Source organism: Tursiops truncatus, chromosome 19 (assembly GCF_011762595.2).
Source record: "Tursiops truncatus isolate mTurTru1 chromosome 19, mTurTru1.mat.Y, whole genome shotgun sequence".
NCBI classification, from domain to species: Eukaryota; Metazoa; Chordata; class Mammalia; order Artiodactyla; family Delphinidae; genus Tursiops; species Tursiops truncatus.
The window spans coordinates 50276081-50337028 of NC_047052.1; the positions used below are offsets into that span (position 1 = coordinate 50276081).

General features: G+C 49.2%; 2 protein-coding genes across 8 annotated transcripts in view; both read right to left on the bottom strand.

Moving 5' to 3' along the window:
- NAPA (NSF attachment protein alpha) overlaps window positions 1-16273 on the bottom strand; it is a 26372-nt gene extending 10099 nt beyond the window's left edge. For 2 of the 7 annotated variants that reach the window (XM_073796072.1, XM_073796071.1), the window contains exons 1-4: window positions 16035-16273; window positions 11393-11515; window positions 5296-5375; window positions 2169-2285 (exon numbers count right to left, since the gene is read on the bottom strand). In XM_073796072.1, the coding sequence (XP_073652173.1) occupies window positions 2169-2285; window positions 5296-5375; window positions 11393-11515; window positions 16035-16132 (418 nt within the window). In that variant the 5' untranslated portion in view covers window positions 16133-16273. The remainder of the gene's footprint in view (window positions 1-2168; window positions 2286-5295; window positions 5376-11392; window positions 11516-16034) is intronic. The other 5 variants (XM_073796070.1, XM_033846205.2, XM_033846206.2 and 2 more) reach the window with 4 other exon arrangements.
- A 5384-nt stretch (window positions 16274-21657) lies between these two features.
- On the bottom strand, window positions 21658-47652 carry ZNF541 (zinc finger protein 541). The gene is made up of 15 exons (XM_073796074.1): window positions 47261-47652; window positions 42474-42717; window positions 38948-40820; window positions 37119-37177; window positions 36753-36912; window positions 36428-36595; window positions 35223-35547; window positions 29422-29485; window positions 28664-28806; window positions 28155-28258; window positions 26844-26919; window positions 26201-26289; window positions 22815-22955; window positions 22456-22631; window positions 21658-22338 (listed from the first exon to the last, which is right to left on the bottom strand). The coding sequence occupies exons 1-15, from the start codon at window positions 47565-47567 to the stop codon at window positions 22176-22178; spliced, it is 4092 nt and encodes a 1363-aa protein (XP_073652175.1). The 5' UTR covers window positions 47568-47652; the 3' UTR covers window positions 21658-22175.
- Between the last annotated feature and the right edge of the window lie 13296 nt (window positions 47653-60948).

Sequence of the window (60948 nt, forward strand, 5' to 3'; positions counted from 1 at the left end):
AGGGCAGAGAACCAGGCTCGCTGATCTGATCCCTAGAGAAACCAAGTTGGCCTCTGAGCCCCAAGATGGGCACGTCACCACACCTAACCACTGCTGCCTTCCCACCGACGCCTCAGCCACTCTCCACGCTTCCAGAGGCTAGGCACCGGGCCACACCCCAGACCCGGGCCCTAGCACCCCCCACACACCCTGCAGAGCATTGCTGCTAGCTGAAAAGGCTCAGGTCAAAAGCTGGGGAAGGACGCGACATCACGGTGCCAGGTGGGGCCTGTCCCCCGGAAGCACAGAGGCTTGTTCGAAGAGCAAGTGGCGCTGTGCACATGCCATGAAGCCTGGCCTCAGCTCCCGCCCCAGACATCAGTCCTTCCAGTCACTTTGGAGCAGCAGCTGAACGTCACAGATGCTAGGGCAGCGTCTGCAGGTCGACCAGTTTCCCAGAGAGAAGGCAGGCTGGGGGTGGGGGCCCTCTGCGGGGGACGCACAGACTTCCCTGGGTGATTTGAGCTGAAAACAAACCCAAGGTCACCCTGGGTCATCATCACATCACCACATGGCCTGCTGTGGCCCAGCGCTGCCAGCCAGGTGCACTTAGCTTTGTGCGGAGCGACGGCGGCCCACCCAGTCACAAGGCCTCCCCTCGGTTCTTGCTGAGCCTGAGCTCACACGTGTGAGACACCCGGCTACACAGGAACCACCCGTCAAGTCTGGGAACAGAGAACAGCTACTTGGTCCACACAGACGCCAAATCCTCCACTGGGAACTAGATGTCCCGATGGCGATAGCGAATCCACCACCAATTCCCCAGTGCTGGTGTGTGAACCAGTGCTCACAGATCCTTGGAGAGACCCCCGGGCACTGGTGACAACTGCCCTCTCTTGGGAAGGATAGGCCTTTATCCCAAGGTGATGCATCTCCTTTCTTTTAAAAAAATTAATATTCATATATTTCCCATTCTCTTATGAGTGAATAGTGATAGCAGATGGTCATTTAAAAAAATGAGATTGTTGGGCTTCCCTGGTGGTGCAGTGGTTGAGAGTCTACCTGCCGATGCAGAGGACACGGGTTCGCGCCCCAGTCCGGGAAGATCCCACGTGCCGCGGAGCGGCTGGGCCCGTGAGCCATGGCCGCTGAGCCTGCACGTCCGGAGCCTGTGCTCCGCAACGGGAGAGGCCACAGCAGTGAGAGGCCCGCGTACCGCAAAAAAAAAAAATGAGCTTGTTAAAATTAAAAGTTGGCAACCAATGTCTGGCACCATGATTAAAAAATAAAATTCCGGGGAGACGCAAGCGGGAAATAAATAAATAAATGAAAATAAAATAAAATAAAATAAAATTCCGGGCTTCCCTGGTGGCACAGTGGTTGAGAGTCCGCCTGCCGATGCAGGGGACATGGGTTCGTGCCCCCGTCCGGGAACATCCCACATGCCGTGGAGCAGCTGGGCCCGTGAGCCATGGCTGCTGAGCCTGTGCGTCCGGAGCCTGTGCTCCGCAACGGGAGAGGCCACAACAGTGAAAGGCCCGCGTACCACAAAAAAAATAAATAAAATTCCAGCTCCACGAAATCCAGAAGTCTGGTACCCACTGGGTTGCGCTTCTACTTCAGAATGAGCCCAGGGGGACAAAAACGGTTTCCTCACAGTGAGTCAGTCCCAAACTGGGCTTCTGTCCCCAGCACGCTCTCATTTTAAGGAACTTGTTCTCTGCAGCTACATCTTTGGGATCGGTTCTCTCTGACCCCATCCCCACCCCCCAGGGGGTAGGGAAGCCAGGTTAGGATAATTTCCGCTCCTTTTTCGGCAGCAACTCCTACCTGGCTGGTCTCTGAACCCCCTCCCACCCCCTCTCGCATGTTAATTCTGACAACAGAACAGACTTTCCTCTCCCCTGGCATGCGGTGGGTCTGAAATGTAACTCCCACTCCCAAATGCTCCCAGGCTCCAGGAGGGGAGGGGAGCGATCAGCTGCAGGCACAGAGCAGAAGGGGAGGCGGAGGCTTGGAGCGCGATGCCAACGCCAGCCGGAAGGGAGCCAATTCTGAAGTTAGAGCGCCAGCGCCTCCGGGCCAGCCTATTGCCTACTATCTTGGGTCGGAAACCTGAGGCCTCCTCTGGGTTGGGGCTCAGCTGGCGCTCTGGGCTGCCAGCTCCAGCAGCCCACAGAGGCCCTCACCTTGGGGGTCGGCTTTCTTGAACGCGTTGCCGGCGTCCACAAAGCAGGTGGCCGCGTCGTGCTTGCTCTGGAGCTGCAGGTGCAGCTGGGCTGCCTGGCAGAAGGCGTTTCCGGCAGCTGGAACAGAAAAGGGGGATCCCCGTCTTAGGGGGGTGCTCCACGTTTTAGGTTGCTCAGACAGGGCCCGGGGAGGTGGTCGAGCTCTCCAGGGGCAGGCAGAGTCGCCGAGAGAGGAAGAGCCTGGCCGGGGTGAGCCGAGGTGCAGGCCTAGACCTCGGGCCTCGACCTTGGGCCTCCTGACCCCAGAGCTGCTGCCCGCACCCCCGGCCCAGGGAAGCCTGGAAACAGCATCCCCGGCAGAGTGCCGGCTGAACCGTGGGATGGGGCTGCTCGGGGGTGCTGGGGAAGAGAGTGGCAATCAGGATACAGCTACCCCAGACCCCCCACTGCTTCTCCCCTTCCAAGACTGACTTCTCCCCGCACGGCCCCCAGCCCTTTCAATCTAACTCTCCGGCTCCCTTGCCTCTGTCCACATGCCGGTCCCTCGTCCAGAGTCGCAGCAGGTTGAGTGGCAAGGAGGCCTCACAATGTCCACTCCCCCAGGGGCTTCACGTCCAGAAAGGGAAACAGGACGAGATGCCACGAACTTGAGAGCGTGGGGACCAATGCCCATGGGTGCAGGGAGGCGGAGACCACACCTGAAGCCCAGGCTGTCCTGTACTCAGCTGCGAACTGCCACCTTCCAGGCGCCCCAAGCCATCCTGTTCCCACGTCTCCGGCTCCTAACCTATCTGACTTGTGGGAGACAGCGGGACCCCTTCTCCTCAAAGGGTAGGGGCTGTGCTAACTGGGAGCTCCAATGGCCAATGCCAGCTCAGTCCTGAGGCCCCTGCCCTTCGTCCTCCTCCAGCTGAGTCCGAATCACAGAATTCCTGAGCTGGAAGAGGACAAGAGGGTCTGGCCCCCATCCTGTACCTATAGAGCAGGAGGCTAGACAAAGCCACCCAGGTTTTCACTATGCATGATTTCTTTCTTGTTTTTAAGGGCTCCAAACTTGAGTGCAGAATTTCCAGAGAAGTAGTATCATTGGGGAAAAAGTTAAAAAAAAAAAAAAGGCCTAAGAGTTTTGTTTGCATATTTGGGGGAAGGAGGGAGGTGACAAATTTTAGGAGAGAAGCACCATCTATGCGATTGAAAAAGAAATATTCTTTCTCTAATGGTATTGTTACCTTAGGAGCATATAAAAATACACATAGGATCTGGCTCTAGGCATAACACATGCTATGAAAGCTTAGGAAAAAGCTCTTCTAATTTTCAGGACACCAAAAATATTCTCAGAAAACGACAGTCCATTCTGCCCTGTGCCTCCACACCCCGCCTTCACAGCCCCATCCCAGGTTTCGTTTCCTTTGTAGTCGGAAAGTTCCTCCCTGGGTTTCAACACTGTCTTTGCTTGATATTCTTGATCCAATCTTGCTGATGTCTGAAGCCATGTTATGAAGTCAGCCCCCAAAGGGCTCGAGCGCTGGCTTTTTGAACCTCTCTTCCAGGCCTGCAGGTAGCTCCCAAACAGATCTTTGGCCCCTTGGACCTCCAGGAGCTCCTCCCTGGACTTCCCTGGCAGTCCAGTGGTTAAGACTCTGAGCTTCCACTGCAGGGGGCACAGGTTCAATCCCTGGTCTGGGAACTGAGATCCCGCATACCGCACCGTGCGGCCAAAAGATTAAAAAAAGAGCCCCTCCCTGCCCACCCACCTCTCCTTGGCGGACGCTGCCCAAGCTCCAGCCTTGCCAGGGTCTGACCATACCCCTCCTGGCCAAGTCAGGAGGGCCACTCCGCCCACCAACACAGCCTGTGAGAGTCTCAGGAGGCACGTGACCTGGGATGCCCTCTTCCGGGAAGAGGCCCTTCCAGTATACTATGATACTGTCTGTGTGTGTGTGTCTTGCCCCAACTGGAGTGAGAGCACACAGATGGCTGGGGACCTTGTAAGTGCTCCTGCAGTCTGCCAGTCTGTTGACTGGAGTTCTCTAAGGGCTTCCCCTCCCACTCTAGAGGGAGGGGTGCTGCTAATAGGAGTGGGAAATGGAGCTCGCAGCTGCCCCTGTGCTGGGCTGCCTGCTCTGCGTGGGGACGACTGAGCTCAATGAACCCACATGACAGCCCCGCAGGGTCAGGACCGTTCCTTTCCCTGTTGCCGTGCTAAGGAGGAAACAGTTTTGGAGAGGCCAGGTAACCTCCCTGGGGTCACGTGGCCAGCCTGAGCTGTGACACAGATCCAAGTCACTCTGGCTCCAAAGGTCAGGAAGCCACATGGGGCAGGTTAAGCCCTCCAGCTCCAGAGTCAGAGTTCTGGTTTCTGAATTCTGCTTCAGTCACTCACTAGTCGTGGCGTGTTGGGCAAAGGGCTGGGCCAAGCCTCAGTTTCCAAATCTGTGAAATGGGGATGTTAATGGTACTGACGCTCATGGTGTTGCTGTGATGATTCAGTTAAATAATGCAAGCTTGGTGCTTAGGAGAGTGCTCAATAAATGGAGCTATGATTAATGTTATTATCGGAACCACTTGAATCATCCCCAGCCCAGAATTCAGACTCTGATGGAAGTATTAGGGAACTGCTTCCACGGAAACCTGAGATTCTTTCTTTCTTTTTTTTTAGTAGAAGTATAGGTGATTTACAATATTGTGTTAGTTTCAGGTGTACAGCACAGTGATTCAATTTTACATATATATATATATACTTTTTTCCGATTCTTTTCCATTATAGGTTATTACAAGATATTGAATACAGTTCCCTGTGCTATATAGTAGGTCCTTGTTGGAAACCTGAAATTCTGAATTTAAGGAGAAACCCCTCAAAGAGCTCATAATCTACATGGGTCTATCTGAATTCAATAATCTATTTATCCTTATCCTCTAAGTTCTCATTCCAAGGCCCTGTGACCCAAGTTGTAAAATAACCCAGTGGGCTCGGAATGACCAGATGGCAGGCCAGTGGGCTTGTAGAGCTGGAGATGGCATTGGTGGGGGAGCTGCAGGGCTGAGGCCTCAGCCAGGCCTCTGGGACTGGAAGCTGAGGGGAACGAGGAGGAAGAGCCGTGGAGGCGCTCTAGCAGGGAGCACGTACCACTCCAGTTCTTGGCCATCTTGAACATGTTTGCTGCTCTGGCGTAGATTTCACATGCTTCCTCTATTTTGGATGAGCCTCTGGGAAAAGGGAAAGGAAAAACAGGTAAGAGAAAGATCTGATCTGGTATCAAAGAGAAAGCAAGCCAGGGCTTCCCTGGGGGTCTGGCGGTTCACTAAGACTGAGCTTCCAATACAGGGGGCACTGGTTCGATCCCTGGTCAGGGAACTAAGATCCCACATGCTGCACAGTGAGGCCCCCCCAAAAAAGGAAAAAGCAAGCCTTCTGCCCCAGCGACAGTGGAGATGTGTCCTTACATCGCCCGCTGGATGGTGGCCCCAGCCCCAGCATGTCCCCGTGAAGCCAGCTTCCCAAGTCCAGCTACAGCTCAGGCCTCTGCCCGGGCTCAAGGGAGATGGAGCTGGTGGCCCCCAGTCCCCATGCAAAGGCTGGCTAGGCCCTCGCTGGGCAGGTCTGGGCTGGACCCTCATTGTGGGGGGGGGCCCTTCCCAACCACCCCCAGGAGTCCTGCCTCTGACAGTCTCCTCCACGTTCTGCTCAGATGCTCGGTGCTGACCACTGGATCCCAGGCTCTCTGCAAATCCCTTTTCCCCACGAGACTGCAAAGCATTCTGGGAGAAGAGTCCATCCTTGGACACCTTGTCCTTTCCTCAATGCCCTAACCCTGTCCCTTGCACACTGCAGCTGTCCAATGAAGACGTCTCAACCCTAAAAGCATGTTGCTGCCAATTCACGACTAGGCAGATATATAATGATACAGACATATAAAGAAATACTGTTTTTAAATATGTACACCGAAAGTTCCCATTTGTGTTAAAACAAAACAGAAAAAGAAGGTGAGAACAGAAACATACATGTAAACATAGAAGATTTCTGGAAAAATACACACACAAAAAATAGAGTATTTTTCTCTAAGGTGGGGTCTGTAGGACTGGGTGCCAGGTGTGGGAGACAGACTCATATCCCTCGTTAGGACTGTCTGGATTTTAAAATCGTCCGCATATTTCCTATTCGAGAAAAAAGATATATATATATATTTTAAATATTAGCATTTACGTTGGGTTCTGTGATCCAGCAATGAATTACATTCCTAGCAATTTATCCTAAGAAACTAAGCAGAGGGACTTCCCTGGTGGCACAGTGGTTAAGAATCCGCCTGCCAATGCAGGGGACACAGGTTCAAGCCCTGGTCCGGGAAGATCCCACATGCCGCGGAGCAACTAAGCCCGTGTGCCACAACTACTGAGCCTGCACACCTAGAGCCTGTGCTCTGCAACAAAGAGAAGCCCACGCGCAGCAACGAAGACCCAACGCGGCCAAAAATAAAAATATATAAATAAACTAAAAAAAAAAAAAGAAAGAAAAAACAAAGAAACTAAGCAGAGAAGCTACAAGGATGTTCAGCACAAGATTATTTAAAATGGCAAAGTAATGGGAATTCCCTGGTGGTCCAGTGGTTAGGACTCGGCGCTTTCACTGCTGGGGCCCAGGTTCAACCCAGGTTGGGGAACTAAGATCCCCACAAAAAAAATAAAGCCACACAAATAAATCATCTTCACTGTCCTAGCCCTCAGCGCTGTATCAACTGGCCCTGGAACCTTGCCGACACCAGCCACAGAGGGTGAGGGCCTCCGACATAATTCTGGACGCAGTATGGGGAGCACCCCTGCCCTCTGCACTGCTGGTGAGGCAGGGCCAGCGTGCCCACGCTTTGGATGCACATCAGATGTTTGTTATAATAATCAAACCAGAGCCCCGGAGTCACCCTCCCTGGAGATCTCACTCAGCAGGTCTGGGTGGGGCCTGCCATCAAGATCTGTAACAATGGCCTCAGATGATTCAGATGATCAGGCGAATCTGGGAGGGAAAAAGCTGACCTAGACTGACCTCTTGGGAAGCAGCCACCAGTGACTTGTCCCATGTCAGGTAACATCGGAAGGCAATACCCCCAGGGTGGGCTGGCAGGGTGGCTGGGACTGGAATCCTGGCTTCCTGAATCCAAATCGCACCAGGTAAGCTGCTTTAGATGAAAAGTCTCCCCTCTGCCTTCTGGGGCTGTGCTGACACTGCACCCACCCTCTGTTGTCCCCAGAAAGCAGCCCTGAGGGATGTGGTGACACACACCTCCCACACTCCACCCTGCTGGGTTCCCCCATCTTCCCACCACAGCTGCACTAGACGCCTTGGGCCTGGGGCCCCTGTTTGGAGTGAACCCACTCCCGGCCCTGGAGAGGTGAGGAACTTTCACAAGTTTTGGGCAGAAGAGATTTCAGAAGGGTCCCTGGGGGCCAGGCTACAAAACCCCCTGGGGGATCTTCTCTGGAAGGTTCTCTGAAAGGAGTCAGGTGCACTCACAGGCCGAACCCCAGATCTGCCCACCCCATGGGTCCCCTAGCGCATCCTTCCCTTCCTTGTGGGTGCAATTAAGTCCTCTCCAGACCCAGACATTCTCTGAAAAAGCTCAGATTCCCGGAGGAGCAGAAATGGCCCGTCCCACCACGGAGAGGCCCAAAGCCCGGTGATAACAATGAGCAGAGTCAGCCCCAGCTGGCTTGTCGCAGCTCAGTGGGACGGGGCAGACTCAGAACACAAGGCCTGTCAGCTGCTGGGCTGAAATTCTATGATCCCAGACTAAGCTGGGCCAACCCCGTGCTGGCTCACTGATTCTAACTGCGGGTGGAAAAGCCAGAGGGATTAACATCTGCTCAGGCCTCCAGGCCTGCCTTCTCCTTCCCCTCAAAGCTTGGGTCCTGGCCACTCCCATGACCAGGCGATGACAGGAGAATCTCTGGAGCTCTAGCCTCTCGCTTTAGAGATGGAAGTGGAGTCATCAAAGGGGAAAGTAATATGGCTCGGGTCCCTGGCGAATCCTGAGAAACCATTCACATAGCCATTTATTCAACTGGGGAGCAAATATCTGAGCATTTATTATGTGCCAAGCACTGCAGGTAACAGTAGCAAACAAAGGAGAAGGGCCTGACCCTCAGTGAACAGGACATCAGCAAGACAACTGCAGAGGGACCGGGGGACGAGGGGCTTCTCTGAATGGGCAGGTCAGGGCAAGCTGCTGTGACTATGTGAGATTTAAGCTTAGTCCCCAGAGATGACGAAGGAGCCATCCATGTGAAGCGGGAAGCACATTCTAGGCAGCAGTCACAGCACGTGCAAAGGCCCTGAGACAGAAACAAACTTGGCTAGTTCAAGGAAGAGAAGGGGACCAGGATGGCTATGGTCCAGGGAGTGGCAGGCATTGAGGCTGGAGAGGTGGACGGGGGACCCCATGCTGGAAGCAAGGACAAGGGTTTAGGCCCTATAATAAGGAGCGTTCTGCAAGGCAAGAACGGGCAGAAGGAAGAAGAGCCCAGCTCCTCTGCTTTTCCAAGCTGTCTCCGCATGTGATACACCTGCATTGTTTACTACAGGATTTCTCTCCTTGGTCAGGTCACTTCAGGTCACTTATCTAAGAGTGGCCTCCCCGACAAAACCCACAAACTCGCTGAGGGAAAGAAACCAGGCCTCCCTCGGACCCCTGCACAAGGGCCAGAGGGGCTAGCTGGCCCTGCATCTTCTGAAGAGCCCAGGTGGCAGTGCCTGTGACAGCTGACTGTCCCTCCCCCCACCGATCCCCCCAAACTGCCTCTGCTCCGTCCTTCCCATCACACAGCTCTGAGCCACACTGGGAATAGAGGGAACTGGTTTGGGCCAGGCTGGTGCAGGGCTGTCTATAATTACCCCACTCAGCTTTGCTTTCTCCCCTCCGCAAGGCGGAGGAAGCAGTCTCAGGTCTCCCAGGCACAGCCACCATCCTCCAGTGGCTGCCATATGGAGGGAAGGGGGCGGTGCCAGGCATGCACAGATAGCCCGGTGGGACCCGGGCCAGGGGGTCCGCAGGGCAGAGTCTCAGCCTCCCTCCTTCCTTTCTCCATCCCCTGGGCACTTCCCGGCTCCCAGAAACAAGCCACCCACCCAACCTGCAGTCTCCTGAGGGCCTCAGAAGGCAAGGCAGGTGGAGTAACTCCCATGTTAGGTCCCCGACACTCCCTAAACCCCTGTCCTTCTGCGGCGCCATAGACACCTGCCCTCAGCCCCCTCCTCGGCCTGAAGGTCCCCGGGAAGAATGGACCCAAGGGCCGGTCCGGCCCCGACCTCCTCTCCTTTGCTGTGCATCCTCACGACTCATTACAGTGGCCTGCCAGGTGCCACCTGAAGCAGTACAGAGAACCTCACAGTCACCCTCTAGGTATGACCCTGGCTTACAGAGGAGGAAGCTGGGGCTCACAGTGGTGAAGGGGCTGGCCCAAGCCGATGCTGCCGGGAAGCGGCAGGGCCGGGGAACCTGCCCTGCCTCTTGCTCACCCTGTGATCCAGGAAGCTTCCTTCCCTGTGTCCGAGAGTCTTCTGGAAAAGGAGGGGGCGCACAAGCTCCCTGCCTGCTCCGGCCTCTCCGGTCGATGAAACAGCCAGCGCTGCTCAGGTTTCCCTCATCTGAGGAGGAAATGCTGCTCTCAGCGGGAGCCAGCCTGAGCAGCCTCGAGGCCCCGAGGGAGTCATTAAGCCAGCCCCCCGCTGAGCCCTAGCCCACCTCACGGAGTGGCAGGCTGAAGGTACATCAGAAAACAGGCCCCTGGCACCGGGAGCAGCGGCCCCCCCAGCCTCGCCCCCCTGCCGACTGCACCGGGGCTGGCAGAGCCAGAGCCGCGGGGTCTCTGGGCATCTCTCGGCCTCTCCTCCTCCATCGCCCATGAGCGCTAAGCCCCTTGCTGCCCCTCTGGCTCTGCGGTGCATCGAGCTCCCGAAGGGCCCCAGGAACGACGGAAGAATCCAGTATTACACACTAACTGCCCAGCTGTGAAATGCCTGGACGGGCAATGGGGAGAGAGAGAACGCACTTGGGGGCCGAGAGACCTGGGCTGAGGTCAGCCTTGGGCACTTTGCTAGCTGTGTGGCCTTGGGCTAGTGATCCCTGAGCCTTGGTTTCTTTATCTGTAACACAGAGACAACGAGCCTGACCTGGGAGGCGTCTCGCGAGGATGAGAAGGCGCAGTACCTGGCACACAGCACAGTGAGGCCCGGGGCAGGCGCTCAAACAGCTGCTATTATATGAAGGAGGAGAAATACACCCCAAGGGCTGCGGCCGCCCGGCAATGGGAATTCTAGAGTCGCTCAGGGTGGGTGGAAAAATCGAGGACCACAGTCAGGCAGGCCTGGGCTCCGGTGCTGGCTCGTGGTGCCCCGGCCTCTGCTTCCTCAGCTGTAAGTGGGGCTAAGACACCACAGCCGGCAGGCCTGCTGGAGGCACAAGGAACACCCCCTGCCCCCGCAGGCAGCAGCCAGGAGAGCGCCTGCCACACAGCAGGTGCTCAGCCAACGAGAGCATCACTCGCTTCAGGCTGGCGGAGAGAGCAGCTTCTGGAAATGTTCTCCTTTCGCATCGCAGTGTGGGCTTCATCGCCTTACCTCCAGATTAGCTAAGCGGCGCCCCTCCCCTGGCTTCCACAGAGCCGGGGGCCTCCCACCTACCCCACCCACTGAACACCACACTGATGGGGCTGGTTCCCGGGCCATCGCCCTCCTGCCCGTGAGCTCAAAGGCAGCGGCCACGCCTCCCACACGGCCCAGCAGGCCTTCCCATGGTTCTTATACGGATGCCCTCTGCAACCCAACAGGATTCCTTCATCCCAGCCAGAGCGCCCAATGGTTCCTATTCTTAAAAGATGTTTTGGAAAGACCCTTGCCTCTCAGTAGCCCCACTCCAAACAGGAGTGTCGAAACCTCTGTGTGAGCAGACAGCAGGGTCCCATCCATCAAGAGAGGCAGAACCCTCAGACTGCAGGGAAATGACAGCCGGCTCCCCTGGAAGCCTTGTGTCCCCTCAGGAAAGCCTCCACTCTGAGCCCAGGCAAGAGAGGCTGCGTTTGAAGTTGTGGATCTTGGCAGCTGGCAGGGGACAGCGAGTCACCTCGGTGCCCAGCTCACCGGCACCCCGGGGTCCTGCGTGCTCTGCAGGTGGAGGGTGGTCTGGAAGCCGGCACTCCTCAGCCAAGGGCCCGGGGGGTCCTGGATGGGGGACACCTACCCAGAGGACCTTGGCCGCAATCTCTGCCTCAGGAAAGCCAGCCTCCAGGGCTCCCAGGGGTTGCTGGTGCCCAAGAGCGGTTCAAGCAGGAACTGTGTCAACGTTTGATCTGCAGGCTGCTGTCTGTGCACAGAAAGCACCCCGTTATCTCTAGTTCTCCAGCGCCTCGGGCTCAACTTCCAATCACAATACCCAATACTAATACTGTTGATAATAGTAAGCACTTAATAAGCACTCACCAGGGTCAGGCACCATGCTCGCAGCGCTTCACATGCATAACCTCATTCTCTCCTTAGGACAATCCTACGAAGTAGGTATTACTATGATCTTCAGTTCAAAGAAGAAGAAACTTAGCTAAACACACTGGTATCTGAGTGGAAAGAAGTTTTTATTTTGGATTTGGGGGAAGGGGTCACGGGGAGATGTCAGGGACGAGAAAAAGCACCAGGAACAGAACCACTGTTTGGAATCTGCGCAATCCCGAAGGGGTACAGCGAGAAGTCTGGATCCCTCGGGAGACAGGCAGCAGGAAGGAAGAAAAAGCGCATCTTGCATCTCCCCTCTCCTTTTCCACAACTGCATCGTCTTTGGGAAATCGCCACCTTTCTGCTTCCAGAGCAGAAGTCTGGGCTGCTCTCCCATCTCCTGAGCCCTGGCTGGGGAGCTGAGGAGGGGAGGGAAGGTACAGAAGCAGCTCGGATCTGTGAGCCGGCTGGTACAGCCTCCCTCCCAGGCTGCTGGTGCACCAAAGCCCCCTAGTGTCTGGCAGCCCAGAAACAACGAAGAGCAAAGAAGGCCTTAACAGCTAAGGTGACGGGGCTGCCCCCGATCCCAGGCGGGAGCAACCCTCCTTGGCCCTTTTGACATGAGCAGAGACCTCTCAGTTTGGGCTGCTGTCATCGCTGAGGTTCCTGAAAGGGGAAGGAGGAGCAAGAGGGACAAGCTGAGCCCTGACACTCCCCGCTCCAGTCCTCGGAAGCCACAGCGGGTTGTGAAACGCTGAACCCCAGCAACCCCGGTTCCAGAGGGAAGGTGTCAGGAGTGGTTCCCGCCCATGAGGCAAGTCCTCTCGGGCTGGCCCCTCCGGCAGACAGGCTTTGGTCAGGAGGGTCTCGGTCTCTGTCTGCATCCCTGTCCTGTGCGCTAGCCTTGCACCATGGCAACCGCTCTTGGAGCTGAAGGGTCTGGGATGAATACACCTGCTCTTTCTTTCAGATGTTTGGAGAAAACTGTCACGTGGGTGGGGAAGATGGGGGAATCAGAGGAAGGAAAGCTCCCTAAGACGCCTAGTTAGCCAACATCCTCCCTAAACGGAGTGCCCTGAAATGGGCCCGAGCATCAAGGACAAACTTTGTGTGGCAGCAAGAGGGCTTTGGGATCAGACAGGACAGTGTGTGAACACGATCTCCCACTCACCAGAGGACTGGGCAAATATACCAATATCTCTAAGCCCCCATTTGTCCACCTCCACGGGGATGTCGTGAGGACTACATGTGAGGACACAGGTAAAGCGCCTGGCCCAGGCCGGACTCAGACTCAGAGTGAGCACTTAATAAACGTTATCAGCTATTATTACTGTCACCGTCTTCACTCTCCCCAACACCAGCTGCTGCAGTCCTTTCTACAAGGCAAATGGGAACCCTCCAGCACTGGCCCTACTATGGATTGAATGCTTGGGTCCCCCACCAAAATTCATGTGTTGAAACCTTAACCTCCAAGGTGATGGTATGAGGAGATGGGGCCTTTGTGAGGAGATTAGGTCATGAGGGTGGAGCCCTCATGATTGGGATTAGTGCCCTTATTAAAGAGACCCCAGAGAACTAGTTCACCCCTCCCACCGCCCTTTCCACAATGTGAGAACACAGTGAAACAATAGCTGTCTATGAGGAAGCAGGTCTTCATCAGACACCAAATCTGTCAGCACCATAATCTTGAACTTCTCAGCCTCCAGAACCATGAGAAATAAATTTCTGTTGGTTATCAGCCACCGAGCCTATGGTATTTTGTTACAGCAGCCTGAACAGGCTAAGACAGGCCCCCATTAAAATCCTCAATACTCTCCAACACCTCCTCAAATCCAAGCCCTTTGTCAGAAGACCCTCCAGGACTGGGCCTGGTTCTTGTTCAGTCTCACCCCCTTCTGCCCATTCTACGTTTATGGGCTAACACGGAAGCCCCTGCATTAAACCTTCATCTGGGCCTTGCTCAAACTGTATCCTCTGCCTGAAGCAGTGCTCCCCCGCCAGAGGGTACCCCTGGAACTCCTGTTCATCCTCCCAGATGGAGGTCTCTCCTCTGGGGAGCCATCCCTGTTCCCTTTAGATCTTGGTTCCCCATCATTTCGGGCAGAACCTCCCCTCACACTAGACCTCTGTTCACACAATTCCCTCTGCCTAGAACACCTTCCCCAGCCCCCACTCCCTTAGCATGACCTAGGGTTCCTTGGGGCCCAGCTCACACCTCACCAGAACCTTCCTTCAGCTCATGCAGCTTCCTCTCAGGTCAGGAACCTCCCACAAACGACAGAATCTAGCCCTTAGTCACATTTGACAATTTTGCTTTACTAGTGTTTTAGCAAGCGTTCATCTTGCCTTCCCAACCAGGTGGCAGGTGTTTCAGGGTCTCACTCAGCTGCTCCCTCCAAGCACGGCCCAACAGTACACTAACCCCCAGTCCAAAGGGACCAGACACCAAAAGCCACCCAGGAAAACCATTACCGAAAACTGAGCTCTTAGCCCCACCCCAGAACACTGCACTTTTATTTCTCCCCTTGTGAAGGAAGCAGAAACACACATACCCTCTCCCCACTCTTAGCCTCCAAAATAAAACATTTCTCACCTAATCAATACAGGCCATCAGCCCCGGATGTTTCTCCACACCAGGCAATTCTCAGCCAGGTTACTCAAGTTCTTTCACTAAACATAATCCACCCTCAAATAACAACGAGCGGCTCCCATCTCCTTTCCTGGAAAGAACCCTCCCCCACTTCATTTCTTACCAACCTCCTAACACCATGTCTCCCAATCCCTGGTCCTCCCCGCAAGCCCCTTCCCCAGCCTTCTGGATGACTCTCCCAGCCTCACAGCCCTCCCCAACCTCTGCCTGTCTCTGCTGCCAGGCTCCATGAGGCCCCCTCCTCACAGTTCTTCCTAACTCACTACAAACTCACCCGGCCTACTGCAGCTCTCCTCCCAGGCCGATGAGCAACACAACGCTCCTCAGTCCTCCGCGGCCTTCTTCTCCCTCCACCCGGGGCCTCAAGCCCCCTCCCCTCACCCTATTAAATCTCCATGGCCCGGAGTTCCGTTCCCAACCTCTTTCATCTCCTCTCTCATCACACCGTTTCTCCCTGCTCTGACCCCCCCATCCCCACTTCTCCCATCAGACCCCTACCTTGATCCCCACCAGCCCCGTACAGGCTCCACACCTGTTTCCTTCCTGGAAGTAACACTAATGGTAGCTAGCACTCTCAGAATGATAACCACGTCCCAGGCACAATTCTAAGCACTTTACTTGCATTCTTATTCTATACTAGGAACAAACCTGAGATAGATTTCACTAAGCTCCCCTGTAACAGGGAAATTAAACAGCTTACCCAAGGTCAGGAAATGGCTGTTGACACTCCTAAGCCACTAAAATGCCTCAAAGGATGGCCAGCCAAACAACTTTTACGAGCCAACATGAACTTTATGTGAAATGTCTGCCGCACTGCAGGTGTTGGTTCTGTCTCCCAGACCCCTTCAGCGGTATCCTGGGCACGCCACTCTCATCCTACTCACAATGCCCACCCAATCCTTACTCAAGGATCACACAGCAGGCTTTCGGCCCCTTTTGGTTTACTCATCTCCCTCATCTCTCCCTTTTAACCCTCCAGTTCCTAAATAAAGCCTCACCCCACCTTAGTCTCCAGCCTCCCAGTCCAGGCTTCTTCAGAAGCCGTAACTCCATCACCCCAGGGATTCCTCTGCTCAGATCTCAGGGTGTCAGGTCCCCTTACACTACTCAGCCGTGACCAAGGCCATACCCATCCCAGACACCTCACACATCTCAGACTTGGGCTCATCATCCCAGGATCACCTTAGCCCTGCGCCCTGAGCCTGCGTTCACACAAATCCACCGCCCCAGGCCTTGGAAAGGTGAAGCCCTCGGGCAGGGGTCCTCAGTTCCAGGGACCCAAGACGCCCGTCTGGGATCCTTCAAATAGGTTCTCCTAGAGCTCCAAAAGGCTTCTTGACCTGGTTGCCCTCCCAGGTTCCCTCAGTCCCGGCAGGCCAGGTCCCCTTCAAGGCCTGAGACCATACTCCCTCGGCCCAGGTTCTCCACCAGCCCCTTGGCCCATCTTCAACCTGGGTCCCCTTCCTGCCTCCAGATGGTGTCGCCTCGGCCTGGGTGTCCTCAGCCCAGGGCCCTTCTACCATCTGGGACAGACTCTCCTCAAACTATTCTGCCAATGCCACAACCCGGGCACCCTGGCCCTCGGCCGGTGTCACCTCTGCTGCCTTAGACCATGTCACGTAACCCCGCAAGCCGCCCCCACCCCGTCCTCTAGGTTCGAGCCCTTCGTCTCTATCGCCGCCCCAGTCTATGACTCCTCTGTCCTCTCAGTCTAGGTCCCGGCCGGACCCCTCGGCGCGGTTCTTACCCAAAGAGGCCCGAGAAGAAGGACTGTGAGTTCTTCACTTTGCGCTCCGCCTCGGCCAGCAGCGCCATCGCCTCCGCTTCCTTCCCGGAGTTGTCCATGGCGGCCGCAAAGGTACTCAACAAACCGCCCGACCCGGGCCCTCGGAGGACTCAGCTGCGGCCGGGCGGCGGTACACAGGTCAGGACAGCTTAGTGGTCTGCGTTGACGTCGCACCGGCGCGCGCCTCAATGCGGCCCAGAACCACGTGATTCGCACTGGCCAACCAGCGGCGTCGTAGCGCGGCGCGCGCCCCGTCGGCCACGCCCCCGCCAGCCGCCGCGCACCGCCCCGTGACTCACGGCCTCCAATTGGCGACCCGATGCTTTAACGCATGCGTATGCATCCGCGTACGGCACTCTACTCTCTTCCTGGTGCTACCGGGACAGACCACGTGACTCCGCGTAAGCCAATCGTAGTCCTCACCGCCAAGGACCCGCCTTGAGGTGCTACCTTTCTGGATCCTCCTCCACCAATCAACATCAGCTCTTGGCTCCGTCTGCACTTCCCGGCGGAATTTGGACCGTAGTCAGCTGACCATTGATCCTCACGTGACAGCTCCATGCCGGAAGACACGGCCAATCCACGCCTGGGTTTGACAGTTCCCTTGCGCAGAGTTTAGTCCCCGCCTTCGCTCTTTACCTCCTGACGTTCTCCTTCACTTGGAAAGGCGTAAGTGGTAAGACGGAAAATGGTATCCGTTTTCCTGCGCCCTCTGTCGACCTACGCTGAAATTGGCTTGGGAAGGCCAGGGAAGTAGGCGAACATTATTTTATCGTGCTTTGCTTTCTTGCCTTTCGCAGAAATTACGGTTTTCACAAATTGAAGGTTTGTGGCAACCTTGTGTTGAGCAAGTCTGTCCAAGCTGCGCCATTTCCCAAACAGCGTCGGCTCACTTAATGTCTCACTGTCACGTTTTGGTAATTCTTGCAATACTTTAAAGTTTTTTATTACTATATTTGTTAGGGTGACCTGTGATCGGTGACCTTTGATGTTACTGTTACGACTGGCTAAAGGATCAGATGATGGTTAGCATTTTTTAGCAGTTTTTTTTTTATAATTTCTTTTTTTTTTTTTTTTTTTTTTGCGGTACGTGGGCCTCTCACTGCTGTGGCCTCTCCCGCTGCAGAGCACAGGCTCCGGACGCGCAGGCTCAGCGGCCATGGCTCACGGGCCCAGCCGCTCCGCGGCATGCGGGATCCTCCTTGACCGGGGCACGAACCCGTGTCCCCTGCATCGGCAGGCGGACTCTCAACAACTGCGCCACCAGGGAAGCCCCTATAATTTCATTTTTGATTTTTTTCTTTGACCCATGAGTTATTTAGAAGAGTGTTATTTAGTTTCCAAATATTTGGAGACTTTTTTCTCTTATTTCTTTTATTTAGTTATTTCTTTTTGGCTGCATTGGGTCTTCATTGCTGCGCGGGCTTTCTCTAGTTGTGGCCAGTGGGGTCTACTCTTTGTTGCGGTGCGTGGGCTTCTCATTGCAGTGGCTTCTCTTATTGCGGAGCATGGGCTCTAGGCTCGCGGGCTTCAGTACTTGTGGCACGCGGGCTCAGTACTTGTGGCTTGCGGGCTCTAGAGCGCTGGCTCAGTAGTTGAGGCGCATGAGCTTAGTTGCTCCGCGGCATGTGGGAGCTTCCTGGACCAGGGCTCGAACCTGTGTCCCCCACATTGACAGGCGGATTCTTAATCACTGCGCCACCAGGGAAGTCTGCAATAAAGTATTATCAAATTAAGATATGTACTTTTTTTTTTTATTTACACATAATGCTACCCCACACTGAATAGACTATAGTATAGTGTAAACATAACTTATGTGCACTGGGAAAGAAACAAACAAAACTCCTATGACTGGCCTTATTGTGGTGATCTGGAACCGGACCTGCAGTACCTCTGAGGTATGCTGATATTTGAGTGACGGGAGTCAAAACTGAGAGCAGAGGTTCTCTAACTCTGGTTTCAATAAGAAATAGCTGGTGAGACTGTGTTAAAAATTCAGGTTCAAACACACCTAGTGCCCAGATCTTAGTTTTTAATACAATTCTCCAATAAAAGTAACCAGGGCTCCTTGGAAAAATGGCTGGTTCTAGGACTGGGCAGGAAATTATACAGGATGTGCTTAGAGCATCTTGTAGTTCCAGAACAGAAGTCTCTCAGCCTCCATCTCGTTGTCTCTCTCTCTCTCTCTCTCTCTCATACACACGCACACACACAAATGGGGTATGTCAAAGAGACACAAGAGCCAACTGAAAGAGCTCCCAATAGTCAAAGCTGGAACAATTTGAGCAACAAAGTAGCACTGGATAATAACCCAGTCTATAAAATCTCCATGAGGCCATGCTGATGTAAATGAATGACTGAACAAGTAAATAAATGGCCGTGCATAATTCCAAATAATTTATGTGGCTATTCTGCCCTCAAGAAGTTGAAGCATGACTCTTCACACCTTACGCATGAACTGTGCACAGTGACTTCCTTCCACAGATGAGAGGATTGTGGGCGGGGACTAAGTTTACAGTGCAGAAACATGACAAACATTGTCAGCCAGGTGGTGGAGTTTAACATCAACAGTGATAAGTCACACTGATACTGTGTCCCCTTAATAACATGTGATGACAGTGGCACTTCACTTCTGCGGTCTTCCTCACCCTCTGATCATGAGAAACATAAGACAAACCCCAGTTGAGGCACATTCTCCAAAATACCTGACCACGACTTCTCATAACTGTCATCAAAAACAAGGAAAGTCTGAGAAACTGTCACAGCCACGAGGAGCCTAAGGAGATGTGACAACTAAATGTAATGTGGTGTCCTGGGAGGATCCTGGCACAGAAGAGGGACATGAGGTAAAAATTAATGAAATCTGAATGAAGGATGGACTTTACTTAATAATAATATGGCAATATTTGTTCATTAATTGTAACAAATGTACCATACTAATGTAAGATAATAATAGGGGAAACTGAGTGTGGGGTATATGGAAATTCTCTATACCATCTTCCCAACTTTTATGCGTATCTATAAACTATTCTTCTAAGAAAGTTTCTTTAAAAAAATTTAAGTTCCAGGGCCCTACCTCCAATAATTCAGATTAGGAAAGTCTGTGGTGGGGTACAGGAATTTGCATTTTTTACAGGACCTCTAGATGATTAGGATGCAGATAATTTGGGGTTGAGAAAACACTGTTTTCTGGGGGTGGAGTTTGGCTGGGGGGAGGTAATTCACAAGAAACCTTTGCCCAGCTCTCTTCTTACCTTCAGAGATTCTTCTGGACCACCCACTTGTGGTTGCCACTGTATTCTGACCGCAGATAAGATGGGGGTGAGTTTGGATAACCACGAACAGTTTGGGTTCCCTGCCCCTCTAAGCAGCACTATTGTAAAAGTTTCCATTTGTTTAAAGCTGTTAAGTTTCAGCTTAATTTGTTACGCAGCAATAGATAACTAATATACCACCCGACCATGAAGCCAGAGACTTTCATTTCCAGTGTCTCGGGCTTCACTTGTTATGGAGGGCGGGACCCACACAGTGACAGCAACAGCATGAGTGCTTGTTAAGTGGCTCAACAGCATGAGTGCTCAGGTCATACGGGGCACCTGCCAATATCCGATTTACATTTTTCTCATCAATAGATATATGGGGGGCTTCCCTGGTGGCGCAGTGGTTGAGAATCTGCCTGCCAATGCAGGGGACACGGGTTCGAGCCCTGGTCTGGGAAGATCCCACATGCCACGGAGCAACTGGGCCCGTGAGCCACAACGACTGAGCCTGCGCATCTGGAGCTTGTGCTCCGCAACAAGAGAGGCCGCGACAGTGAGAGGCCCGCGCACCGCAATGAAGAGCGGTCCCCGCTCGCCGCAACTAGAGAAAGCCCTCGCACAGAAACGAAGACCCAACACAGCAAAAATTAAAAAAATAAAAAAAGTTAAAGGCATTAAAAAAACAAAACAAGACAGATATATGGGGGTAGGCGTTTTCCATCCCAGTTACAGGATGAGAAAACTGAGACTCAAACAGGGAAAATGACTTGCCCAAGGTGGCAAAGAAGGAAGAGCCAGGCCGTAAATTCTGGTTCATCTGATGCCAGAGTCCTTTCCCCAACCACAATGCCCGCACCACTTCAAACTCAACTTCCTCCTCTGCTCCTCCCTCCCCGTCTTTTCAGATTTACTGAGCTGAAAGCTGGCCCTTCTGTGAAGCCTCCTGACACCACCGTTTACCCTGCTCCCCTAGCCAGTCCCTCCGAAGGCAGCACACAGTTATAGACACAATCACGCCTTTAAGCCATCAATCCTCTGATGTGTCCCTCTTCCTCATCTCAGTTAATAGCATCTACTCAGTTGCTCAAACCCCAACCTGCCATGCCAACCTCGATCCGTCCTTTTCCTTACCAGCTCTCCCTGTGACGTGTGACCCATCAGCAAGTCTGAATCTACTTCTAACGTGATCCCTAATCCTTGCGCTTCTGGCCTCTTCACTGCTACTCCAGCCCAGGCCACCGTCTCCGCTGAGAGCCTTCCAGCTACTCTCCAGGCTTCCCGTCTCACCGCCCACGGCCCCCACACAGCAGCTAGAGCTTTGAACAGCCTCCCCTGGTTCCCGTGGCAGAGTCTGCACTTTGCCACACCGTGGCCTGGAAGCGGGTCTCAGCTTCAGCAGCCTCCTCAGTGTGGCTTCCCACCCCCGCGCCATCCACCTACCAGTGTCTGCCACTCCCTGTCATTCCCTTGAACTTGGCCCCCTGCTGTACTTTCCTCATGTCGCTTTGTGGTGGACACAAGGTCTGACTCCCCAGTGGCTATTTCTGCTTCCTCTTCTTTTCCTGGCAAATGGGATTCCAGTTTTGATCGGGTGACAACAAATTTGAGGGAACACACTGGTTCTCCCCAGTCCTGGAACTGGGGAGAACCAGGGGGGGACACAGCTTGTGCTTTTGTCCTGGAGACAAATCTTGAAGGTCCGGGATAACGGTGGCCACTTCCCTTTCCACTGCCAGGGATCAGTTTAGAAAGAGCATGGGCTACAGTTCTGGCTGAGGAGACGTGAGGGGCGTTCTGTTGGGCGCTGCTACAAGCTTTCCTCACTCTTAAAAAGGGGAACAAGGAAGGGAGGGAGCTGCTCTCTGCCCTGCACCCTCTGAAGGTTTGGGTGCTCGGCGTAGAAGAGGGGATTCTTGCTGCTGCTACAGCCAACTTGCTGACGCTGGCCACTGCTGGCAGGCCTTGACTTCACCGTGGAGCCGCTGGCACCACCACGTGTCCTGAGAGCTTAAACCTACGCTGACGACTCTGTTATTACGGCCAAAAGCATACACACTATAGATATCTAAAGTCGCCTTTTTGCTGATTTATCACTGCTCCCTTCCTGCTCTGTGAGGGGAGGGGCCTTGTCCCTCCATCACTGTGTCCCCATCACGCGGACTGGGCGTTGCCTGGCATAGCTACAGTAGGTGCTTGATAAATGCTGGCTGCGTTAATGTTTGACGCTCCTCCAGGGCAGGGACTCAGTTTACTCGTCACTGTGGCTTCTGGGAGGGGCAGGGGCTCAAAAGCCTTTGCTGGATCAACAGGCAGGGAAGCCGTAAGACAGCTGCTTAAGAACCCAATTTAATAAGATTTACAAGTCGACAGTACAAAAAAAACAATGTATAAGTCATGGCAAGACTAGGGACAGAATTCGAAGGCAGAGAAACCCCCGGTAAGGGGCCCCAACACGGTGGAGATCTGAAGGTATTTCCCACTGATTCTCTACATCGTGGCCTTATCTAACAAATGTAACCAAAGCCCGAAACTGAGGCTAAGATTGAAGAACTACCCAGATCTAACCTTTCCCTCCCCAAGCCTCTCTGCTCTGGAAGGAGTGGAACTGAAAGAAGGTGAGAGGCTATTAACCTAAAGAGAACAGAGCCTCTGGCACAGCTGACAGGGCCTTCACAGCGGTCAGATGACTGTGCGTCCCCTGCCTGCTCGTGGCCTAATGGCTTTCATGTCTGCAAGCTGGGCTGCCCGGTGGGGACAGTGACGGGGCCAGGGAGGCAGAGGGGTGCCTTGGAGACGTGCCAGGCCTGGGGGTGCCCGTCCCAACTGGCTGCCCGTGCAGATTTCACCGCTGCAGAGCGCTGATGCCAGCTCCTAGCTCGCCCTCCTCCTCCTCCTCCAGCTGGAAGGGCTCCACGGGCCACCTTGCCCTGACGATGGGCTCCACGTGGTCCTGAAGCCGGTGCCGCTTCATGTGGGCATTTCGACTCTTGATCTTGTCAAACACCCTGAGGAGGCACCAGAGGACACAGGGGTCAGAGCAGGGGGAGGCGGGTAGCCCTGAGGGGGGGACCCCAGGGGGCTGAGGGCAGGTGGCGTGGGAGCATCCAGGGAAAGGGCGGTACCTCTCACACTCCCGGCAGGGGAAGAAGCCTTGGCCCTCCCTGCTCCCCGGCAGTTCAGGGGTCCGCTTCGAGCTGGCATTTGGGCTGGAGTTGAGGGTGGACTCCCTCCTGTCAGTCTTTCTCTTTAATTCGGGGATTGGACGGTGGCTGGGTCTATCCCGAGGGCTACGAGTGACCTGCAGAGGTGGCAGAGATGATGAAAGGGTGCTGACCGCCCTGCGGCCCTTCTAAGGGAGAAGCAGGTGTCCAGAGCACAAACATCGTGGGGTGCAACCCCCCCCACCCCCGCCCATCTTGGCTGGGCACTGGGCATCCAGATCCGCACTCAACTCCAGAAGCCCTACCCCGAGACCCTCTACCTTCGCTTTGGTCCTGTCTGCTTCATCCGGCTCTCTCTTGGCCCTCTTTTCCGGCACTGGGGCTCGGCCGCAGTCAGACTTCATCGTTTTTTTCCAGATGTAGTAATACTCAACGCACTGGGCTACAGTTTTTGTCTGGACCTAGTGGAGGAAGACAGAAGCCGGCTAAGGACAGTGCCTCAGGAGCAGCAGTGAGTATGGCCTTGACGCCCTAAATCCCCTCCCCATGGGGCCAGCTGCCACGTTTTGAAAGCCCTCCTGAAACGTCTCTCCCCTACAGCTTGGTATGCTCCTCTGCTACAGGGGACAGAGAATCACAAAGTCCTCCCGGGGATGAAGGAGTTCAGAGAGAAGCCACCAGAGTCAACACCATCTAAGCTCTGCACACTCTGAGCAACAAGGCTAGCCCAGGAGCGCTTCTCTCCAGGAAAACGCACACAATGGTACACGCGAGGACGCTCACTGTGACATCACGTGGAGCCACATGTCTACCGACTGGGACTAATTAAAGCAGAGTGTCCTTACGTAGTGGATACCTCATAGCCTTACGCGACAGCTAGGCAGAGCCCTCCAAAAGACTGAAGAGGAAGGAATACTTCGCAACTCATTCCATAAGTTCAACATTTCTCTGACACCAAAGCCAGACAAAGATATTACAAGGAAAGAAAGCTACAGACCAATGTCCCTCATGAACATAGATGAAAAATTTTAAACAAAACTTTAGCGAATAGAATCCAACTCTCTCTCTCTCTATATATATATAAAGGACAATATACCATGACTAAGTGGAGCTCATCCCAGAAATGTGAGGTTGGTTTAACAATCTAAAATCAATGTAATTCATCATATTAAACTTAAAAAAGAGAAATCATATGAGCATCTTGATAGGTGCAGAAAAAGCATTTGATACAATCCAATGTCCATTGCTGATGTAAACTCTCAGCAAAATAGGAATAGAAGGAACTTCTCTTCAACCTGATAAATGATACCTACAAAATCCCTACAGCTAACGGTGGAGTGGTTTTCCCTCAAATATCATGAACAAGACAAGGATTTCCACTCTTACCACTTCTACTCAATACTGTACTGGTGGTTCTAGAGTGCAGCAAGGCAAGAAAAAAAGTAAAGGCATTCAGGTTGGAAAGAAAGAAATAAAAGTGTCTTTATTTGCAGATGATATGACTGTCTATGTAGAAAATCCAGTGGAATCCACAAAAAAGTTACCAAAACTAGTAAGTTAGTTTGGCAACACTTCAGAACACAAGATCAATATAAAAATCAATTTTATTTCTATACATACTAGCAACAAACCATTGGAAACTGAAATAAAAAAGAACTCTTTATAACATCATAAAAAACAGAAGTACTTAGGAATAAATCTGACAAAAAATATGCAACAATTGTACACTAAAAGCTTTAAAACATTGCTGAAAAATTAAAGATTTAAATAGAGAGATATACCGTGTTCACGAGTCAGAAGACTCAATATTGTTAAGATAACAACTCTCCCCAGTTGACCTATAGAGTCAAAAACAGTACCAATCAAGTTCCTAGCAGGAATTTTAATTTTGAAATTGACAAGTTATTTCTAAAATTCATAGGGAAATAAAAAGGATCTAGAATACAAAAAATAACTTTGAAAAAGAATAACAAAGTTGAAGGACTAACATTTTCTGATTTCAAGACTTAGAATAAAGCTACAGTAATAAAGACAGTATGGGAAGAGCTTAATAAAAGACAAACAGATCAATGGAACAGAATACAGAGCCCAGAGGTAGATGCATATATATATGGCCAACTGATATTTAACAAAGGTACAAAAGCAACTGAGTGGAGGAAGTATGATCTTTCCAACAAAAGGTACTGGAACGATAAATATCCATACGCAAAAAATGAACTCACCTCGTACCCCATACAAAAATAAACTGAAAATGGACCATAAATCTAGAAATAAAACCTAAAACTATAAAACCTCCAGAAGAAAACACAGGGGAAAATCTTTGTGACTTTGGGTTAGGCAAAGATTTCTTAGATACAACACGAAAAGCACAGTCTATAAAAGAGAAACTAATAAGTTATGCTTAATCAAAATTAAAAACTTTTCTTCAAAAGACACTGACAAATTGCATATTGGGAGAAAATATTTCCAAAGCATATATCTGGATAAAGGACTGGTGTTCAGAACAAAATAAGAACTCCTACAACTCAATAAAAACACAGTCACTCCAATAAAAACATAGGCAAAAGATATGAACACACAGCTCACCAGAGAAGGTGCACATATAGCAAAAAAACACAAAGATGCTCAGCATCATTAGTCATTAGAAAAATGGAGTCAGATGCTACTGTACACTCATTAGAATGGCTAAAATTAAAGAGACTGAGCATACCAAGTGTTGACGAGGGTGTGGAGCAACTGAACCTTTCACAACCTGCTGGTGGGAATGGGAAGTGGTACAGCCACTTTGGAAAACAGTTTGGCAGTTTCTTAAAAAGTTAAACATACATCTACTATAACTTACCCTCATTCCCCTCCTAGGTATTTATAATCCCACCCCCATCCCCGCAAAAAAAAAAAAAAACCCAGTACATGTCCGTACAAAGACTTGTACATGAGTGTTCAGAGCAGCTTTATCTGTAGTCATCAGTAACTGGAAACCGCCAACAGGTGGATGGTTAAATGAACGGTGGTCCGTCCATACAATGGTATACTCCTCAGCAATAAAGGGATGAACTATGGGTATACACGACAACATGGATGAATCTCAAAATCATTATGTTGAGAAGCCAGACAAAGAAGATCACATGCTGTATGATTACTGCATTTATATAAACCTCTAGAAAATGCAAACTAATTTATAGTGACAGAAAGTAGACAAGAGTTGACTAGGGACCCGGGTGGCAGGAAGGAAGGGTTGCAAAGGGGCAGGAGGGAACTTTTGGGGGTGACAGATATTTTCATTATCTTGATCATGGTGATGGTCTTACAAGTGTATAAATATGTCAAAAACATTAAATCTTACACTTTGATTATGTGCAATTTTGCGTACATCAAGTTAAAAAAAGAGCAAAATAATCAGCAGGATATTAAATATATGATCTCATCCTTTTTTGAGAAAGTGCATACAGGTGTGTAAAATCCATATGGGCAGTAAATGCCTGTCAGGTTATCAATTAGAAGTAGGATTGTGGGGAGGGGCTTGGAGGGCTTTATTTTGAACATGGGATTCATTTCTGCACTGTTTGGGGTTGTTCAAAGCAATGGCATTTTAGTTGTCAACTGTTCACAGCATGAGCAGAGTATCGCCCCTGACAGGCCCTGCAGTTTTAGCTCCTCGGCCGTGTGAGGGAGCCTTGTCTACACCAGCCTGCCATGTTTGCCTTACCGTCTTGTGTATCAAGTAGAAGTCCTTCTTGTGGGCACAGAACGCCTTCTTAAAGAGCCTCTTCTCCGTAGAGGTCCAGATGTCCGAACCTATTGGAGAAACAGCCAAGAGGAGGAAGGATGTTTCTCCTTCTGGGACCGCAGCCACGGCTGAAGTGCAGACTCCCCTCCTTTTTCAGGCCACCGAGCGCCAATTATATGCCAAGATTTCTGCTAAGCCCCTTACTTGCTTTACCTCACACAATCCTCACAAAAACCGTAGCAGGTAGGGGCTATGACCTTCCCCACTTGACGGGTGCAGCAACTTGAGGCTTCCGCTGGTTAAGAGACTTGCCAAGTGCAGGCGCGGGCCCCAGGTTGCCTGACTCCAGGGCTGGCGTGCTCAGCTGCGGAACCTGAGCCCACCCCAACCTGGCACCCCGCTTCTGGCCAGGCAGAGCTCATGAGGGAACCAGTGGAAAGGGGAAGGTTGGATCCAACTAGAGAACAGCACCCACTGAGTCCCCCAGAGAGGATGGGCCCTTCTGGGAGGGCAGGTGCAGGCCCCAAGAGAACTCCTGGAGGCAGAGCTTGCCATGGAAACTGACTGGCTCACAGGGGCCTCAGCCAGGCCAAAACCATGCGGGCAGCCACGCTCCAGTTACCTGTGTAGTGATAGTTGGCGAGAGGGTGAGTCGGTGGCTTCTGGGGTCCTTTCAGTAAGAGGGTCTCCAGGGCAACCTGGAACGAGAGGAGTGGCGGGCAACTCTCTGAGGGAGGGAAGGTGAGGTAGAGGCCCGCCTTCATTCTTTCATTCATTCAGAAAATATGTGCAGCCCTCCCCAAAGCCACCCCTACCCCAGGGCGACTCAGAGTGTGGTCGGTCTGTGGACTGGCCACCAGCTGTGGACCACTTGGGACACACTGCCTACAGCACTAAGCGTACTGTTGAGTGCAGCTGGCGTTACCTTTTTCATAGCAAGATTTACTTGAAGGAAACAGTGTGTGGACTTCTTCTGGCACAAGCTCCTTATTTCTTCAAGGAGCAGCATTTGGAGTGGCGCTGCCCCTGCCCTACCCCATTTTATGGTCCTCATAGCACTGATCATTATCTATCACTTTAAAAAAAATGTATTTCATGTGTTCACTCTCCTAAAATGTAAGCCCTGCAAAGAGAGGGCATCTGTCTTGCTCAACAGTGTAACCTCGGTCAGGACTAGCTATGCAATTTGCAGCACCCAGCGCAAAATGGAATCACGGGGCCCTGTGTTCAAAAACTGTTAAGAATTTCAAGATGGTGGCAGCAGAGCATTAAACCAAGAATGGGCCCCTGAGCTGGCCCCAGCCTGATACCATGACATCACCAGGTATCAGGAGGACCCAGTAAATATGTGCTGATTACTCTGCTGAGCACCCACCACGTGCCAGCCACTGCATCTCAGCTTGAGAAAAAGCACCATATAGCCCTGACTCTTGGGTCTCCAACTCGGGTGACGTGACTTCTTCTCCCACTACACAGAGTTGGACTTCTTTCTTTGCTAAACTTCAGGATTGTGAGGAGGGTCCTTGGAGGAGGCAGAGGCATTTCTGTTGCATCAGAGGTTTTCACACACCATTTTTAATCAAAAAGTTAAAGTTCAGTAAATAAACCAGATTAATGCAGGCCCTGAGTTGCTTCTGCTAGGCACCCCCTCCCCAGTGCCGCTGAGATGAGGTAACGCTGGAGGAACCCTGGTGCTCTGCTGTCACCCCAGATAAATAACTGATTGACCCCGTATGTGTGTATTTCCCCTACATTCACAAGGACACCACCAGTCCCAAAGCGACCAGGGAGAAGGGTGGGTGGCCAGCCTTTGGTTCTCGTGAGCTGCAAAGCCCCAAGTAGAAGGCACGTGTCTTGCGCCTAGAGCCCCTGGCCGTAAGAGAGCAGGGAGCTTCTCACAGCTCCTCTGAGCCCACCCTCGCCTGCACCTCACCTGGATGTTGCCCTGGGCTTCATGCAGGCAGTGCAGAGCGAGCTCCAGGTTGGTGCCCCCGCCCGGCATCACGCTGGAGCAGGCCACGTTGCAGAGCTCGGTCACTGTTTCCAGCAGGCAGCCCGGCAACGGGAAGGAGAGGAGGCACAGAGGGTCAGCAAGTGCCAGAGAGGAAACCTCCCCGACAGCACAGGTGGGGCGGGGGGCTCCTGCCACCATCTCCCTCACCTCTCTGTTAAAAGCAGGCTGAGGGAAGGGAAGGACAAGGAGGACGGGCAGAAACCCTGCTCCCGGCACCTGCTCTCGATGGCCTGGCCAGCTACTGGGTGAGAGGAGAGGTGGCGCAAGGGACTGCAGCACAGCAAAGCAGTACTGCGCCGAAGGCCAGCTCTGCCCACCCCACCCCCGCCCGGGGGTCACTGCTTCTTGGTCAAGGTGAGAACTGGGAGGAGAAACCCCTTGGAGATGGAGGAGGGCCCTTGGGAACCCGGCCCCAAAGTCTCAGCCACCTCTATCCTGCGTTTCCGGGTTGGTCATCACATCTCCCCATGGCTTCCAGACCAGAGAAGCTGCATGCTCGTCACTTCCAGCCAGTGATCTGTCCTGGAGCTCTGGGATCTCAGCCTGAAACCGGCTTCCTATGTTGATGTGTCTGAAATGAGGCCACACACACGGACATACAAGACATATGTGTGTGACCAAGATGGGAAATAAAAGAGAGATGTGCGGTGAGCCCTGCTCTCAGGCCACAGCCCTGCTCTGTGGAACCCTTCGGCCATCTCTCAGACACCGGGAGTGCCCATCACCCCAATAGACACGCGCACGTATTCCACAGACCTCTTGCGGGATACTCTCTTCCTTCCTCCAGTTCGCTTCATAGCCAGATTTCTGGCCTCAGGCGTTTGGGGTAGGACAGAGGAGTTATGTGCTGATACCTGGTATGCTTCCACATCCAAGGTAACATCCATCTAGCCAGAGCCCATGGCTATAAAAGAGTGTCTCATTGTGGCATCACCAATTCTACCTAGAACCCCAGGGTGCTGGGCATTCTGTCCACAGAGATCCAACTATGGTATGTCTGGACAGAAGGAATATTGGAGAAACACCTGGAAAAATCCACCACTTCTCTCCTAGAGAGGCTCTGGATGTAGACCTGACTTTCCCGGGATGAAGGCTCCCTTGGGAAAAACCGACACTGGAATGCACGGAGGGTGAAAGCATCCCCACTTTGGAAGGACCCTCAGGTTCTAAGTCTGTCCCAACTCACGGTTCAGTGCTGATCTTGGTGTTGTCCTTCACCACACAGATGCCAAAAGAGCCGTCCACGTGATCTGGAAAACACCCAAAGAAGAGCCTCAAGAGGACTGGCTAGAACTGCCCCGCGAGGCCCTTTCTGCCTGCCTTTCCAGAGCAGCTAAAGGCAGGCTCTTCAAGATTGCATGGTATACACATACTACTGTATATAAAATAGATCATCAACAAGGACCTACTGTATAGCACAGGGAACTATACTCAATGCTCTGTAAGAACCTATATGGGAAAAGAATCTAAAAAAGAATAGATATGTGACTATGTATAACGAAATCACTTTGCTGTATACCTGAAACTAACACAACATTGTAAATCAACTATACTCCAATATAAAATTAAAAATTAGGAAAAAAACGATTGCATGGTATGGAGTTTCCTCAAAAGTTAAAAGTAGTAGGGAGGGTGGGAGGGAGGGAGACGCAAGAGGGAAGACATATGGGAACATATGTTTATGTATGACTGATTCACTTTGTTATAAAGCAGAAACTAACACACCATTGTAAAGCAATTATACCCCAATAAAGATGTTAAAAAAAAAAAGTTAAAAGTAGAACCACCATATCCTGCAGCAAACCCACTTCTGGGTATTCATCCAAGAGAACCACAGTCAAGACCTCAAAAGGATATCTGCACTCCCATGTTCACTCCAGCACTATTCACAATAGCCAAGATGTGGAGACAACCTAAATGTCCATCGACAGATGAGCACGTAAAGGAAATGTGATATAAACATACAATGAAATACCATTTAGCCTTAAAAAAAGGAAATTCTGCAATATGCAACAACATGGATGACCACTGAGGACATTATACTAAGGGAAACAAGCCAGTCACAGAAAGAGAAATACTGCATGACTCCACTTATATAACGTATCTAAAGTGGTTGAATTCACATCGATATAATCAAAGAGTGGAATAGGGGTAACCAGGGGTTGGGGGAGTGGGGAATGGGAGGTTACTCATCAATGGGCATAAAGTTTCAATTAAGCAAGCTCTAGAAATCTGCTGTATAACATTGTACCTATAGTCAACAATACTGTATTGCACACTTAAATATTTGTTAAAAGGGTAGATCACAGATTAACTGTTCACATCACAATAAAATAAAAAGATTGCATGGAAGGGGGATAAGACTTCTGAAAAAGTAGAGTAAGGAACTCGGCAAAACAACAAATTTACTGATAAAAATAATTAAAAAAAAAAAGAACAGTAAGCTAAAGTCTCTGCAAGTTGTCCTAAAGGCATACAGCATTTTAAGAAATACTCATTTAGGAAAATCTACTAAGCCTTGGTAAGAACAGTGAGAGTCTGTGGCACTGGAGCCATGGCTCACTCCCTTACCCACCTAGCCCCCAGCTCTTTGTAATGGAAGCTCTACCCAGGTAGGTGCAGCCAAGGAGATGGGGGCTGCTTCTTCCCCCGGCTCCCATGCTTAAAGGATTAAAGTAGGATAAAATAAAAATTTCTCATCAAAGAGAAAATGCCATTAAGAGATGGAGATTATTTTTTAAAAAGAAACAAATGTGGACTTCCCTGGCAGTCCAGTGGTTAAGGCTCCGTGCTTCCACTGCAGGGGGCACGGGTTCGATCCCTAGTTGAGGAACTAAGATTCTGCATGCTGTGCGATGCAGCCAAAAAAAAAAAAGAACCAAATGGAAATAATTCTGGGGTTAAAAAACTACAATAATCAAAATAAGGCTCAACAGTAGATCTGAGCTGGCAGAAGAAACGATCAGCAAACCTGAAGATAGAACAATGGAGACTATGAAATCTGAAGAACAGAGAGAAAAAAATGTAGGCAAGTGAAGAGAGCCTCAGAGAAATGTGAGATGTCATTAAATGCAACAATATATATGTAGTGGGAGTACCAGAAAGAGGGGAGAAAGGGACAGAATATTTAAAGTATTAATGGCTGAAAATTTCCCAAATTTGATGAAAAACAATATGTATATCCAGCAAACTCTATAAACTCCAAGAAAGGTTAAACACAAAGAGCTCTACATCCAGACATAACATAGGCAAAATGTTGAAAGCAAAAATAAAGATAAGATCTTGAAAGCAAAAAGGGAAAAACAATTTGTTACATACAAGAGCACTACAGTAAGATTAACAGCTAACTTCTTAACAGAAACGATGTAGGTCACAAGGCAATGGGATAATATATTCAAATTACTGAAAGTAAAAAAGGGTCAACCAAGTATCTTATATTCAGCAAATTGTCTTTCAAAAATGAAGGTAAAATAAAGACAGTCCCAGAGAAATAAAAACTGAGAATATCTGTTGCTGGCAGACCTGTCTTACAAGAAATATTAAAGGTGAAATATTATTCAGCCGCAAAAAGGAACAAAATACTGATACATACTGCAACATGGATGAAACCTAAAAACATCATGCTAACTAAAAGGAGGCGTTCATAAAGGACCACATACTGTATGATTCCACTCACATGAAATATGCAGAATAGCCAAATCGATAGAGACAAAGTAGATTAGTTGTTACCCACGGCTGGGGGTGGGGAGGATGGAAAGGAGGGACTGCTGATAAGTACAGGGCTTCTTTTGGGGATGATGAAAATTTCTGAAAACTGATGGTAGTGATGGTTGCACAGCTCTGTGAATATACTAAAAACCATTAAATTATATACTTTAAAGGGATGAATTGTATGGTATGTGAATTATATATCCCTAATAAAAATAAATACTAGAGAAAGTTCTTCAGATTGAAAGCAAATGACATCAGATGGTAACTTGAATTCAAACCAAAAAAAAAAAAAAAAGCGAAGCACTAGTAAATCTGGGTAACTATAAAACTCAGTATGATTGCATATTTCTTTTCTTAAGTGCCTTAAAAAACAACTGCATAAAACAATATGTATTGTGGGCCTGTAACATATAGAAATATGATATATGTGACAGTAACTGCACAAGGAGCACAGCTGCATTGGAGTAAAGGAATATCACCTCAGACAGTAACTCAAATCCACAAGAATAAATGAAGAGATCAGAAATGGTAAATAAGAAGGTTAATACAACAACCTCTATAAATCATGCTTGCTTTCCTTTATTCTCTCAGGTTTTTTACACGAAATAAAATTATATAAAGCAGTAAACATGACCAGTAAGGTATTACTGGGTCTCTCACATATAATAGCAAAAGAGTTAGAAGGAATAGAGCTAGATAGGGGCAGTGTTTCTATATTTCATTGTTAATGAGCTATTACACAACCTAACAGATTCTGATAAGACATATATTTTAAGTCCTAGAGCAACCACTAAGAAATGACTAAGAAAAAGTGAAAAATTAAGGAATTAAAATGTTACACTAGAAAATACTTAATACAAAAGAAAGCAGGAAAGGAGGAACAGAGGGAGAAAAAGACATGTAACATATAGAAAATAAAAAGCAAAATGGCAGATGTAAATCCAACCATATCAATATAACATTAAACAAGAATGGATTAAACAAACCAATCAAAAGGCAGAGTTTGTAAGACTGGATAAAAAAAACACATGATCCAACTAATGGTGTCTATAGGTAACATGCTTTATTTTCAAAGACACAAATAGGCTGAAAGTAAAAGAAGAGAAAAATACATACCAAGCAAACAACAACCATAAAAGAGAATGGAATGGCTATACTAATGTCAGGCACATTAGACTTTAAAACAAAAAATATTACTAGAGATAATGATAAAATTATTGTAATAATGACAAATGATATCACAATCACATCATAATGATAAAAGGTCAAGCCATGAGGAAGATGTGACAATTACAAACATATACACACCTAAAAACAGAGCCCCAAAATACACAAAGCAACAAACGACAGAACTGAAGGATGAAATAAAACATTAAAAAATAATAGTTGGAGATTTCAATACTTTCAACAGTGGATAGGGCAACTAGGCAGAAGATGAACAAGGAAATTGAAACTAACTAGACAAAACAGACAAAATACAGCATTCCACCAAACATCAGTAGAATACATTCTTCTCAAATTCACATGGAACATTCTTCAAGACAGACCGTATTCTAGCCCATATAACATGCCTCAATAAATTTTAAATTTTAAAATAAATTTAAGGGAATTCCCTGGCGGTCCAGTCGTTAGGACTCCACGCTTCCACTGCAGGGGGCATGGGTTTGATCCCTGGTGGGGGAACTAAAATCCTGCAAACTGCACAGCACAGCCAAAAAAATAAAAATAAATTGAATAAATTAAATTTAAAAAGAAACAAAGTATGTTCTCTGACCACAAGAGAATTAGATTACAAATCAATAAAAGGCAGCAATTTGGAAAATTCACAAATATGTGAAAATTAAGCAATACATTCCTTAATAATCAGTGTATTAAACAAGAAGTGGAATGATAAATTAGAAAATACTTTAGCTGAATGAATATAAAAACACAACATACTAAAACTTACAAAATGTAGCTAAAGCAATGTTCAGAAGGAAATCTATAGCTGTAAAATGTCTGTATTAAAAAAGAAGAAAAGTCTCAAATCATTTATGGTCAACCGATTTTCCATAAAGGTACCAAGACAGGGCTTCCCTGGTGGTGCAGTGGTTGAGAGTCCGCCTGCCGATGCAGGGGACACAGGTTTGTGCCCCGGTCCGGGAGGATCCCACATGCCGCGGAGCGGCTGGGCCCGTGAGCCATGGCCGCTGAGCCTGCGCGTCCGGAGCCTGTGCTCCGCAACGGGAGAGGCCACAACAGTGAGAGGCCCGCGTACCGCAAAACAAACAAACAAACAAACAAAATAAAACCCCACAATGAGCTACCACTTTACACCCACTAGGATGGTTATAATAAAAAAGACAGATAAGAAGTGTTAGCAAGGATGTGGAGAAACTGGAACTTTCATACAACGCTGGTGGAAATTTAAAATGACCCGGCCATTTTGGAAAACAGTCTGGCAGTTCCTTAAACGGTTAAACATAGTTACCCTTCGACCCAGCAATTCCACTCTGAGGTATATACCCAAGAGAAATGAGGACTTATGTCCAACAAAAACTTATACATAAATGTTCTTGACAGAACTATTTGCAATAGCCAAGGGATGAAAACAACCCAAATGCTCGTCAACTGATGAATGGATAAATAAAATGTCTATCCAGAGAATGGAATATCATTCATCCATGAAAAGAAATGAAGCACTGATGCATACTACAACATGGATGAACCTTGAAAACATTATTCTAAGTGAACAAACTAGACACAGAATATCACATATTGTATGATTCCAATTATATGAAATGTCCAGAACAGGGAGACCCATAGAAAAAGTAGGTTGGTAGACGGGTGGTTGCCCAGGGCTGAGGAGTTGGGGGCTACAGGGCCTGTGTGTAACCGCTCGTGGATATAATCTTCTGGGGTGATGAAAATGCTCTAGAATTAGATTGTGGGATGGGTGTACAATCCTAAGAATACACTAAAAAAAACACTGTACACTTTAAATGGGTGATTCATATGGCGTGTGAATTATATCTCAATAAAGCTGTTTAAAAAATTACTCGAAAGGGCAGGCAGAAGGGTGGTTAGGCTAAATGGCGTCTATTTTCTTTCTGGCTACAAAATTATAAGCACCTCGAAGGCTGCTGGTCCCAGATGGTCCTGGGATAGTTCTGAACAGCAACGGGACCCCCAGACCAGACCCAGGCGTGGGCCAGAAAGAATGGCTGGACCAAATTCTACAGGGGGCGGGGGTCTGGCCCCCCGCGGGCCCGTCGTGGGGTGATCAACCTCACTCACCAAGCATGGCGCTGATGAGCCTGTCGGGACGGGCCTGAGCAGATGTGGAACAGAGAGTGTTGAAATACAGACCAGAGCCCTCCCGGATGGGGCTGAGCATTGGGGGCGGCGTGTAGGGAGGGCACTGGGACAGTCCCTTCAGGAGGCAGTCCACCAGGAACACGGGCGAGCGCAGGCAGCTCTGGCGGCATCCTCCCGGGCCCGGCTCCCCAGACATGGAGGGCGGAGGAGGGATGAGCAGTGCCTTGGGCCGGGGGAGCTTCTTCCGCTTCCTGTGTTGCCTGCTCTCCTTGCTGTCTCTCTCTTCCCCGTCCTTCTCCTGTCCCTGGAGAAGAAGAGACTTCAGAACCACGGGGGTCACCTGAGGCCACCGGCCCCACAGCTCAGTCCTCAAGATGGCCTGAGAGTGGGAAAGGGTACTGACCAGCCAGACGCACACCCAGCAGAGTCCTCAGCGCAGGAAGCCGGGCAGGGCCACCACGCCTGAGCCAGACTCCAGACCCTAAGCCGGGCGACCTCTGACGCTGGAGCCTTCTCAGGCACCCACACCCCCCAAGGAGAGGCCCTCACTCAGACCATTTTGGAAACTCATGTCCGTTGTTGAAGTGACTGGCACTTAAAGTGTGGGGGCCAGACGGGTGCAACAGCATGACAAAAGGAAAACCTGTTCTCCTCAAAATGACAGCAGCTCCTGCGAGACCAACAGTGGGCTCCATGCACCCCGTCCCCGAGTCCAGCATGAACTTCTCCAGGTGGGGTCTTCCAGCACAGGCTGAAGAGACGATGGCTTGAGCTTGCTACACTCTCTCTTACCTCCACGCAATCTCCCCTCCTCTCTGCCCATCTTACCCCTCCTCATCCTCCAGCTCTCAGCTGCAACACCCGCTTCCTCAGGCAGGGTCTCTGGTGCCCCCGGGGCTCCCACAGCTCCCTCTCCCAGCCCGGCCCGTTCTGGGTCGTCAGTGTCCGGGGATAGGTCTATCTACTCCGCTGGGCTGGAAGCCCCAGGAGACGGGGGCAGGCCTGTTGTGGTCGCTGCAGTGTCCCCAGCCCTGCCCAGCACAGGGCCAGACACAAAGGAAGTTCACTGCAGGTTGAATGGATGAATGAACACGCAAACCAAGCTCTTCTGGAGTCAGGATTTGGGGGCTTTTCTCACAGCTCCCACTGGCAGGTGGAAAGCAGCTGGAAGGAAGTGCACCCACCTTGCTCCCCGGGGGATGGTTCGCTGGAGCCACAGGCACCGACACAGGGACCACCAAAGGGGCTGCGGTCATGTTGTCCAAGGACTTCCTGGCTCCCGGGGGACTCTGCCTGTCGCCCTCCGGCCTCAGCACCTGTCTTGGTGGCTTGCAAAACTCCATGCCACACACCTACACACAGAGAAGAGCCAGCCCTTTAAGAGACACAGTAGGTAGGGAGCAAGGGGCCCCTCCAGAGCAGCAGAGCCCTGACTCCTGGCCCCCAGCCAGGCTCCCCGCAGGAGGACGGCTCCATCCTGAGATGAATGGCAGCTTCGCGCCCCTTCACCTGCGGCTCCTGCTTCCCTCGAGGTGACGGCCACTGGTCGCTGTGAAAACACATGTGGCTGCTCAGCCCTTTCTCTGTATAAAACATCTGGCTGCAATTCTTGCAGACGTAAGTGCTCCTTGGCTCTGCCCAGTCTGTGGGACCGCCATTGTGCTGGTTACTGTGGGGAAAAAAGGGAGAATGGGACTCTGTCCCCAAACACCGATCCTCTGACAGCTCTGGACGAACCCTAAGAAATGGAGATGATGCCCCCGGTGCTCCGTGGCCTGGCGCTCGCCCCTTCAGGAGTGAAGCATCCAGAGCTCGCTCCCCCACAGCCAGCACATCAAAGCCACCAGAGGACTCCCGAGGGGCTTCTGAACTTACCAGCCACCTGCCATGTTCTCCTCCTTCATCGGGTCGGGGAGCCGGTAGATATTTCCACCCTGAAGACGAAAATACATCTGAGTCAACATATCAGAAATGAGATGCAAGAGTGAAAACTATAAGACTTGGAAGAAAACACAGGTGTAATTCTTGGTGACCCTGGAGTAGGCAGTGGTTTCTTGGATGACTCCAAAACCAAACAAAAGACAGAACGTATTGGACTTCATCAAAACTTACAACTTCTGTGCTTCAAAGGACATCATCAAGAAGTGAAAAGACAGAATAAGAGAAAAAAGTTGCAAATCATGTATCTGATAAGGGACTATGTATATTTATGTATCTATAATACATAATGAACTCTCACAGCTCAATAATAAAAACACAACCCAATTTAAAAATGGGCAAAGACTCTGAATAGACACTTATCCAAAGAGGATACACAAATGGCCAATAAACAAATTAAAAGGTGCTCAGGATTATTAGCCATCGGGGAAATGCAAATTAAACCATAATAAGATTATCATTTCCCACCCACTAAGGTGGCTGTAATAAAAAGAACCAACTGGACAATAACAAGTGTTGGTGAGGATGCAGAGAAACTGGAGGCCTCATACACTCTGGGTAGGAATATAAAACAGCACAGCTTTTTGGAAAAGTCTGGCACTCCCTCAAATAGAATTACCCTATAGCCCAGCAATTCCCCTCCTAGGTATTTCCCAAGAGAAATGAAAACATATGTCTAAACAATAATCTGTACACAAATGTTCATAGCAGCGTTATCACAATGGACAAGAAGTGAAAACAACCCAAATATCTATCAGCTGATGAATGGATAAATAAAATACGGTGTATCCATACAATGGACAAATTACTTAGCAATAAAAAGGAATGAAGTTCTGATCCATGCTTCAACACAGATGAACTTTGAGAACATCCTGTTAAGTGAAAGAAGCAAAAGACACAAAAGGCCATGTAGCGTTATGATTCCAATCACGTGAAGTGTCCGGAAGAGGCAAATCCATGGAGACGGAAGGTAGATGCATGCTTGCCAGGGGCTGGGAGGGATGGAGAGATTGCAGGTGACAACCAAAGGTGTGGGGTTTCTTTTTGCGGTGATGAAAGGGTTTTGGCAAAGAGTGGCGATGGGGGCATGACCTTGTAAACATACTAAAAACCACTGGATGGTACACTTCAAAGTGGTGAATTAGATGGTACGTGAATATTAAAGCTGTTAAAAAAAAAAAAAAAAGAGGAGGAGGTAGCTGTGGTGTAACAGGAAGGATGCTGGACCTCGGAACGTCACGAAGAGAAGTGGCCAAGCTCTCTGCGCCCAGGACCTCGTGGGCACGATGTGGGAGGACCCAAGCTGCTCCACAAGGACAGACTGGCGCCAGGCCTGCAGCAGGGGCCAAGTCGGACTTGTGGACCTGTGATTCACAGCCAGAAAAGACATAGCATTTCACGTCTGAATGTCAAGGGCAAAGGAGCTCTGCCTTTACATTCTCTGAAGAAGTGAAGGAGGCAAATCCAAAAGGAAGCGAAAGGCAGAAAGGAAGCAAATAGAAAAAGTTTAGTGAAGAAGCATGACACAAAGTGTCTCTGACAACTCTAAAACCCTGTTCTGTTTTGTGTGTGTGTGTGTTGCAGGGCTGAGGGTGATGGGAGGAACCATCACTTCTCTGGACCTTCATTCCCCCCTCTGTAAACAAACTGCATCTGAGGATTTGCTGAGGTCAAATACAGTGCCTGGACAAGTTAGAAACACGGAAACAGGTAAGGACGAGACTCTGCCTCCTGCACGGTCAGGTCCCGTGAGAGGGCCCTGGTACCTGGCTCCTGTTGAATATCGTCAGCTTGGACTTGGAGTCCCAGGGGCGATCCGCTGGAGGCCCGGCCGATGACGAGAAGGAAGCCATGGCTACCTGGCTTGGAGAAGCCGCACAGCGCATATCCATTTTCACCTTCTCCTTCCGGAAGCCTGAAAAGCGCTGGGCCCTGGAGTTGCCAGAGGAGAGCCTGTAGCCTCCGCCCCGGGAGCAGGCTGGGCCCTTTTCACCTTTTGTGGCCCCGGAAGCCATGCCACTCTCAGCCTGGGCCTGCTTCCCTGGGAGGCGGGCTCTGGATGGCTCCTCCCCTCCTAACTGGGTCTGACGCAGGCCCCCGGGGGAGAAGATGTCCCCCAGGTCCAAGGTCCCTTTCGAGGATCTCAACTGCTTGGCCAGAGAGGAGATGTCTGGGTTCCCAGGCGGGTCCAGGGATGACGCTGTGAGGGCAGGTGGAGCGGCAGCCACTTTTGGTCTTCCCTTTGTATCCTGGCTCACGCTGCTGGGGGAGGCCTCTGTGGGGAAAGCGGGTGTGGATTTTCTCCTGCAGGCTAGGGATCCCTCTGGCTCAGGGTTCACGGGGCCAGCATGGAGAGAGTCAACAGTGGGCGCCATAGGCGGGGGCTGCTGTGGCCACAGCCCCTGCAGTGACTTCAGGGCAACTTGCTTGCCGTCGGGCGTGGGAAGCTTGGAGGAGGCGGCGGTCACCTGGGTGTGGGAGAAGATCCGCTGGGACTTGGTGATCATCTGGAACACCTGCATCTGCTCGTGGCTCACCAGAGACTCCTGAGACTTCAGGAACAGCTGCCGCAAGAGCGGCGTGGCATCCGACGGGAGGCCGCTGGGCTTCAGGCCGTCCTGGGGGCCAGACTCACCAGGGTTCTGCCACGAGAAGGAGTTGCAGTCAAACTTGCTCTTCTTGGAAGCCGAGGAGTCGTCTTCCCCGCTGGTGCCGGCATATCTGGGGTCACCCGAGGCTTCCTCCGGTGCCTTCAGGAGCGTGGGAGGGAAGGGCGGCGTGTCCTCCGGACTGGTGCCCCGGCTGGGTGAGGGCTCCCCCGCAGGGGAGTCGCTGCTGAGCCCGGGGCCAGGCTCGGAGCCCTCCCGGGACGGCACTGCAGAGGGCTTGTGGACAACAAACATACTGTTTCCTTTGCTCTTAGGGCAGCCCGACAGGTTTCGGAGCCACTGGAAACTGTGGCTTAATGGCTGGGAACTGGTGGGGACAGTCTGGCCACGGAACAGAGGCAGGCAGGTGGGCAGGGGAGCGCCCTCGGGCCAGCCCTCCAGGGATGATGGGGGCTGGAGCAGCGGCAGCTCCGGTTCGGCTGGGTCAGGGCCGCTGTTCTCCGCTGCCCGCGAGTGGACGGCTGTTAACACGTCCGTCGCAGGCTCCTTCCGTGGGGGCCAGGGCTCCTCGGGAACCTCAGTGCCCAGGGCTCCTGGGGCCGCCGGGGTGCTGGCTGGGCCGCAGAAGGAGGACCCTGACGAGGGCAGGCAGGAACAGGCCGTGTTACTCCCTTCGCCGCTGTCTGAAGGCCCTCCCGGGGCTGGCCTGGAAGGAGGGATCTTCTGCTGGACGATGCTGTTCATGATACAGCGCAGGAGGTCTCGGTTGGGCAACAGGGAGCTGGGGGATGGGGTTTCCGGGGGCACCAGGGACCACAGGCTTGTGGGTGCGGGCTGGCTGGCCACCTCGTGTGCGTGGGGTGAGTTCCTGCAGGCCTCCTCCTCCGGGGGGGCCTCCTTGAGGATGCACAGGCCGTGCTGGACCTCGTAGTGCCGGCGCAGGGAGCGGTAGTCGCAGTAGCTCTTGCTGCAGCCCTGCTCAGTGCACACAAAGGGCTTGGTCTTCTGGTGGGTGAGCATGTGCCCCGTCCTGGAATCACATGAGGAGGAAGTTAGCGGGTGTCTCGGCGTGGGTCACCCACTGCAGGAACCCAGGCGTGTCCCCAGGGGGCAGCAGCATCGCAACTCAGAAACTGTGCTCAGACCCTATGAGGAAAGACCCCTGCTACAGTCAAAGCCATCTGGAAGGGGGAGCTCTTTCCCTCACCCTTAAGCAAACCCCTAATCTGAGATTAAAAAAATCAGTGGGAGCCAAGTCGGAGTTCCCCAAAGTGGGTTCCTAAGGAACACTAGTCTCCAGAGTTGCTCCCTGAGGACTTGGGCTCAGCTGGCAAATAAGTTTTGAAAAAGCACTGTTTACTTCTTGTAGGTTCATAGTAGCCAACTGAAAAGCCACAGAGTAGATAAAGAGATATCTGTTTAAATTTCCATGTCTCTCAAACTCATTTGCCCACAAAACCATTTTTTTAAATAGCCCCTTTTAGCATCCCCAAGAACCAGAGAACCAGAGTTCTGAGAACACACTTGAGGAAATGCTAACTTGGGGATGATCCTTCCTTGAACAAAGGAGTCTTTGCCTTCCCATAGGATTCCTCTAGACAGCTACCTGGGAGCCCCACAGCAAAAAAAAAAAAAAAAACACCAAATTTGCCTATAATTTCTGCAAATATAAAAGAATGCAAGTATGTATTATATTTACATCATACTTATATCTACATTAATATATTATAAATATAAACAAATGGGTAAATCACCCTCTGGGTTCCCAACAATCCTACTCCGGATGGTTCTAATCAACGTGGCCCAATAAATAATAAAACCCTTTCCCAAATGTGGACCGTTGGCCTCCATCTGAGGGAAGCAGCAGAGAGGGGATCCGGAGACCCGCTTTCTAGCCCTAACTGTTACCAGCTTGTGACAGGAGTAAATCATTTCCCATTCTTAATGGGGAGAGGGGAGAGGATGAAATGAAAGCGGGATTCATCGAAGCCCTCAGTAAAGGCTGGGCGAGCTGTAAAAATGCAAGGGATCGTCCTCTCCCACTTACAAGTCTCTTGGTTTGAAAGTCTGTCTCTCTTCCCTCAGCAGCAAGAAAAGCTTATCATTTCTAAGACATGAAGAACAAACAGAATTCTGCTCCTAACTCTTATACTGAGATTGCCCTTTAAAGTCAAGTTAAAAAAAAAAATCGAGTTAAAAAAAGGGGGAATTAAAAAGGGAAAAGAAAGAGTGAACACTCCATTGCCATGTTCTAGAAACAGGCATTTCAGAACCCCTCACGCCCTGGTGTTCTCCCAACATATATTCCTCATGGAGTGCATATCTGTTCTGCTCAGACACCTACCAGGGACTCTGAAAATTTCTCTACAGAGTTAGCCCAACTCCCTCTGTGACAAAATTGCCTCTGGAGTGTGTTTTTAAAGCATCAGAGTCCTGTCTGCAACTCGCAGCAGCGCTCTCCTCACTGGAGTGAATTTGGAGGCTGGGGAGGGCGGGCTGTCCGGGGCAGTGTAGGCCCTGCGCCCCCAAACACTGGCCGTGGGAGGAGCACAGGTCGCACACACCTGGGACACCCGACGGTGGGGGGCGGTGCAGGTGGATGGGAGGGGATGCAAAAGAACCAGGAACACGCCCAGCCCCCAGCAGCCCCCTAAACAGACGTCCTGACCAGACTCCTACATACAGGTGGTCCTGACGCTTAAAGGCCTTGCTGCAGATTTTGCACACGTGTCTCCTTTCCTGGCTGTGCGTCAGGTAGTGCTTGCTGAGAGAACTGGCACTGCTGAACACCTTCCCACAGAGGCTGCAGTCCAGGAGTGGGTTCTGAGGGGAACTGTGCTGCCGCTTTCCTTTCCTTGTGCTCCCAGACGTGGCCCTGCCTCCTTTGTCAGCCTCTTTGGGCACCTTGAGCACGCCTAGCCCCAGGTCTAGACAGAGGGAGAAAGCACAGGTTATGATATCCGGGGACATTGGAGCCCGGGCGGAAGCACTCTACCACCCTCGGACCAACTTCAGAAGCTGAGTCCAACTCAGGGAATTGGCCAAGAACCCCAACTTCAGCAGCTTCACTCGCAGAGACGACCAGGTTTAGCACCAGGTGAGGGGGAGAAGGGACCCTGGTCAGGGCACCCCTCCAGGGCAGCACCCAATCTTGAAGCCACACTTGGGGGGTAAGAGAAGGGACAGCAACAGTCTGAGCGCTTCCAGGACAGAGTGACACGACGGGCAGGGCTTCATGACGGTAACATCAACAGCACACTTGCAAGTGCAATCCAGAAATGTACAATGCAAAATCTTAGAAAAGTTTAAGTCCTTTCTCCCAGCCAATTCCACTCTGGGTTTTTTAATTAAGGAAATTAACGCAGATCTGTACAAATTAACGGAGATCTTGCAGTTAACTGCAAGTGAGTTAACTGCAGCATTGTTTTTCCCGGTGAAATGTGAGAAACCACCTAATAACTGACACAAGGGCAGGTGGGTGACTGCATTCTGGTCTCAATGGTCTATGACGCAGGCATTTAAGATAAAACTGTAGGAAAATATCCGACGACGTGAAAGGATGTTCATGCTGTACCACTAAGTGCTGTGCCACTAACAAGAGGACTGTTGAAAAACAGAATGATCTAGTCTTTAAAAGGGAAAAATAAATTTGAATAGAAACAAACAGAATGGGATTGATTGGTAGGATCATGGATCAACTTAATTTTCCTTTTCCTGTATATCTGAATTTTCCATGTTTCTGTACTCCTTGGGTAAATGATAAAAGGTATTTCCACGAATGACGTCATCAGAGGAACAGGTGAAGGGGCTGGGAATGTCCACGTGGGAGAGGGAGACGTCTTCAAGTAGCTGAAGGGACAGGATGTGGAGGAGGGAGCAGGTTGCTTCTGTCTTGCTACAAGGGGCAGAGCTAGATTTGATGAATAAGAGGTAAAGGGAGGGACTTCCCTGGTGGCGCAGTGATTAAGAATCCGCCTGCCAATGCAAGGGACATGGGTTCGAGCCCTGGTCCAGGAAATTCCCAACGTGCCGCGGAGCAACTAAGCCCATGCGCCACAAGTACTGAGCCCGCGTGCCGCATCTACTGAAGCCCACGCGCCCAGAGCCTGTGCTCCACAACAAGAGAAGCCACCTCAATGAGAAGCCCATGAACCAGAACGAAGAGTAGTCCCCGCTTGCTGCAACTAGAGAAAGCCCACATGCAGCAACGAAGACCAAACGCAGCCAAAAATAAATAAATAAATTTATATTAAAAAGAGGTGCAAAAAGAAAAGTATAGGGAAGCTGATTTTAAATCACTAGAAACGTAAGGACAGTGGATACAAGAACTAAGAACTCTGCAGGCTTGCTGCTGTGTTCCCAGCTCCTGGGATTCCCATTCTTGTACTTGTAGGCACGCAGTAACTGTTGGGTGGATGAATCATGGAAGATTTTTCTACCCCTTAAGACGGATTAGACTGCCTCATGCGACAGCAAGTTTAGAAACTGCCCTTCATCCAGGATGCAGCAGAGGCTGGCCCCAAGAATCCAACGGGTCAGGGCGTGGATGTTGCACCAAAGGACCCCAAATGCTAATTCTCTGTGGCTGAGATGTAGCTTGAGAGACACAGCAGAAAGGAACCTCGACTCTCATCCCAACTCTGTCTCTGGCCATTTGTCACTTAACCTGCCTGGTCTACATCTTCTTCATATGAAAAACTGCTGGGTCGAGGGGTTGAATGATTCTAACAATTTAAATGAGGGAAAATAGGACTCCCATGTGGGAAAGTCCTTGCCTTGCTAACTTACTTTTAAAATGCTCATTAGAGGACTTCCCTGGTGGCACAGTGGATAAGACTCCGCGCTCCCAATGCAGGGGGCCTGGGTTTGATCCCTGGTCAGGGAACTAGATCCCATATGCATGTGGCAACTAAGAGTTCGCATGCCACAACTAAGGAGCCCGCCTGCCGCAACTAACACCCAGTGCAACTAAATAAATAATTAATTCTTTAAAAAAAAAAGATGAGTATTTAAAATAAATAAAAAAATAAAATAAAATGCTCATTAGGACTTCCCTGGTGGCGCAGTGGTTAAGAATCCGCCTGCCAATGCAGGGGACACGGGTTCGAGCCCTGGTCCGGGAAGATCCCACATGCCACCGAGCAACTAAGCCCGTGCCCCACAGCTACTGAGCCTGCGCTCTAGAGCCTGCGAGCCACAACTACTGAGCCCACGTGCCACAATTACTGAAGCCCATGCACCTAGAGCCTGTGCTCTGCAACGAGAAGTCACCGCGATGAAGAGCCCGCGCACCGCAACAAAGAGTAGCCCCCGCTCGCCACAAATAGAGAAAGCCCGTGTGCAGCAACGAAGACCCTACGCAGCCTAATAAATAAACAGAAGTTTTTCTCTAAAAATAAATAACTAAATAAAATGCTCATTAAAGCAACTGTTAAACTAGAGAACAAAATGTGGTTTAAAAAAAATTGGCAGGGGGCTTCCCTGGTGGCGTAGTGGTTGGGAGTCCGCCTGCCGATGTAGGGGACACGGGTTCGTGCCCCGGTCCGGGAAGATCCCACATGCTGTGGAGCGGCTGGGCCCGTGAGCTATGGCCGCTGAGCCTGCACGTCCGGAGCCTGTGCTCCGCAACGGGAGAGACCACAACAGTGAGAGGCCCGCGTACCGCAAAAAAAGAAAAAAAAAAAAATTGGCAGGGACACTGAAAAACAGGCACACTGAGTCACTGGCCCGGGAAGCCACTTGCTCTTCCCAGAAAGCATGTGCACAAGCTCTAAAAGTGTGTGTGTTCTCCGACCAGCAAGCCTACAGGGAGGAATATGTGCGAAGAACTCATCCAAGAGAAAACTCAATGGAAAAGTTATTCACAGATCCACTATAACAGTCTATCAGGCAAGAATATGGTCCGACAATACAATGGAATAACCATCACAATGACAACCGAATAGTCTACCTTCATATAAGAAAGCAGACACAGTAAGTTTTAGAAACTTCAAATGAATTAGACACTTAATACATCTCTGCAAAACCATGTGTACCCTAGTGGCTTCACCTACGTTTTTTAAAAATCCACGTGTGGGAGCCATGGGCGGGATTTTTCTTGTTATTACTTTTCTTTATTTTCTAAGTTTTCTATATAAATATGTATTACTTTTCTAATTAAAAAATATAAGCATATCCATTTGTATGAATCTGAATTTAAGTTAGAGAAGTGTAAAGAGTTAAAATTTAACGTTCAGTGGATTTTTTTTAATAAGGTAACCAAAAAAAAAAAATCCTCAAGTTTAAAACAAATTAGGAAAAATTGAACTAGATTAATGTTTTGCAACATTCGCTGGGGGACACAGACCCATATGAAAATCTGGTGAAAAATCACAGTTTCTCTGCCCAGCAAAACGCACACGTACTCACCCTAGCAGCATTTTTAGGTAATTTCTGTGGTTCAGGTTGAGAACCTTAATTACTGTAGCCAGGCCTCGCCCAGCATCTGCGATACCAAGGATGTCCTTGGTTTCTAGGATTTCACATTTAGCCATGGTTCCAACACGGGGACAAGGCTAATGGCTTGTCTACATTGTGTGGAGTGCGGGCCTCAGTAGTTTTTCATTCTAGCGAGTATGCAGGACATTTCTTGAGCTGCTGATCCCAATTAACATTGACATTTGTTCTGCAGGGCTGTTCCGGATGTGGCCTTCCACGCGTGTGGTGTGATTATAAATATCAAAGAGCTCTTAGTCAACTCGTCTAAGCAACTTACCCAAGAACCCATGAAGTGGGTTAAAAACAAAAATCAACTTTATCCTATGGCGGAAGTCTGAAGGTAAACCAAAAGGTGATTTAACCAAGGTCTTTGACTATTCCATTAGTTCTCCCTTTGCTCCTCCGCTGTGGAAGAGAAAGACTTAGAACTGCATCAATGGACTGTCGGAAGGTATTCTAACAGTATTGGTAAAAACCACTACCATCTGTCCAGTGCTTCACAGCCTGCAAAGTGCTTTTACTTTCATTTCTTCTTTTGCTTCTTACTGCTGTCACTCTGGGGGGGAAGCAGAGTGGGTATTATTGTCCCCCACTTTACAGATGGAGACAATGAGGCTTAGGTAGGTTAGACAACCAAGGAGCAGGTGGACAGGATACTGGGTCATTCTGGACATCTCAGAGGCGAAAGGAGCCTCTGAGATGTGGTGATGGATGGGAAAGTGTCCCATCAACTCAAAGGTCTGCCCACACCACACACGAGATTAGGATACCCCCAAACATCCAAGTTTCTCAACGTTATTCCCCAGGATCAGTGTTCAGTTTCCTTGACTAGGAAGTTGGGAACAATTTCCAAGTAGGAAAAAAGTGACTGTTCCCTATTCGCCCGTGGAAGAGAAAAATGTTCTTAACCATTCCGGGTACACTCAACCCCTCACCAGCCACAGGAACTCTCAAACAGCCCGCCAGGCCAGGGACCCGGGTGGACAGCCTCACCTTGTAAGGAAGTCTGAGATTCTGGATCTGCATACTCCTGCAGCAGCTTCATGGAGTCACTGTCCTTCCCTGAATACACAGACAGGGCATCCAAGTTGTCCTCCAGCACCTCGCTGGGCGCATCGGGCATCGGGAGGCTGGGGTCTAGGTCCAAGCAGCTCAGGCCGTCATATAGCAGGTCTCGTGAGCCGGGCCCCAGATCCCGGTTGAGGGTGTCACTGCATTTGAGCGCCTGGCTCTCGGGAAACGAAGGGAGGTGCATCTCAGATGGAAGGGTGCCCTTGTCCCCCAGGCTGCACTGGTCCATGGCTCTCCACTACCAGGTCTTGGCCAAGAGCTACTCTCTAGACAAGCAAGGCCGTGTAAGGAGTCAAGGAGGAGAGAGCTCTTGGTGGTGTTTAATTCCTGAGAATGAACGAGGAGGAATCACAATTATGAGATGGCAACATGCATGGCGGATAGAGCGTGGACTTGGAATTCAAACACACCTGTATGGGGGTTTTTTCCTTGGCCACTTAACAGCCACATGACCTTGGGCAAGTCACTTAAGCTCCATGAGCCCTAGTTTCCTCATCTGTAAATTGAGCGTAAGAGTACCTCCATCATAAGATTGTTGTAAGGAAAAAGCAACCTAAATGTCCATCAACGGAGGAATGGATAAAGAAGATGTGGTACATATATACAATGGAATATTACTCAGCAGTAAAAAAGAACAAAATAATGCCACTTGCAGCAACATAGATGGACCTAGAGATTGTCATACTGAGTGAAGTAAATCAGAAACAGAAAGACAAATATCATATGCTATCACTTATATGTGGAATCTAAAAAAAAGGGGGGGTACAAATGAACTTATTTATAAAATGGAAGTAGAATCATGGATGTAGAAAACAAATTTATGGTTACCAGGGGATGGTGTGGGGGAGGGATAAATTGTGAGATTGGGATTGACATACACACTACTATATATAAAACAGATAACTAATAAGAACCTACTGTATAGTACAGGGAACTCTACTCAATACTCTGTAATGGCCTATATGAGAAAAGAATCTCAAAAAAGAGTGGGTATATGTATATGTATAACTGAGTCACTTTGCTGTACACCTGAGACTAACACAACATTGTAAATCAACTATACTCCAATAAAAATTTTAAAAAAAAGAAGAAAAAAAAGATTGTTGTAAGGAATAAATGAAAGGATTTTGGCAACATAGTGGACTAAACTGACCTCTTTCTCCAACTATAAACACACAGAGATATGAGAAAAGACCATTTTTAATACAGAGTCAAGCTCAAGAGACAGGTAAGACCCCAAGTGCCAGCAACAATGAGGAAACTCAAAGCCACAGGTGCGAGCACAAGTTGGCCCAAGGGGAAAGTCAGACTCCAATACAGGGCCTGGAACTGTCATCCAATATGGCGGCCACCAGTCACATGTGGTGATGACACACTTGAAATGTGGCCCCAAATTGAGACCTGCTGTGAGTGTCAAATACACTGGATTTGGAAGACTTAGTACCCCAAATAATTCATTTTCATATTGATTACATGTTTAAATGATAATATTTTGGCTCTATTGGCTTAAATGTAATACGTTATTAAAATTAATTTCATCTACTTCTTTATTTTTTAATGTGGCTATTTGCAAATTTTAAATTATATACATGGCTCATATTACATTTCTCTTAAAGAGCACTACCCTGGAGGCTGGGACCTGAGGTTGTAACAAACACATGGAAAAGGAAACAGGGACTTGAGTTCACAGGAAAGGGAGACCTGGGACCCTGGAAGAGCCAAGCCATCCACAGGAAAACTAAATAAATGAAAGAAAAACACTGCACACAAGCCTTGAAAAGCATCACAAGAACTAGTTAAAAATAGGATGAGAGACAACAAAACCTAGCAGAGAAAAGAAGAGGACAGAAGGGGCAAGGACATGTTTTAAAAGAAACAAATGAAACTTCTAGAAATGAAAGGCTTTTAAATTTAAAACTCACTGGGAGGGTTAAACAGCAGATTAAACAGTGCTGAAGAGACAAATAATGAACAGGCAGAGCAATCTGAAGATAATTCCTCCCCGCCCCAGAATTCAGTGCAGAGAGAGAAACAAATGGAAAATACAAATGAAGAAGCAAATGCAAAAGTCCAACATATGCCTAAAAGGGGTCCTGAAAGGGAAGAGGAGAGGATGGAGAAGACATGGTATCTTAGAGAGAATGGTGGAGGGATTTCCAGAACTGCGGAAACACAGGACTCCAGACTTAAAGATATGATTCTTGAAGGTATATGGTTAATCATGAACAAGCACTGCAAGGCCAGAGCAGGACAAATAAAAATGAATTCACTCCTCGACACACAAGCAGAACTGCAGAACCCTAAAGACCAAGAGAAAACCCTAAAGACTACCAGGAAGACGAGGCAGGTCATTTACAACTTCTCAACAGAAGCGAGGCTAGAAGACAAGGTCTACCACCACCTGCAGACTGAGGAAAGGCAGGAGTCAGCGCAGAACTCAACGCGCAGGAAAAGCAGTATTCAAGAGTCCACACAGACTTTTCCAGACAAGCCATAAGACTGTACCTTGTAGACTTTGGCTCAAAGACTACTACAGGTTTTGAATCATTTAGTAAAAACAAAAGGAAAGATGAAGATTAACTTCATACTTTAAGTATTCACACTAAAAGAATCTAACCGTAACTGCAAGAGAAAAGGAATAAACTATGTAACATGTAAACTAGTAGAATTTATCCTAAAAAGAAAAAGAAAAGATTCAAAATATTAAAATCAGAAATTAAAGAAGGGACATCACTCATGATCTTACAAAATTAAAAGGATTGTAAAGGAATACTATAAACAACTGCATGCCAACAAATTAGGCAACTCAGAGAAAAACGGACAGATTTCTAGAAAGATATAAATTACCAAAACTGACTCGAGGAAACAGACTATCTGAAAAGACCTATAAGGGTAAAAAGCTTGAATTACTAATTTAAAAACTTCCCATCCATGCCAGCATAGAAACAGTGAAAAAATCTACCTTGCCTGAACTGTGGAAAACAGTAAGGTTTACAGCAACCAAGCAAACACTTATCAAGAGAAAGGTGAAGGAACCGCCCCCCACCACTTCCCCACTCCAGCTCAGCAGTGATTCTGAAGACAGCACCCATCTTCTCTTGTGGGTTCCTGGTGTGGGAGGGAGCAGACAGGACCTTGTTCTCAAAGAACTGAGGCTGTCTGTCCTGACCTGTCAAATAGCTTCTGAAGGTCTAATGAAAAGGTGTTGCCTTTGTGAGTTGCCTTCTGAGTTGTGTCTAACTCAGAACTTGCTCAGAGCAGAGAGTGGCCATGGGGAAGGCATTTGTCAAAAACATTCAAGGCAGTCAACCAGTCACTGCAGCCTGGGGCAAAGGATATTAATTGAGGCCGACAACAGACAGCACTGAAAGCCAGGGAGAAAAGCTGGAGAGTGAGATGCTTTGGGGAACAAGGGCTCTGAAAGGGTTCCACACTGGCACTTTCTTACAAAGCTAAACATAAACAGGGCCTTACCATACCATCCAGCCATCACACTTCTACGTATCCACCCCAATGAGCTGAAAACTTATGTCCATACAAATGTTTATAGCAGCTTTATTCATAACTGCCAAAAACTGGAAGCAACCAAGATGTCTCTCAATAGAAGAATGGATAAACAAACTGCGGTACATCATATCATGGGATATTATCCAGCAATAAAAAGCAAAGAGCTATTGGACTTCCCTGGTGGCGCAGTGGTTAGGAGTCCGCCTGCCAATGCAGGGGACACGGGTTCGATCCCTGGTCCGGGAAGATCTCACATGTCGCGGAGCAACTAAGCCCGTGCGCCACAACTACTGAGCCCACGTGCCACAACTACTGAAGCCCACGTGCCTGGAGCCCACGCTCCGCAACAAGAGAAGCCACCGCAATGAGAAGCCCATGCACCGCAACGAAGGGTAGCCCCTGCTCGCCGCAACTAGAGAAAGCCTGCGCACAGCAGTGAAGACCCAACGTAAGCTGTAAGCTGCCTGCTGAATGTTGAAGGCCTGTCCCAACACTCACCCAGATCTCAACTGCAGAGGCTGTGAGTTGTTTGATGTGGGGTTTGTTTGTTTGTTTTTCTTTGGACACTTAAGGAAATCTCTGTCAAATCTCAGAAGAGAGACTTCACTGACCACGCATGACAAAAAATACAATCTTTATAAAAATAGCCTAGAGAAGTCACTAAACGAACAAACAATTACAACCCACAGTGGACAACAGCAAAGCCTGGGGTGGAGATGCAGGGGAGAATCTGATTCCCAGAGTTACCATATTATAATATTCAAAATGTCCAGTTTTTCAACAAAAAATTATGACGTATGCCAAGTATGGAGAGGGCCATCCATTTCATATAAATGGCATCAAACAATATGCAGCCTTTGCTGTCTCGCTGCTTTCACGAAGCATAGCATTTTCGAGTTTGATCCCCCCCTTGGGACACATATCATCACTTTATTCCCTTTCATGGATGAACACTATTCCACCGCGTGGATAGAACACATTTTCTTCATCCATTCATCTGCTGATGAGTATTTGGGTTGTTTCCATTCTGGGCTATCACGCGTAATTCTGTCCATAGCTAGACATTTAATAAACGCTTGACGACTCACTGATAAATCGAGTGGATCCTAGAATAACTGGAGTTTGGGCTAGTTTCCTAGGCCATAGGTTTCGATTGTTTTTAAACCTTTCATGTTGCAATGTAATAGACTAGCTGCAAGCGCAATGTCTGAGTGTCACATTATGTGTCCACCTGTGTGTCTGTGTAAGTAGCCTACTGAGGGCGCTCAAATTAAAGTTCAGTGCAGGTCTGAAATCCTGTACCAGAACTCCGGGACCCAAGTGAGTTTCAGAATTCAGAATCTGAGGGATTCAGAAAGGTAAATCAATGCATACGCCACACTGTAAGTAACCGCCGGTGGGTCCAGGGCAGCACCTGGTGACCAAATCATTCTTTCTGCATTGAAACCCTGACAACTCAGACTGAACAGAAAAAATAAAGACAGTAAAGAGCAATATGTGAGTTCAGGTATGGCCACAAAGAGGTTTGAGCCACCTCAGCATTTTCAGAGCTTTCGGGGATTCTAAATTGCAGACAAGGGAATGTGGATGACAGAAGTTTATATTTTAAGGCAAAGTGAATTTCTCTGCCAATTCCAAAGTTACTTCTACAGTACTGCTATAAAGTGTTCCCAGCACTCCAAGGGGAAAAGAACCCATCTCCTTCACCTCCCAACTATAAAAACAAGCAAATAATATAAAACATAAACCATTATTTAAAAGTAACATAAAGCAACATCTTATAAAGTAAAACTGTAAGCATTTTCTCCTTGTCAGGTATCACACCAAGTGCTCTTCGTGCCTTAATTCACTCACCCCTCACAATGACCCCGAGGTCGGTTCTATCATTACTCCCACTTTGCAGAAAAGAAAAGGGACTCTGAGAGGGTAAATCATTTGTCCACAGTCACGCACCTAACAGGTAGTTGAACCAGATCTTAAACCCAGATATTTTGACTTTAGAGCTTGTGTTCTTACCCGCTGCACAATACTGATTCCCTATAATCTGTAGATTGCACTGCACCAATTATACTAGAAAACACAAAAGGTGCCAGTGGGGGCAGGGTGGGAGACAGGATTATGCCTCGGGATTTCCCCAATGCTGAATCACCTTCCTTCCAACATATTCCTACAGTCCATAGAACAAACTGGTCCAGTTACAACCTCAGGCAGGCATGCCAGAAGTCCAAAGGCTGGGCTTTGATATTTACATCCTTTTCCAGATAGTAAAGCAACCCCCCCCCACACAACCAATATCGAACTTGCTCTTGTTCTGTCAACAGATAAATTCAATTCAACAAGTTTCAGCACCTTCTATGCACAGAGCTCCCCGCTAGTCTCTGTAGGGCAGGGTTTCTGGTCCCCTGGAGACATTCCCAAGCGTCCAACTACTCTTTACAAGAAGTTTGTTATTTTGTGCTTTCGTTTTGAGAACAATCTAAAACAAGAAAATCTGTATATCTGGATTATTGGATTACCACTTTATAACCCAGTAATACTACCATTTGGTTTCAATACCCGGGGTTTGTTTATAATTGCTCTAATGCCACTAACGCTGACTAGGGCTACTTTAATTGCTGCAGGCTAATGAGAAGAGAATAGAGGTGGATTTAGCTCATGATAATGCTTTTGGGCTCAACTAAAGACAGCGGACATCATGGTACAAGTGGAGGTTTTGCTGCAGTTCAAACTGAAAAAAGGGATGGGAGATCTGAGATACCACAGAGACTGCTAAACCCAAAAGGGCCCGGTGTGGCAAACAAATACTGCAAAGTATTTGTTTCAAGGAAGCAGTTAAATTCCAGCAAAATAGCATCCCTCCCATTAAATTAATGTTTGTAATTTGAGTTACATTAGTTTGGTTGCTTTGTTTCTATCTGATTGGCAAATTGACTTTGGCTTTATGGTGGCACGAGAGCTGTAAGCTTTAGGAACTTGTGCCTCATTTTATCATCATTTAGGCCTTGTTTAATAGTTTAAAAAACAATTTAAGTCGACACTGGGGATCCAAAGCAATTTTAATTTTTTTTTCTTTTAAAAAAGGCCTATCGGGGCTTCCCTGGTGGCGCAGTGGTTGAGAGTCCGCCTGCCGATGCAGGGGACATGGGTTCGTGCCCTGGTCCGGGAGGATCCCACATGCCACGGAGCGGCTGGGCCCGTGAGCCATGGCCGCTGAGCCTGCGCGTCTGGAGCCTGTGCTCCGCAACGGGAGAGGCCACAGCAGTGAGAGGCCCGCGTACTGCAAAAGAAAAAAAAATAATAATAAAAATTTAAAAATACAAATAAAAAAGGCCTATCATTCCACGACTGGTGGGGTAGGAGGAGAAACAGATTCTCCTGCGAAATGCTACAACCTCTTGGGAAAGTAACCCACCATAGATTCTAGACCGCAGCCATAAATCCACAATTAGGTAAATAATATTTACTGAGGCCTTGTTTGGAGGGAAGGGAGAGAACAATTTCAATATCTACCTGTTCTATAAAAATGTTTTACTCAGCCTGCAGTAAATTTCAGTATTTTTCAATTAGTTATCAAGTTGAAAAATCTGTCAGAGTTTTTTTGGACAGAGTATCACTGTCCAAAAGAACTTCCTGTGCTGCTGGAAATGTTCTAAATCTGCATTGTCCAATGATAGCCACTCAGCACATGCAGTTAATGAGCAGCTAGAAATGCAGCTAGTGCAACTGACAAACTAAGTTCTTTATTTTATTTAATTGTAATTAAGTTAGCTACAAGTGGCTTGTGGCTACCACCTGGGACACTGCATTGAAAATAAGGTTGTCCAACTTCTATTTAAAAACCTGGGGGAAAATATCTGATGCTCTGTCAACACTGAGTCCACAAAGCAACAACTGGCTGGAGCTGAGAAGCCACAGCTGCCTTTAGACACAGCATGCACTCTCCAGTTTGCCACAGTCCTCACCACTCCCTAACCTCTCACACCTGCCCATCCCACTCATCTATATGCCCTGCGCAGCCCCTCAAGACATCCGAATTTATGACACTGATTTGTGCCATTTCCCTTGACCACCTTCTCTTTACTCGGCTTTACCAAATGAAACGCTTCCAAATCAGACTGAAACGCCCCCTCTACTGCAGAGAATACTCCCAACATAACTAAGTCTGAGATTATTTCCCCCTCCTCTGAACTCTGATAAGCACTTGTCTGACAACCCACATAACACTCATCCTGAATGGCTTCAAAATTTAATTATCTTTCAGGTTCTTCTATTTTCCCCCGGACTATAAGCTCTAGGATGACTTTGACTCTGCCTTATGTGTCTATACTTCTTATAGCATCTTATACATCTTATAGCATCTTGCTGGTCACAGAACTCTGATAAAAGGAGGCTCTCAGCATCTCTTTCCTTATGAGTGACAGGATTCCATTGGGCAACCCCTCTTCCTCTTTGAGCAGCCCTAACCTGTTGGTGTGTCAGCTTTGCCACCTCTCCCTCCCCACCAAGAGCCACCTTCTCTTCCTCTCTCTGCATCAGTGTTACCAGGGAGACAGTGATCATGTCTCAGTAACATCAGGTTGTTGGGAGCTGGGAGGTAGGAGAGACTTGCAGCTTTTACCCCGCCGACGCCAATTCTTTCCTTATTTTCCCACTCCAAACATTGTTGTAAACTACAGGCTTGTTTTGTTTAACCTACACAGTGTTTTTAAAAACTGGATCAAAAAAAAAAAAAAAAGAAAAGAAAAAAAATTGGATCAGATTTCCTGAATACCCAAAAAAAAAAAATTGGATCAGTCACCAACATTTTTTTTAATGGGGAGATTACACCTAGAGATATGAATTTCTGGCTTCCCTTGAAAATGATTAGATTTGATATTCCCGGATAGGTAATAATAGGATAGAGTGAGGGACAACGGCCATCCCTGGATGGGGCAATGGCCTCCAGGTCCCACAGTCCCCACTTACTTCCAGCCTGGCCCCCATAATAACCACCATCATAATACTAAGAATAGCAGCAGACATTTACCAAAGCTTTATCATGTTCCAAGCATTACTGCAATCACTTATATATCACTTCATTTAATTCCCACAACATCCCTTTGAGGCATAAACTATATTATTAACCCTATTTTATGGATGAGGTGAATAAAGTCCACAGAAGTTAAGTAACTTGTCCCAAATCAAGGTTAGCATTCAACCCTGGGAAGTCTGACTTCAAAGCCCTCACCCTTAACCACTCACTGTGCTGTGATTCCACGCTTGATGCTGGGATTCCTGCCCTATACTCTGCACTTACACATCCTTCAGTTGAACAACCAAGGAAAACTCCTCCTCTAGCCATGTAACCAATATATAATTTTAACCATAAGTTTAACTCATTTCCTCTGATCGCTCATTTAAAAAGCAGATATAAAGTTTATGCTGGAAAACAGAACGACATAGAGGAATCAGAAGGCTATGATTCCACTTGCCAGAGAGACTTCTTACATAGAATTAACTAAACGAGGAAAAGAGACATCAAAGTTTCTCACTCCACAAGCTCTTCCTACCAGAAAATGCAGATAATCGTTAAAATCTAGAATAGACATTTTCGTAGTGAGGACAATGAGAGGACCCCTGGGGTCCTTGAGAGTCTTTCAGGGAGTGTGTGAGGTCAAAATTATTTTCATAACAATATTCAGATGTTATCTGCCCTTCCTATTCAGTGAAACTTTCCAGGGGCTACAGGACTTATCTCAAAAGGCTGAATGCAGAAGCAGATATAAGACTCCAGATGACTCTAAAAATGTAAAACGGGACTTCCCTGGTGGCTCAGTGGTTAAGAATCTGCCTAACAATGCAGGGGACATGGGTTCGAGCCCTGGTCGGGGAAGATCCCACATGCCGCAGAGCAATTAAACCCATGAGCCGCAACTACTGAAGCCCATGTGCCTAGAGCCCGTGCTCTGCAAAAAGAGAAGCCACTGCAATGAGAAGCCTGTTCATTACAATGAAGAGTAGCCCCCCCGTAACTAGAGAAAAGCCCGCGCACAGCAGCAAAGACCCAACGCAGCCCCCCCAAAAGTAAAACGATGCCACTATTCTTCCTAAATTTTTACCTTCTGAAATATAGTTTTTTAATAAAAATGTCAATTATGTTAATATATAATGGGTTTACTATTGCTATTTTTAAATGAATTAATTTTTAAAAATTTGTTTAAACTTTTAATACAGCAAATATCGGCAGATACAGTTCACATGCACAAAAATACCCTGAGGTCTTCAATAATTTTTAAGTGTAAAGGGGTCCTAAGATAAAAAAGTCTGAGAACTGCTGCTCTGAAGAGAAAAAGTCCAGCATGTATGCATGGGCCCAAATAGGTGTGTATATGTGTCTAACCTAAACCCCAAATTCCAAACTGGTGGCCAGTAACATGTTTTGCAAGGTCTCACACCCTGGTGTGGTCTTTAATAAGGTCTTTAAATACTTTAATAATTTAAATTTTAAATATTTATATTTACTTATATTTAAATAAAGGTCTTATATTTATTTAATTTAAATATTTATATTTACTTATATTTAAATAAAGGTCTTATATTTAAATAAAGGTCTGATATTTAATTATATTTAAATAAAGGTCTTTAAATACCTATTAAATTGGTTGTCAACATTTAAAGATCAAAAAGCTTCACATAAAGACAGTGTTCTGGTTTCTTCTGGGAAAAAAAAAAAAAAAAACGTAAAAGTTCTGGCAACACTGCCCTGACATTTCCACTTGGCCATTTCCACTGGCTGCCATCGCTTAGATGGGGAACACAATCTTAGGTTCGCCACAGTCTGGGCCTTTACCTGCCCATCCCCTGTAGGTATCTAAGTTTCTGAGCTAGAGGGAAAAAAAAAGGGTTTCTTTGCAATAAATGATAAAACATACACCAATCTAATAAATGTCTGCATTCCTACAGAGCAGTCAACATGTACAATAAATAACCCTTTTCCTCATCTGACCTCCCAAAGCAGCAACTTCTAATGGTTTCATGATTGGTACAGAGACACTTGGATTGACGAGAAACCCTTCTGAGAAAGAAAGGAATCCATCTGACAAAGTGGATGTCCTCGGACAAGTGCAAAGGGAGGAAACTCACCAGGAGAAGTGCGAGTGAATGAAAGAATCTCGAGGGAACAGGAGGGCCCAGTTTAGGTCCCACAGGGAAGGGGGTTCAGGTGACAGACCATTAGATATTTCCTCCTGGAATGCTGGATAATAAATTCGGGACACTCATCCAACTTCTTTTGCCCTGAAAGCAGGTGGTGGAAAGGCAGGGGCAGTCAGAACTTGGGTCCCCAAAGAAGCAAGGGCACAGGTGTGAAATTGAGGGAGATTGGCAATTTTTGGAAGAAAGAAGAAAGCAATACTGAACTGGGGAGATCTAGGTAGGAAAAGGGATTTTGTTGTTAAAGGAGTTATTTTTTTCTTTCTTTCCTTATTTTTCCTCCCTTGGGAAGGAACCTGGAGAGCTTTGCTGGTAGAAGCCTAATTGAGGTGGAACTGATGATGAAAAGGGGTTTGCGATGGTGAGTTGGGGAAGAGGGTTGGAAAAATAAATATTATACGAGAGAGAAAATGGAAGGACTGAGTTGGTTATCAGTGGAAAGATTTTCCAAACCGGGGGACTCTTGGTGGGAAGAAACAATTTTTGCTGGAAAGTGATCCTCAATGGAGGAGAAATCTGGGAAAGAAAAAATAATTTTTTTGCTAGAGGAAGCTCCTAAAAGGAGGGGGAGGGGCGTAATCAAGGAGTCTGGGAGGGCTTTTTGGTTTTGCTGGAAGATCCTAAAAGGAAACAAATCTGGGTCCCCTAAAGGCGTGTGTGGGGTGGTGTCTCTTCAGGAGGAAAGGAGATTTTAGCACCAGGGGCCTAGAAAGCGGAGAGCGAATGCAAGGCCGAGATGCAGAAAGTGCGGAGGTCGGGTAGGGCCCGAGGCGCGAGCTGGGGAGCTGTGAGGGGGCAGTTGGGGCCTGGGGGGACGGGGTAGGAAAGAGAAGTCGGCCAGGGGCCTCTGAGGAGAGTCTTCTCCAAGGGGGAAGGGGCTGCGGGGATGCAGAAGGTGCGTGCGTGACGCGGTGCGAGGGGTGCGTGACGCGGTGCGAGGGGCACCCGCCGCGCCTGCTGCGCCCCTCGAAAGGGAGATTGGGCCCCCCTGAAGAAGAAATATAAACGAATTAAATTTTAAAAGGGGGGAGGGGCTGAAGAATGAGGAAGGGGAGGGAAAGGACGGGGTAGGAAGGAAGGGGAGCGGGGCAAGGGCAGCAGCAACCGGGTTTTACCCGCCCCCGGGGGCTCGCGCGCCGGGCCTCGCGCCTTGCGGGCCTCCTAGCGGCCCCCGCCTCCCCCGCGCAGCCCGTCGGCCGGCCGGGCGCGCACGCGCAGCCGGGCCCGCTCCCGGGGCGCCCCGCACCCGCAGCGCGGGCGCGCGTGCGTGGCCGCGGGCAGCCTCGCACAGCCGGGGCTTCCGGCGCGTGCCGCCCGGCCGCGCATTCTCTGAGGCTATTAGGCCGCCACCGAAGGGCGGGGCCACGCGAGGGGGCGGGGCTTGGCGTGGTCAGGTGACCAGTGGCGAGCGGGAAAGGAGGCGGTTGGTCGCCATTTTGGGAGGAGGGCGGTTGAAGGCGGGAGAGTGTGAAGGCGCAGCAGGAAAGGAGATGCGGGGGAAAGGGCCGGCCCCCCACGACCCACACACCAAGGCCGAGAGTCGGGCAGCTCCGACCATTGTTCCTTGAGAGCGTCGTTTTGACGCAGCATGGGGAACTCCGGCTCCCCGCGGGCCGCTCTGAGCTGCAGCCTCCCGCGATGGGGGGGGGGGGGTGGTTGAGAGCAGGGGCCGCCCTCGCAGAATCGTGGGGCCCAGCGAGGCAGTCCCCCGTGCTCCCGAGGGGCCACCGAGGCCTGCCTGGCAGTGGGTTGGGAAGATGTGGGGCTGCAGAAGCACGAAGCGGGACGCGATCTGCGCTGCCTTTCTTTAAGCAAACCCTGAACCATCTGTGGATCAGGCTATGTCCTGAGCTGTGCTGCCGGACAGAAGGAAACCGGGAGGAGCAATGGCCCGGGGTGGAAGGGGGCGGGGGTTAGGCCAAGAAGTCTGAACTGTGGAACGACTTAGAAGGGGAATTCATTCTTTAGAAATTGCGCACTGAAAACCTGTGGAGATAGCAGATCCGTGGTTGCCTGGGGGCGGGAATGGGTATCGACTAGTAAACTCGAGGGGAACTGATTGGGGTGATGGAAATATTCTGAAAGTGGGTTGTAGCAATGGCTGCACAACGTGGTGACTTTACTAAAAATCGTTGTATTTTACACTTAAACTGGGTGACTTTCATGTAAATTATATCCCAATAAAGGGTTTTTTTGGTTTTGTTTTGTTTTGTTTTGCGGTGCGCGGGCCTCTCACCGCTGTGGCCTGTCCTGTTGCGGAGCACAGGCTCCGGATGCGCAGGCTCAGCAGCCGTGGCTCACGGGCCCAGCTGCCCCGCGGCATGTGGGATCTTCCCGGACCGGGGCACGAACCCGTGTCCCCTGCATTGGCGGACTCTCAACCACTGCGCCACCAGGGAAGCCCCCCAATAAAGTTTTGATGTTTTAAAATATTGATCCCTGGGGTAGGTAGAGCAGAGAGGAGAGGAAAAGGACTGGCGTGACACTTTTGGATTCCTTCATTCAACAAATATTGTTTATTGAGTTTCCGTTTTGTTCTGAAATACCGCAGTATATGAGTCAAACATCCCTGCTCTGGTTTATGTTCTAGAGCAACACTGTCTAGTAGAAATATAATACAAGTCCCAAGTGCCAGTCACATAATTTTACATTTCCTAGTAGGCATATTTTTTAAAGGTTAAAAAAAAAAGGTGAAATTAACTTTAATAATACAATTTAACCCTAAATGTCATTTCAACAGGTAATCAGTACAAAATTTCTTAATGAGATAATTTACTTTGGGGGAGACTTTAAAATCTGGTGTATATTTTACATTTACAGTACATCTCAGTTCAGACCAGCCACATTTCAAAGGCTTCATAGCCCAATGCAGCTAACGGCTTTGGTACTGAACAGCAAGCAGACCTTTAGTG

Bases quoted from the DNA above. Each gene is read 5' to 3' on its own strand.
- ZNF541 (XM_073796074.1), bottom strand. From the start codon at position 47,567: ATGGACCAGTGCAGCCTGGGGGACAAGGGCACCCTTCCATCTGAGATG. The intron at 36,913-37,118 runs GTAAGTTCAGAA...TTTTCCCCACAG, and splicing joins GAGAACATGGCAGGTGGCTG to TAACCAGCACAATGGCGGTC. The intron at 22,956-26,200 runs GTAAGGCAAACA...TTCCTCCACTAG, and splicing joins TCTACTTGATACACAAGACG to GTCCAGACAAAAACTGTAGC.